The sequence below is a fragment of the Megascapheus bottae genome, chromosome 14 (genome assembly GCF_031878675.1).
Source record: "Megascapheus bottae isolate mThoBot1 chromosome 14, mThoBot2.hap1, whole genome shotgun sequence".
NCBI lineage: Eukaryota > Metazoa > Chordata > Mammalia > Rodentia > Geomyidae > Megascapheus > Megascapheus bottae.
This window is the reverse complement of record NC_143522.1, coordinates 47,368,732-47,440,820: the sequence shown is the minus strand read 5'-3', so window position 1 is coordinate 47,440,820 and position 72,089 is coordinate 47,368,732. Positions and strand designations below refer to the sequence as shown.

General features: G+C 36.6%; 1 protein-coding gene across 3 annotated transcripts; it reads right to left on the bottom strand.

The window, feature by feature from the left end:
• Positions 1 to 24,781: 24,781 nt before the first annotated feature.
• On the bottom strand, positions 24,782 to 46,686 carry Mbip (MAP3K12 binding inhibitory protein 1). 3 transcript variants are annotated; one of them, XM_090345146.1, is made up of 9 exons: positions 46,502 to 46,686; positions 43,113 to 43,232; positions 41,160 to 41,384; positions 40,968 to 41,064; positions 37,718 to 37,783; positions 37,325 to 37,477; positions 32,639 to 32,736; positions 26,480 to 26,518; positions 24,782 to 25,390 (listed from the first exon to the last, which is right to left on the bottom strand). In XM_090345146.1, exons 1-9 carry the CDS (start codon positions 46,628 to 46,630, stop codon positions 25,286 to 25,288), a joined length of 1,032 nt encoding a protein of 343 aa, XP_090201272.1. In that variant the 5' UTR covers positions 46,631 to 46,686; the 3' UTR covers positions 24,782 to 25,285. The 3 variants fall into 3 exon arrangements, with proteins under 3 accessions (XP_090201272.1, XP_090201271.1, XP_090201273.1); XM_090345145.1 differs by having other exon boundaries at positions 24,782 to 25,393; positions 46,502 to 46,684; XM_090345147.1 differs by lacking the exon at positions 43,113 to 43,232 and having other exon boundaries at positions 24,782 to 25,393; positions 46,502 to 46,685.
• Positions 46,687 to 72,089: the final 25,403 nt, after the last annotated feature.

Here is a 72,089-nt window from a genome sequence, read left to right as displayed (position 1 = left end):
GGCCCTCCTGGTCACCTATGGTGGCCTCCTTTCAATACTTGACATGAAACCTGATAGTGTCAGGCACACTTGAGGGACCAGTTTCCTGAGAACTATGCTTAGTCTTGAAGTAAAGAGAGCTCAACAGAGCCTAGGCCTTGAATTCAAACCACAGAAACAGCACCAAAATAATAATAATAATAACAGAAAGACATCAGTTGGACTTCATCTTTCTCAGGTGAAATATTTTAAATGAGGGGAAAATGAGGGATTGGAATCTAATTAAAAAAATAATCAGATCATTTCGTAAGTTAGAATTTGGGATAGCCTGAATTCCACTAGTGATAAATATGCAAGCTTGAAAATCTAATTTCCATATTATAAGCCTACTTTCCTTACTTTTATTCCCACTAACCCACACCCCTTTTTTTCATCTTGAAAGGACCCATAATAGATTATCTTTTGTAGGTAAAAGCTACTATCCAACCTATTGTCTACTTAGGAGAATATCTTAAAGCGTCTCAAAGAAAACACCATATTCTTTGTGGTTTCCTGTTAATTGAGTCTTTTGGAGCCAGTGGCAGTGGTAACTTCAGAATGAGATTTTAATTACATATGGAAACCTTTACCATTATTTTTCATTTTAAAGAAAGTAGGGTTTGCTCAAAAGCATTTATTCTTTTCTTTTTTGCCATGCCTTTTCAGAACTTTACAAATCCCATTTGTTTAGACTGTAGGTTTTCTCCTTGTGTTAAGGAGGGGGAAAAAAAGCCTCACATTTGAAACTAATGAATTCAGCCTTCACTCCATGTGGAAGGTCCTATACAGATGGGATTTCATTAATGATTTGAATGTCTGTATCAGTAACTACTCAAGAGAAACAATTCCTGCCCACATGGATAATTAATAGACCATTTCACAGGGAAAGATACCTGGCTCTTGCCTAGCAAACCTGTCAGCTTTAATTTCCTCCTGACTGTGCCTGTCTTTCTAAAGCAACCAGAAAGCATCTCTTCTTACTACCTGAGTAAGTCTGAATGCTTCAGCTCGCCAGGTTTGCCTAAACGCCTGGTAGCTTGAACTAGGGTCAACACAAGAAACTAAAATTGTCTCACAGCCAGCCTCAGTAATGCTGGAGGAGATTGCCTTTCTCTCTGCCCTAAGGACATACTTTTCACTGATAATAATGGCCTATCCATCTTTTTATTATTAGTCAAGATTTAACCTTGAGATTTTGGATCAAATTCTACCTTGGAGTTATCCCATTTCAAAATTCCCCCTAAGATGCAGATAGACAACGTCTTTCTTTTTAGTGCCTGTCTTAACCAGATGTTCACTGATAGAAGGGCTGTCCTTTCATACAGTTGTTGCTTTTTTTTTTAAACCAGAGAATTGAATGTATTTCAGAGGTAGGTGACTCCAGGATTGAGTTCTGGCTGTTTTACTCAACTTGACATTCTATTGAAATATATATGATGTTTCCTTAACAGGTGACTTGCCACTGAAGGATTTTTAATATCTTAAAGATATACACATCAACAATCACAATTTCAAAACAAACTTCTTAAACAGATAAAAAATAGTAAGTATATCAGAGGGGAAAAATGTAAAAACAACTTCAAGGAATGCAGAAGTACCATGAATCAGTGTACCCTAGGAACTGTTAACCAATGCTACAGAAAGCTATAGAACACCAGCAATTTTATTCTCAGAAACTGATTTTCTCATGTTCGCCAAAAATATTTATGATAAAGAATATGTGACGGAAGCCAGGTGTCATGACTATTGTGAAGCTGGAAAGGACAGAATTGAGGTTTAAATTTACCGCAGGCAAAAACATGAGATCTCCTTGTGGATCAGTGAAAAGCTGGGTGTTATGTTTTTCCAGAAGCAATACATAGAACGAAGGTCCAGGGCATAAATTCCAGACTCATAACCTCCAAAGAATTAAAAAGTTAAGTCACGGGGAGCTGTTCAAGTAGGAGAGTACCTGCCTAGCTGGCAAAGGCCCAGTGCTTCCCCTTATACATACTTGAGAGAGAGAGGGGGGGGAGAGAGAGAGAGAGAAAATGAGGTGTGTGGTGAATGCTTGTAAACCCAGAACCTGGGCAATATAATTCCTGACAAACAAACAAACAAGCAAATAGACAAGTAAGAATATACAACTGAGCAAAGAAGTGATTTCTAAACTATATTGGTATAAAAAAGATTTTTAAAATTCAGTCTTTAACTTATTACCGTTCTATTGATGCACTGGTAGAGACAAGATGTGAATTGAAAAGAAAGCTATGTGAAAGCTATGTTGAACTTTGTAGATGTAAAAGCATGCATTCTATATTTGTTCAAATATCACATATATATATATACACACATACACATAAATTTGAAGTAAAGGTTTGCCAAAGAGTTTGCTCCTAAAATAGTTTTCTACTATATTAAGAAAAATATAGTGAGAGGAAAATGAATTCTGAAATGCAAAAAGGCTTTTGTTAAATGGCAGATTTAATTAGAAAGGATGCTGAAGTCAGCTTTTAGATGGTGTAGTAAACCTGATTGGATTCAGGCTTGAAAGTTGTGGCTGTGAATTCGGCATAAGTCAAAGAAGTACAAAAACTGCTCCATGCATATTTAATTTCAAAAAGTTTCCAGAGTTTGGTGCTGGTGGCTCATGCCTGTAATTCTACCTACTCAAGAGGCTGAGATCTGAGGACTGGGGTTCAAAGCCAGCTGGGACAGGAAAGTCTATTAAAAACTCTTATTTCCTGCAAATCAAAACAACTCTAAGATTCCACCTCACTCCAGTTAGAATGGCCAGGATCAAGAAAACTAATAACAACAGATACTGGAGGGGATGTGGCCAGGAGGGATCACTACTACACTGTTGGTGGGAGTGCAAACTCATTCAACCACTATGGAAAGCAGTATGGCAGTTCCTCAAAAGACTAAACATAGAGCTCCCCTATGACCCAGCAATTCCACTACTTGGCATTTATCCAATTATCCAGAAACAAGGACAGACTAAATCCCCTAGCACAACAATGTTCATTGCAGCACTATTCACCATAGCAAAGATATGGAACCAACCTAGATGTCCCTCAGTTGATGAGTGGATCAACAAGATGTGGTATTTGTACACAATGGAATTCTATGCTGCTGTCAGAAAGAATGACATCGCCCCATTTGTAAGGAAATGGAAAGACAGAAAAAATCATGTTAAGTGAAGTAAGCCAGACTCAAAGGAATTTAGGCTCAATGGTTTCCCTCATTTGTCATAATCAGTAGAAACCTTGGGCTCTCCTAGCAGAGATTTGCAATAGAGCAAAACTTTGATACATAAGGCCATATAGTATGACGCTAAATGAAAGGATCTCTAGGATATAGAAACATAAGCCATATAATGAATGATTGTTGTTCTTAAGGTACTATGTTATCTCTCATCTCTTTTGCTGTCCCTTGGTTATCTCATATTGTTACAGTATCTCACTTTGTTACCTGATATATCGGATATATTTGTATTTGGTTATTTGAAATTGGATAGGGAAGGGGGGAAAACAAGATGAGGGGTGGGGGTGGGGGGAGGGAAATGGGGATCAAGACATGTGAAAGGGTATCAATGTATGGGAATTAATGCACCATCTATCTGGCAAATATCATGTAACCCTTCTATTAATTACAATAAAATATATATTTAAAAAACTCTTATTTCCAGTAAACTACTCACAAAAAACAGAAAGTGGTGTTGTAGCTCAAGTGGTAGAGTGCTAGCCTTGAGTAAAAAGATTGGGACTAGAATTCCGATCCTGAGCTCAAGCCTCAGGACTAGCCCCCCCCACACACACATTTATTCCAAGAAGAAATACAAATAAAACAACCCTCAGGTAACATTTTAGCATTGGTCTGGTTGCCGTGAGTACCAGAGAAGCTCAGTTTAAACTTGGCATTATGAGCATGTATAGATGTACCTCCAATGTCAACTGACTAGTGTGGTGTCTTTTTTTCTAAGAAGCCTCAACAAATGCTATGTGCTTGTATGCTGCTGTTAACTGAGAAACAGTGGCTACTCCAGAATTTAGAGAAAGAAAGCCATTGACTAGGCAACAGACATGAATGGCTGCAGCAGCAGTTGCCAGAACCTGGATGCTTCCTGTGTGCTGATTTTGTGTGGAGGTGACAGCCAGGTATTCTTCTAGATTGTAGGTTAGCTTGGATCAGAATTAACCCCAGGGTACACACAGGCTCAAGTATGTGGTAAACTCACACAGCTTCAACCAAGATCAGCAAAAGACAGGAAGGTCACCTTCCAGATCCAATTCACAAATTAGAGTTTATTGGAGCAAAGATTTCGGGTTGTGTTGGTTTATCCAAATGAATTACCACTCCAATAGAGGTTCACAGAAGAGACCTTGCTCCCCCGCCCCTGCCAAGTCATCAGTTTAGTTCTAAACCCTGAGATCAAAAAAGAAATTAAATTGATAATTCCATTTTTGTGTTCTAACACATAGAAGGAACTTTAATGATTAATGATGACTTCGTAGGGTAGGGGCAGATGGTATTAGTGTCACGAGTCTCATAGAGAAGCAAAATGGTGGCTGTTGCAATTTAAGCAGAGAAAATGAGCAAACACCCAGGCATTGAATAAAATGTTCCCTCCTTTTCTAAGCTTGGGGCAAGAGAGACTATGCAAAGATCTGATTTTTATTCCGTTCTTTAAGCCAATGAGGAGAACTTTAAAAGAAAAAGAAATCTTTGGAATAAACTAGAAGTATGTCTCAAGACAGACAAAGGGAATACAAAATTAAATTTGTGTTGCGAAAGGAAAGACACAATGAAGCCTTCCACATGAGATACCTTTGGAGAAAATTTCAATTTCACTGTTTCTTTTCTTTCTTGCTTGCTTTCTGTGTTTTTCTCCCTCACAGATATGCTCTGAAGAAAACCTGAAAAACTTTTTAGTATTTCTTATTTTCTTTTTACTATCTGGTATACATTCATTTTTTAAAAATCTTTCTAGGTTGAAGCAGCTTCCACTTCTCTAGTTTTGTTTCTGCCACTAGTTGTGACCAATAATACTTTGCATGTAATCCTTTTCATCATTCACTCAGTCTCTCTTACTTTCTTTATCTCTCCTTTTTTCATCTCTTACTTTTATTAGCCCTTGCAGATCCAGGTGCACTATAATTCTCAAAAAGATACCTCCCTCCCTCCCTCCCTCCTTCCCTCCCTCCCTCCCTTTCTTTCTTCCTTCCTTCCTTCCTTCCTTCCTTCCTTCCTTCCTTCCTTCCTTCCTTCCTTCCTTCCTTCCTTTTGTTTTTAAATAAACTCATGTTCCTGTCTATAAGTTTATTTAACTAAATTATAGACCCAATCATTTTAGCAAACAAGAACTCAATTTGTTATATATTATATAACTTTGCCCATGTTTTGAGGGTGTTTGTATGATGCTGTTGGCCTTAGGAGAATAAAGTATATTTCAATGTGATCATGGAAAATCTCAGCAGCAAAATTACTTGACTTTCAGGAATCTCTTAACAGAAGATTGGAACATTATTTGAATTTGACATAGTGTTCTTTGTCATTTTTTTTCCTGGTGTGTGTGTGTGTGTGTGTGTGTGTGTGTGTGTGTGTGTGTGAATCTGCAAAGGTGCATGCATGCACATTCCTGTGACTTAAACTCAGCCCCTAAGTGCATGAACTTTTTCTTTTGGTAAAGGTAGAGTTCTACCACTTGAACCACACCTCAATTTCCAGCTTTTTGGCAGTTAATTGGAGATAAGTCGCACATTTTCCTGCATGGGATGGCTTTGAACTTGAATGCTCAGATCGCCTGAATAGCTAGAATTACAGGTGTGAGACACCAGTGATCTGTGCCTGTGATTCTCTTATGGAAGAGTAATGCATATTGCACCGATTGGCATTTTGTTTTGACAACTGATCTTTGGGGAGCTAAATATATGACAGATGATCTAAAATCTGAGGTTGCCAGATAATTTCAGCATCTTGAGTTTCCAGGCGTAGGACACTAATGCATTAGTAATTTTTCACTATGAGAATTCCCAGCTTATTGTTGAGAGTTATGCATTTATAATGCTTTCCTTCTTTGTGAATATTTGCTTTTTTATTGTGTTAACCCATTTGTTTATATTTTGATATATGTCTTTGTATTAGGCTCTGAAACCAAGGTAAAATAAGAAAGTACTTAAAAATAAGAGAATAGTTTTTACTTATAGAAGTTGAAGTTGTAAGCTTTTCATTAACGAAATAAAATAAGAATACTTAAAAGTATTCTATTTATCAGAAAAGGTCTTCCTTTATCAGGATTGGGGAATGTCTGGCCCAGGAAATGACTTGGTATATGGCAGGAGAGACCTATATTTAACATCTACTTCTCATAAGCTGCCTGTGACCATGATAATTAATAATTCTGTTATGGCCCTAGAATGATGCTGTAGTTATCCAAACGAGGTCTAGAGGCATAGCTCAAGTAGTAGAGTAGCAGTTGTGAGCAAAAAGTCAAGTGAGTGGGAAAGGCCTTGAGTTTTCTCCAAATAATTTTTTAAAAGCAGAGTTAATGAATGAATGAAAAATAAATAAATTAGCAAAGATCCAATGGCCTTTGAAAGGAAAAAGGTTTCCCACCCCTGCTTTATATAAAAAGAAATTAAAATAACTCATTAGTTGGCCAAATATTTAGATTTTATACTATACAGTCTCTAGAAGTTAAGGAGCTTATTGGAAAATTGGTGTATATAGCAAAATATTTTGTATAAATCAACAATGGGATTCTTTTTTTAATGTTCTTTTTTATTGTAATTAATAGAAGGGTCATATTATATTCACCAGATAGAAGATGCATTATTTCACAAACATTGATACTCTTTTCATGTTTTTGTCCCCATTTCTCTACCCTCTCCCCCCCTCATCTTGTTTTCCCCCCTTCCCTATCCTATTTCAAATAAACATATATACAATATACCAGGATTCTTTGCAAGTTTCTTTTTTTGGTAGATTTCCATTTTGGAAAGAACTTCATTTTTCTTTTTTGAAGAAAAAGTTTGCTTTTAATTTAGCACAGAAATAATCTTTGCTGTTTTAAATATATGATCATAAAGCCTTAAGTTAATGGAAACTTTAAAAAAAAAAGGCATAGGGAAAATCTTTCCCAATGTAGCTGAGTGACAGCTGGGTACTATTTTTGTGACAGGATGATTTTTCACCCAGGTTTACTAAGCAGAGAAAACATAGGATAATTGAGACAAATTATCGTGAGGGGAAAAAAAAAAGACTATAATTAGGATTAAACTGAAATGGGAAATATTTGCGAAAACGAATATATTTAGGGTAGTCACTTAAAATGCTTTGAAAGTTATTTTGTTCTTTCAATTCAGAACAGGCATTGACTATCTAGAAATGTGTATCAGTAAAACCTGGGGAGTATAGGAATGGTTTCCATACTCTTTTGAAGTGACTACCACTAAATAGTACAATCAAGGATTTATTAAAACACTACAATCAAAAAATTTATTAAAACAATTGTTCAGGTACCACAGATAAGTTGTCACATTTAAAGACCAATGAACACTTACCTGGCAAGTATGAGGCCCTGAGTTCAAGCCCCAGTACCACCCAAAAACAAAAAAAAGTCCAAAAAATGTCTTAAATCTCTTAGGTACAGTTTCTCTTTTAATGTTGATTGTTCTCATTATTGTCATAGGTGTCACCAGCAGCATAAACGTTCATTTCTTTCAGCTGGACTTAAACAATACTTCTTGTATTTGCACTGTGTTCTAGAGAAGATATTTAGAATAAATGTATTGGAAAGCCTGTGAATGTTAGGCAAGGGTTTTCTTTCATTCATGAATGTGGAGGTATTGTAAGGGTGAACTAGGCTTTCAAGATTGCTGAGGATAGCACCTTTTTTTTTAAATAGACAACAGTAATTTTCTCTAACTACATTATATCTCAGTGTCAGTAGAATAATGATATGCTATCAATTTTGTGTCATTTCCTCTGGGATTCCCTGACTACAATGCCCCACTTTTAACTGTTTCATTTGAGTCAACATACTCTCTAATTGACATATCAAAGCTTTACTTGAACTCCTTTTAAAGCAGAATGCATTTGACCATCAAATCATGCATTTGTGGTTGAGTATGCATTTATATCAAACTTACAGCTTTAAATTTCACTGACAAGAAAAGCCTCAGATTTTAGTGCAAGTTTTGAATGCAGATTTACTATAAAATAAGTGAATAATAATGCCAGGTTATTTTGGAAAGTGTTCTTTTATGCAATCACTGCATTTAATACAATCACAAAATGGCTGCCCAACAGGTGGTCTTTTCAGAGTGTTAGACCACAACAATCAGAACAAAAAGGACACCAGAATCTAATGTTCTTCAGAATTTAAAAAGCTGTTCACTTTCTTTTGTTCATTTTCAGATTTAGCCATGTTCATTATTGTTGCGCTCCAAATGCAGGACATTCTTTTTTGACATTTTGCCCTAAATAGACACTGACTGAGGCTGACTCTCCAACTAGCTGTTTTGTCACTCGCAAGCGGAAACTAGTCTTGAACAATGAGAGCACATTCTTGCTCTTTAAATGGCCAGGGAACAGACCAGTTTTGACATGCTGCAAATCTAAGTCCATGTTTAACAAAAGTACGCTTGACAAAAGATGAATTTCTTTTTCTATATTTCCCCCAATGTATTTAATTATGTGTTAACACATTTTCCATTTCTCTTTCTCTCTTTTTCTTCCTTTCTACCTTCCTTCCTTTCTTAATTTTTTTTTTTTTTTGCCTAGAGGATTATATAGTCCTAGTGACAAACTCATTCATTCTGGGATGTACCATTCAAAAGCTTTCTTTGGGGAACAAAAACAATGCCTTCAATTATTCTTTAACCACTAATTATTACTTTAAAGGAAAATGGTTACAGAATGTAAGTGTGATTTCATTGTAGTGAGAACATTACCTTATAGTGCTAGTATTGTATTAGGTGAGATTATTTAAGGAGCTTATGGGAAAATAAAAAAAAATGTAGCAATGTAGTTTCTGAAGTAAAAGATTGGGTTAAGTATAAGAGGGTGGAATTTATAGATAGGCAAGTGAGTAAAAGAAGCAAATAACTTTTATAATTGAAAGATAGGACTTAAGACATATCTTAGAGTAAGTTGTTAAACATCGTATCCATTCTTGCAAACCCTGAAGAGGTTTTAAAAATGCAAATATGTACAAAGCACAGCATCATTTACATTTCTGCAAACCTAAATATTCCTTTATTAGGGCAAGAATCTAGTCATTGAAATGTTATCTATAATACCATTTTCTATAATCAAAATAGGTAAAATAACTGCAGTGGTTTGCATTAAAGAGGTATTACAGAAAGAGAAGAATCATTTTTAAAATCTTGCTGTTAAGGGTTTTATTTTAAAATGCAACTTAGAGATGTCTTCTGAATCAAAAGTATTGTTTGCAGAGCATCAGTGTTCAGAGTGGCTAATCTGAGACCTTAGGAACTCTGATTTGTCTTTGCAAAAATCCAGAAAAAAGTTGGATTGTATATAATTGAGTGTGTTAAAAAAATCTTCCCTAAATTTTAATTATTATATTTTAGTCTTTTCATTGCCAGAAATGTGTGTATGTAAGTAGACTTTCAATATCTAAGTCATTGAGTCTTTAAGGTATGTGGTTTTCCATTTTTTGTGATCCTGATAGTTTTTATGTTTTTATTTTTATTATCTTATAATTTAGTTTTCATGTCTAAGTAATTGTACAAAGAGGTTTTGATTCAATATGTCTATTTAAAGTATGAGGCGTCATGGCTTTTGTTTTACTGGTCTAAATTACTCTTGTCCTTTTAGGATTCCAAAGCCTTCTGGTTTAAAGAGTTTGGGCCTAAGCACCTAAAACTCAATTTCAGTTTTGAAGCAGACTCATTTCTCCATGTAAATGTCACTGGGCTCTGGTAAGATCAAGGGAGCTAGGAGGCCAGGATATTTATACCCTATATCATCACCCAGATTTCATAGGAGGAGCTTCCGTTCTGAGGTTCCTATCTAATTGGAAAAGAAGCATGGAAATATAATCTGCCCTGGGCCCAAAGAAAGAAAATAGTAATGGATGACCTTCCAACCGATCTCAGCCTCAGTTGTTGCTAGCAAATGATGAAAGGTGGTTTACGTTTCCTCTCAGTGGGCACAACACCTCAAAGATTGGATGATGTGTGCTCAGCTTGTGTCAGCTTGTGACATCTCTGGTCTGCATTGTGGACTCAGAAGTTTATTTAACACTTGGGGGAAAAAATCAAAGTATCTTTCCATCTTTTGAAAGTTGTTTGAACCAATTTGACTTTTAGGAAAACAGTTTTAGCTAGCTTCTAGCAGCATAAAGAAAACTATGTACTAGCATTTACTTAATAAATAATGGCCCTTAAACTTGCTCAACTGTCAAACCTATACAAAACATGAATTTTATGTAGTAAATTTCCAGTAAAGAAAACTGATTCTTCATAGATAGTGTAGAATTTCAGGGATGATAATTTTTATTCTAAGTAAGACTATGCAGGTATGAAGTTCAACATATTTAGTTTAAAAAAATCTATTCATTAAAAAAATCAGAGACAAGGCTGTTATGAAGTATTTGAGTAGGATAAGGCTCTCTTAGTTGTCAAATATATATTTATACTTTAACAGATGATTATACTTTTTTATCCCCTGGTTCAAAAACAGGAGAATTGAGGTAAGTCTTCAGTGTGGATTTTAACATCAAGTACCATTGGAGATGACTATTCTTTTATTATACGCTTAGTGATTTTGCATTATATTTTGCAACTAGAAAATGATGCCATAATTAATTATGGCAGCCAGTCTAGCCACATGGACAGAGGCAATTCATCTGCACTTATGAAATAGATTGGTAGTGAGAATCTATTTTGCTGCTGAGACCAAATAGATTTTTCATGATATTGTTATGCTAAGTTGAACATCACACCTTTTATGTTCTCTCCATTTGGCCTTGAATAAACATCAGCACAATAATAATCTAAATGGCTTGCAAGTGGTCATGAGCAGTTGCCCATCTGCTTTGGACAGAATTATACAAATCAATTACATAGACATAAAAGCCAAACAAATGTGGGAGACTCACAACAGAAATGAAAGGATGAACTGTTTTTAAGTTTTGTCCATCATATATAACCCCTTCAGTAACCAAAGATGAGTAAATTAGGATCATTAACCTTGAAAAATTAGATGATTTGTACATAATAGTTTGAGATGAGACATTGTATCCTGGTTATGAAGAATATGTTGTCAATGACACAGTATATTTAATTGAGGGTTTACAAAAGGGATTGTTTTGATGTGGTTTGTCTCTTGCTAGGGAGATTATCTCACAAAATTACCTTGCATTTTGTTTCTACTCTGTAACTCTTATTGAAAATTTTAATTGCTCAGTTATTTTTAGGTAGAGGTGAGTGCTATCATAGGAGTAAAATGAGTATATATTTAGTTTAAAAATATCTGTACTGAACTGATTTCTCTTAAGAGATTTGCCTGAAGAGAAACAAAAGGAAATGCTGCTTAGTTTTCCACTGGGCATCTGTCAATGAAGTCTTATCAAATTACTTATTTCTGCTCTCAATGACCCTGTGTTGGTGGTCATGTCTAATTCTAGCCACTTAGGAAGCTGAGATCTGAGGACCCAAGCCAGCCTGAGAATGAAAGTCTGGGAGCCTTAATCTCCAATTAACTCCCAAAAAGCTATAAGTGGAGCTGTGGCTCAAATGGTAGAATGCTGGAAGTGAAGCTGTGGCTCAAGTTGTAGAACACCAGCTTTGAATGAAAAAGCTAAGAGCCAGTACCCAGGTCTTGAATTCAAGCCCTAGTATGGACACACACACACACACACACACACACACACACACACACACACGTGCACGCACGCACGCACGCACGCAAGCACGCACACAAACATGCACACAATTGATTTGATTGATTAGTTAAAATAGAAAAAGCTATGTACATTGATAAACATACCTGGGCTACTTTATCAAATATTATCAGCTGGATAGAATATTCTTTGAGCCTTCTTCCTGATCTGGAAACCTATGTAGAATGAAAAGTGATTTTTCTTTCTAATACTGTATTGTGTTACTGTGTTTTATTGTTGTTGTTGCTGCTGTGGTTAATATTAAATTTTATTGAGTACTTACTCTGTATAGGCCTTCTATTAGGAGTTTTGTTCTTGGGGCTGGGAGTGTAGCCTGTTGGTAGAGTGCTTACCTAGCATGCATGAAGCCCTGGGTTTGAGTCCTCAGTACCACATACACAGAAAAAGCTGAAAATGGTGCAGTGGCTCAAAAGGTAGAGCGCTAGCCTTAACCAAAACGTGTCCAAGGACCTGAGTTCAATTCCCAGGACTGGCAAAAAAAATAATAATAAATGAAATAAAAATTAGAAGAGATTGGAATGTTCAGATTTCCATTAATGAAAAGATTTGAAAAGCCTCTTAAAAAGAGTTTTGCTCATTAATATTCTCCCATCTTCCTCTTTTCTACAGTTTCTTCTAAAGTGAAATATGATATGAATCTCACATTGTTCAACCCTTCAATTTTTTAGCTAAAGAATGTCTGAACAAGCTTTTTATTTATATTTTCCTTTTATGTGTGCTTTCTTTCTGTCAGCACCTGCACACATCTTGACATATTAATCACCTAGGGTTGTTGCTTACCATTGTTATGTTTTTCAAAGCTTTTCATGCATCAGGATTAAAACAGAGGACTTGGCACTCGGGGAGTTAAAACACTTGAGGAGTAGTGTAAGTTCTTAATTAATACAGAAAGAAGAATCACTTATAATTTATTTAAAAATATCCAACGCCGATCCAAATAATATTTGGGAGTAAATGGGGTGTGCAGTGAACAGTCTTCCATGGTTCCTCCTTCACTGATTCCTCCTGCTGGTGTGAGGGCTGTTCAAAATAGCACTTCACTTTTTGGTTTATTTATTAAGATCCTGCACTCAACTATAAGAAATTAGCCTCCTAGAGGTGAATCACTTCCTACACTGCAAAGAAGAAATCTATTCCTATAGAAAGAAGAAAATCCTGCGTACATTCCTGAGGCAGACAATAAAGGAAAGAGCAAATAGGTTTATTGCACAGCCTTTTCCAAGTGTGAAACAAGGCAGATGGATGTTTAAGTAGTGTGCACTGGGTGTTTAAAAAGGGTGATCCAGTTACTTCTCATTAGACAAGGGGGTTGTCTGAGATGGGAGTATAATGGGGGGTTTTGGTGAACTTTTAAACTGAAAGCTCTTTAGTTATTGAAAAATGGAATAGCTCCAAGCAAAGTGTTTTCTACCGTGTGGGATATTCTGAACGCTAATAGTATAACTGCCCTGGATGAGACTTTGAGAGAGCACTAGTTATGCCCTGTGTCAGGTTTGTTAAAACCACCCCATGCTGCAAGTCAGTCCTTCCTTCCATTATCTGTGAAATGCCCTGACAGGGAAAATGTGTCTTTTCCATCTTTTTTTCACATGGTGCGCTGAATTGGATTTGGTGGGGGAGGGGATGGCAGGCTAGGGGTCTTGGGGCTTGAACTCAGGGCCTGGGCACCATCCCTGAGCTATTTTTCTCAAGACTACTATTCTACCACTTGAGTCATAGCTCCACTTCTGGCTTTTTTTGTTTGTTTGATTTGGGCTAGTTAATAGAGATAAAAGTCTTATAATCTTTCCTGTGCAGGCTGGTTTTGAACCTCAATCCTCAGATCTCAGCCTCCAGAAAGGGTGAGAATTACAGGCATGAGCCACTGGCATCCAGCTAAATAGTTACTTTTCAAGGCTTCTTCTTTCCATTTCCAAGCACCTAATGCTAGTTAGACTTTAAGTCTCTTGACAAAAATCTATTTCTTAATAAAGACCGTCTTGGTGTGCTGATTTATAGTTGAACTAGCTGTCTACACTCTGTCTGAAAGCAGTCAGACAGTGGCCAAGAGAATTACTCAGTTTTGGTTATACTTCCCTCTCCGCTCTTCTCTTCCGTCATTTCCTTTGCTACCTTGTTAATCAGAGACATAAAAATAACCATTCGTTCTTGGTAGGACAAAGCTCCCTTGTAGCTCCTACTGCATGATGGGGAAAGGGTAAATATAATCTTTATTTTGCCACCACTTTGCTCCAATGAGCAACTTACTGCCAGTGAAAATTATGTCAAAAAATATTCATTTGGGAACTGCCAGATAAGTCCAGCTTCTAATTTCAACAATTATTTAAGAACCATGGGTTGAGCATGGACTGTGGATACAACACTGGGGTATGTATACGAGACTCCTGTGCTCTGTACCCGACCTATAGCTTCACTTTACTTCCTGCTAGCTGGCTTCTTATCCGGAGCCAGCATTACCCAAACCAGCCCTCCTTGTTCTGTGGAGTCTGTGGTGGTTGTTTCACCAGTCAGTGAAGTGAGTAAGGAATGCCACACATGCATGCTATTTCAAGATGCCTATCATGTCAGAGGAAGGCTTATATTAGGAAAAAGTTATTTTCTGAGCTCATGAGAGTTCAATAGATTAACCTGTCTGTGTCTCAGAGGGGCAAGAGGTCAGTGACTAACTCTCCCCTCAAAGACAGATTATGTTCCAGAGTTTGGGGCACAAAGCTGAAGGGCAGTTTCTTCAGGGAAGAGAAGATCTACTGATTCCTGTAGAAGAAATGTTGACCTGCTAGGCAGGGAAATCTACTACAGTATGCGTATGCAGCCAGCTTTCAGAGGACTTAGAAGCCAATGCCAAGCATCCGGGTATGTGACAGGTTATGTTAACTGAGTTAATACGTGGATTTCATCTTTAGTCAAATGGTCATGTTTTGGATTATGTGACTGAATAAAAACTTGTGCTGAAAAAGTCATGGTTGTAAAAAAGTCAGATAACTATAATCTTAGTTACTCAGGAGGCTGAGGTTGAAGAATTGAAGTTCAAAGCCAGCCTGAGCAGGAAAATCTGTGGGAGTCTTTTCCTCAATAAACTACCAAAAGGCTAGAAAGGAAGGCGTGGCTCAAGTTCTAGAGTGCTAGCCTTTGAGCAAAAAAGAGCTCAGGGACAGTGAGCAGGTCCTGAGTTCAAGCCTCAGGATGAGCGCACGCATACACACACACACACACACACACACACAAGCACACGACACATCCAACTCTTCTAACAGTGGACAAGAAAGATGTTGAAAATAAATACTTTAGGCACAAATGACATTTTTTTACTAGTCCTGGAGCTTGAACTCAGGGCCTAGTCACTGTCCCTGAGCTTCATTTGCTCAAGGCTATCTCTCTACAACTTGAGCCACAGCATCTCTTCTGCCTTTTTCTGCGTATAAGGTACCAAGGAATCGAACTCAAAGCTTTACGCATTTTAGGCAAGCACTCTACCAGTAGGCCACACTCTTGGCCTGACATCTTTGTTTTCTAATTTTCTATTATGATGATGATGATTATTGTGATGTACAGAGGGGTTATAGTTCCATAAGTCAGGTAAAGAACACATGTCTTTGGGGACAGTGTCACCCCTTCCCTAGTTCCCCAGCTCTCTTCCAGTTTTTCCCTCTACATTTTGCTTTTTATGCTGAAACTGCTCACCCACTGGAAGGTTATTTTCCAGAGATGGGAAACATGTAAGCCAACTGGAAGAAGGGGAAAAAAATAATTAGAACAGGTGAAATGGAAGAAAAGCAGGGTGTGCCTGTATCAGGACAGAATTCACTAAAAAAGAAAAAGGAAAGGATACCCAGTTAAGATACTACTGAGTACTTACCTGAAAATCACCTGCAGCTAGTAGCCAGTGTCTTATCCAGCAATGATAACTTCCTTGAAAGTGTGACTTGAGCCAAGATAGGAAGAAGTGGGGTGAGTGTCATGTGAAAGGTGTGAGAGTGGCTGGTGTGGCTGGCATAGAAGAGGACTGGCAGAGAATGACATGGGTACATAGCGAGGAGGGGAGGAGAGGAGCAGAAGACTTTTTTTTCTTGTGAGTGAACTGAGAGTGCATTGTAGGGCTTTTAGCAAAGAAGTGACATGAACTGACTTCCGATTGTAAAGGGCTGCTCTGAGTACTGAGTTGAACTAGAGAAAATTGACAGTGCAGAAGCAGGAGGCCGTGGCTCCATAATCCAAGAGATTAATACGATGGTGGCTCAAACTGGAGTGCTAGCGGTGAAGTGGGGAAGCTGGTTAGACTTCCACTCTATTTAAAAAGAGAAAGAGCTGCATTTTTCTGATGAAATTGAACGTGGGCTATGAAAGATTAGTGATAAAGATGATCCCCACATTTTTTTTTTTTGACCCAAGAGCCTGCTGTCACTGAGATGGGACAGCTGACAGGAACAGATAGAGGAAAAGATCAGGATTCGGCTTTTGGAGGTGCTGAGTGGATATGATAAAACTCATCTAAGGGGACGTCTCAGGTCAGCGCCTCGATCCAGGAGTCTGTCCTCACAGGCAATGCCAATTTTATGTTCTCCATAGCCTCCATTTAAATTAGTACTCCTATTGAGAAATGGTCTGTTAGGAAATTTTGCCTCTGCTTTTGAGCATTAGTTCCCTTTCTGTGAACCTGTTGCTTTGTTTCTGTCATCTAATCATTACTTTGGGAAAATACTGGGAATATTTGATGGACTCAAACACTACTTTGCTTTTTTCCCTCTCTAAAAATCTATAAAAATAGAAAGTCATTTTTTTCTACACAAAAATCCTTCTAGTATAATGTACAATTGTAAGTGATCTAGTGTTTTGGGTGACACTGGGATTTGAAGTCTGAGCCTGTTTGCTCACTGGTGCTCTGACTCGAGCCATGCCTTTATCTCAATATTTACTGGTTATTTTTGGAGATGGAAACTCTCAGATTTTTCTCCTCAGGGTAGACATCGATCCTCTGGGACTCAGCTTCTTGGGGGGATAGGATCACTTTTGTGAGCCAGTAGCCTTTTTTTTAAACTTTGATTTTTGACTCTTCCAGAATCCTCAAAACTCTTTAAGATTAAAGTCACTTCAGCATTCAGGGCAAGGCTTTGAATGTGTGTTTAGATGGAATAGGTATCAGTTAGTAATAGAAGGTGATAGAACATTTGGAAAGGAGTGGTTGAGCTTTAAAATCTAAGGTGCCTAAATTCTAGGAACCTAAAACACAGGACTAGAAAACATAAAAGCTGAGAGAAGGCATCATATTCAAATTTATCAAGGTGTACAACTGTTTTTAAATTGTGTGTGTGTACATGCTCGCATGTATGTGCTGGTACTAGAGCTTGAACTCAGAGCCTGTGCACAATCCCTTTAGCTTTTTGCTTAAGCCTTGTAATCTACCACTTGGAGCTACAGGTTCACATCCAGCTTTTTTTTTTTTTTGCCAGTCTTGGGCTTGACCTCAGGGCCTGAGTACTGTCCTTGGGCTTTTCAAGGCTAGACTCTACCACTTGAGCCTTAGAACCACTTTCAGCATTTTTCTACGTATGTGGTAACAAGAAATCAAACCCAGGTCTTTGTGCATGCTAGGCAAGCACTCTACCACTAGGCCAAACTCCTGGCTCCCACATATCCCGCTTTTTGATGGTTATTTGAAAATATGAGTCTCAAAGTCTTTCCTGCCCTGGGTGGCTTAGAATCACAATCCTTAGATCTCAGCATCCTGAGTAACTAAGAGTTCAAATGTAAACCATAGGCACTCAGCTAAATTTTTTGTTTAAGTTACATAAAACTCTGTTCAATTGCTGCCGAAGTAATGGATTAAGAAGAGTAATTCTGTTGTACTTACATTTGAAACCTTGGGCAAACCTTTTAATTTTTGATGTATTTCTGTTATCATTTCTTTAAAAAATGTGTAATCCAGCTATGTATTACTTTTATGAGATATAGTTCATAACATGCAAGCAAACACTTTACAAGTATGCTCTTCATACTCAGCATCAACCTTCACTTAACCCAAGCATTTCTCTTACAATAACCATTGCCATGAAGCACAAAATTTGACTCATTGGCAAAATAAAAAAACAGGATAAAATACTTATTTTCTTAAGGGAAGTTTACTTCTGGTAAAAAGTGTTTCCTTCATGAAACAAGTGTTTATTATTAAAGAGTTTAACTTTGCCAAGAGCAAGAACCTACCAGGAAAATCTGTGATTCAGCAGAGGGGATGGTCTATTGCAGTCATCTAGGATAGTCAAATAGCAACTAAAAGCAAAATTAGTTGACCAATTTAACATCACAATTTTAATTTCCTGTTTATGTCAATATCTACATGCCTTTGAACTTTACACAACATTCATCCTTTATTTGGGTTGTTTGTATTTTTTTCACTTATATACAGAACATTCACCTAAGCCAATTACGGAAATTTAATTTTGGTTTTTATGATCATGTGATGCAAAACTGCCCAATGAGATATAAGATATCTTGTAAACAGAGACAACTGGAATGAAACATTGCTTGTCCTAATACCCTACAATGTGTGGGCAGAAACACAGGAAAAAAACTAGGACTATAGTGCTATTACTGAGCTGATGAATTAATACTTAGGACTTCTTGTTTTTATTCTAAGCCTTTTTTATTGTTTAAGCCAGCTACTTGGAGTTTTTGTAATGCATAATAATTGGCATAACTATAAAATGCCTGAAACAATCCACAAACACAAATGATCCTTATCCAGTGTATCTATGCTCTCTCTCAAGCTATCTATAGATATAGATTATATAGATACCTGTGTTCTGTCTACATGTCACTCTCCGAATAGTTTTTTAGTAGCCCTTATTTATTCATTTATTTTGGCTAGTCCTGGGGCTTGAAATCAGGGTCTGGGTACTGTCTCTGAGTCTCCCTATGTTCAAGGATAGCACGGTACCACTTGAGCCACAGCACCCCAGCTTTTTGTTTATGTGGCACTGAGGAATTGAACCCAGGGTTTCATACATGCTAGGCAAGCACTCTGCCACTAAGCCATATTCCCAGCCCATGCAATACTTGTCTTAAGTAACCATCATATAGAAGTCCAAGACTATGGTAACATCTGCTCTCCTTACCTAACCTCATCATGCAACATAGTAGCATCTCTCATCAATCCACAGGGTGTCATACAGCATGTTTTGAGAGCCCATAGTATTATTACGATGTAGTATTACCATATAACATGTCTTTGTATTTTATTATTACTATTACCATGCCTGGTTTATAAATTCATTTTGTCACAGATAGAAAAAAGTAGTATATACAGAATGAATTCTGCATATGGCCTGCTTATAATCTGTAATGTCAAGCATCCACTGAATATCTTTCAAGTCCCTGTGGATAGGGGGGGGATATGTCAGTCTCAGTATAATGATAATTACTCAAGATATGTTGAAGGATTGTTTTCCATAATGTGATAACATTGGAAACCAAGAGGGCTACTAAATAACCAGTAGGTAGGTAGTATATACAGTATTGATATATTGAACAAAAGGATGGCCCACATTCAAAGACAGGACAGTTTAGGACTTCATCATGCTGAAAAGAGTAATATTCATCAAGTGCCACTGTACTCATAAACTGACATGTTTGGTTGTAATCCCTTTAGAAACTACTAAAGACAATAAAAATATACTTAAAGATTTCATTATGGTACTTTGAAGGGAGTTTTGACTTAAAATGTTTGAATTATTTCCACAATTTCCCATGTAATATTTTAAAACCACAATACTACATTGGATTCAGAGGCTTAAGGAAGTGAATATTCTTAATTCCCATGTCCCCAGATTTTCCTCACAAAGGTAAACAAGAGTCAAAGTGCATGACATTTTAAGCATCACTCATAGTTTTTCCTCCTGATTTAATAGAATGAAAGTTCATCTACTGGTTATCTTTCTAGTGAGACAGAAAAGTGACAGCAAGGGGAGGAAAGTTGATGAACAGTTATTTAACTGGATGTCACATGAAGGCTGGAAATTTACCAACACAGTGACTTTCAAGGTATAATTCTCAGGCTATCACGGCCTAAGTGTTTAAGTCAATTACAATAACATAGGAAAAAGATACAAATAAAATTGTCAGTTAAAAATGGAGTTTTTGTTTGGTTGCATTTTTCTTATTCTTTTAGCATTACTCAGCTTTGAATCCAGGACTCTGGATTTGCCTGGCTCTACCATTTGAGCCATACTTCCAGTCCTTTATACTATCTTGCTATTTTTGATAACTATAAAAACTATTTTTGCCTGAGCTGGCCTGGACTATTATCATCCTAATGTATGCTTTCTGCCATTGATGGGATGTTAGGTATATACTACCACAGGGGCTAAGAGAGAGGAAGGGAGAAAGAGGAAGGAAGGAAAGCCAGAGAGGGGAAGAAGAGATAGGGGAAGAAATACTAAAATTGATAATAATAGTTCTTGTTAAAAGGAATGAGCTCATGTCAAAATTCTACAATGCAAAAATCTACTATTGGCCTCCTTTGATCATCTAAAGTGCCAGTATTCATACTCTCTTAAATTTAACATCATTTTGAACAACACTCAATTTCCTGGTGATTTACGGTGGCATTTATACCACTATAATGGTCTTTAGACCACACTAGAAAGACCATTTAAAGACAAGAGAGTGGCACTTTTAATAAAGTAGATTTCACAGACAGTCCTTCACTTACCAAAAGCTGCAGGTTTTAAGAGTAAGCAAGAGCACTGGGAGCATTTCGCCTTACAGGAATGAGTTAGTTTTGAAAGCAGTGTTTTTTTGTTTTGTTTTGAAGGCAGTTTTAGCTGAGAACATTTAGGCAAAATTATGGAGATGGTGAAAAGAACAGCTGTTGTGAGTTGGATGGGACTTGCAGAAAATGGGAAAAAACTGAAACTATAGTGTATGCATGTATGTTTGAATTCATATAATGTACAACATCAAACATACATGCTCAAGTAAACTATGGATTCTGGTTCTTAGTGATCAACTGTAACCTATCTACCACTCTGCTCTGGAGGAGGAAGCTGATAATGGAAAAGAAATGAATATGAAGGGGGAGGAGGATATAGGAAATCTCTGTAACCTCTATATTTGGGAAGATAGACAAAACACACACACACACACACACACACACACACACACACACACACACACACACACAGAGATCCATTATATGAAAGGGATGCTGTATAGTCATCTACTGGTTAACATATATGTACACAGATGTTCCAGGTCCTTTTCACAGGATTAGATCCTGGTTAAAAAAAAATCTAAGATTCATAACTCTCAACTGTAATCTTTGGTGGTTAAGGGAATCTAGGGGAAATAAAGTACTAACAAAAATGGTACTTCTAGGGCTGGGAGTTTGGCCGAGTGGTAGAGTGCTTGCCTAGGATGCACGAAGACCTGGGTTCGATTCCTAGGTACCACATACATAGAAAAAAAGCTGGAAGTGGTGCTGAGGCTCAAGTGGTAGAGCTCTAGCCTTGAGAAAGCCCAAGGACAGGGCTCAGGCCCTGAGCTCAAGCCCAGGAATGGCAAAAAAAAAAAAAAATGGTACTTCTAGATTTCTGTATTGAAAGATAATGTGTAAGATCTATAAATTTGAAGGATGGTATAATAGTGAACATTTATTTTGTTCTTACATAATTCTTAAGTGATTCTATCATTTTGTTTCTCTATCCTTGTTTTTTTTTTTTTAAGCATAATTGAAAAGAATTGATGATTGACTAGTTCTTCGGATCAAAATGTTTCAAAAGCTATTAGGAAAAGGTAAATCACTAAGAAGAATATCCTACAAAAGACCAAAGAACCCAATGAGAATGTTAAAATATGGATTTTTTTTTTTTGCCAGTCCTGGGGCTTGAATTCAGTGTCTGGGCACTGTCCTTGGGCTTTCTCTAGGCTAGCACTCTATCGCTTGAGCCACAGCACCACTTCTGGCTTTTTCTGTGTATGCGGTACTAAGGAATTGAACCCGGGGCTTCATACATGCTAGGCAAGCACTCTACCACTAAGCCATAGTCCTGGCCTTATCTTATTTTTAAAAATAAAAGTTTTCATTTGGCATATAAAATAAGAAAGATGGAAAGTCTTAAGTTCATATAGTTAGAATTCCTCAAAAAAGAAACCTCAAACTATAAGCTGGTCATAAAAACGTTTTCAGGGTAGGGGGAGGGAAATGGGGACCAAGACATGAGAAAGGGTATCAATGTTTGTGAAGTAATACACCTTCTATCTGGTGAATATAACGTAACCCTTCTATTAATTACAATAAAAAATACCTGAAAAACCTTCAGTTACGGTCACATACAAAAAGAACTCTTTTAAGGAACAGAACTTTATAAAGGCCTTTGTATGTTTGTCCATCTAGTTCACAGAATCAGAGGTGTTTTTCAACGTTTTCTTAATTCCCTAATGGTCTGGGCACATATGGCAATTTTTTCTTGGAGAGCTTAGGTTTTAAGACAGAATTAATTGTTCTGGAGTATACACTTTATTCACATTGAGAATATGGATTCAAAGTTTCTATTGAAAAATGAAGAACTAGATCATAATTAGCAGTACTATGAAGCCCAACCTTAGAGCTGACCTGAACTGCAAGAAAGCAGGAAAGTCATGTTTCATAAAGGGCAATCATTTCTGCTCAAGCTGCTGAAAATCAGCTCATACAGTCCATTAAAAAAATTCTGGAGGGCCGGGAGTTTGGCCTAGTGGTAGAGTGCTTGCCTAGCATGCACGAAGACCTGGGTTCGATTTCTCGATACCCCACATACATAGCAAAAAGCTGGAAGTGGTGCTAAGGCTCAAGTGGTAGAGTGCTAGCCTTGAGAAAGTCCAAGGACAGTGCTCAAGCCCTGAGCCCAAGCCCAGGACTGGCAAAAATAAAATAAAATAAAATAAAATTCTGGAGCCTACCAATTGAGCCAGAACAGTTGGGGAAGCACACCCCTTGATGAAACATTGTCACCAATTAGAATACCATTTCCTCAGATGGAAAAAGATCATGATTTCCTATTCCTTTAAGCAAGCTTCTTTCCAATCACTTGTCCTTTTATAATCTCTTGAGAACCAAGGCCATTAGGAGGGAACAATGGGTAAAAGAAAAGCTGAAAAACAAAAATCCCAAAGAAATAGTCATTAGGCAGCCTGGTGGTTAATGGAGTAAAGTGACCCCAGAGAAATTCCTGCCTTCATCTTCTAGTCAATGATGCTCTCAAGAAAAAAGAGTGACTGAAAGCATGCTGAAGTTTTAGGGCAGTTATCACTAGAAGAACCTTAGTCTTGAACAAGTATCTTTATCACTCATACCAACATAGCATTAAATCTTAAGACTCTTCTGTGGGTTCTAGATTCAAGTAGAAAAGACTGCTGGCACCAAACAATGTTTACTGGAGAGAGGACTCTTTCTTTAATGTCTTTTAGATGAGCAGGCCTGAAGGACAACAGAAAAAGGAAATTCTTTTAATGGGGTTTGTAGGACTGTCAAGGCAAGAAACTCATTTTGTAAATAGCATTTACTGCTATTTGATTTTTCCAGGTATTGTTTGGTAGGTTTCTTCTCTACTACAACCTCCTTCACTAATCTATTATTTTTAATGCTATTTTCTCCACCATTTTGGTGGCAAGCTGGTAGGAAAATGCACCACTAAATCTAGAGGATGCCATTCTGATTAGGATAGTAGCAGATAGAAACTGGGGAATCTGTTGATTGTAACTGCACCTGTAATATTAGAACATACCAGGCAAAAATATTTTGAGCTATTATTTGTTCTGCAGAGTTGAAATATAGTGATATTAGTGGAAATAATCTAGCCTCCATCTACTTTTTAGGAATGATTCCAAGGCCACATTTCTTTTTAAACCAAGTGAAACTTGCCACAGTATGCAAGGTTTTATGTACACTATACGCTTCTATTAAGTTGTTCCCTCACCATTCTGACTACAACTGGTTGGGACGACTGAACACAATGGTATGTAATCTCTGAAGAATTTCAGCTAAGTGATATAAAGATTAAATAAGTGGTTTTGGAGTTGTGAGGGTCAACAGAGCTGGATTCAGAGTCAGTACCAAACTTAGCCAGAACAAGCTGAATCTATGGAGTCGTGGGAAGAAGACCTTTTATGCAGTCTTCTAATGGGGAGTACTGGAAAAACCAATCCACTACATGAACTAACAATTACTTTCAGATCACACTTTAGCTACACTTTCTCTACTTTTTCTATTTCTGGCTCATTTTTAAATAACTCCCTGTTAACAGTAAATTCCAAGATAGATTTCTGATTCTTACTCCTAACAATTCTTAAAACTGTTGTTCCATGAAAGACTTTGAACATAACTGAAGCTACATTTTTTGAAGTGTTTAATTTCCACTAGTGCAATATAATTTCTTTGTAATGTCTTTTCTTCTGTTCAAAGACAAATCAGGTTTTTTTTAAAAAAAAGTTATTATAAAGGAGATGTTATTATATATTATGTTATATATATTATGTTATTATAAGGAGATGTTACCATTTCATAAGCGAGGTAATGGAGTACATTTCTTTTTGGACAATGATATCCTTCCTTTGCTCATTCTTGGTTTTTCCTTCTTGTCCCCACCCACAAGTTGAATCAACTCAGGTTTTATATAATAATTGCTAACATTCACTCAGCATTTCTTTGGGACAGTTTCAAAACTTGTACATACATGATTTCACCTGTTCATGACAGTTTTAAACCTGTACATACATGACCTTGCCTATTCTTCATAACAAACAACAAAGCAGGTTCTATTACATCCCTCTTTTTATAGACTATAAAATTAGGGCACAAAGTCCAGGTCACATAACCAATAAGGGTATAAAGTTGGATCTATTATTTATTTACATTAAAACTGACATCTGAAAAAACAAAAATAGAGTTTACATATTGTATTTAAAATTCATTTCAGTCAATACATTTTTGTTGAGTACTCGTGTGCAAAATACTAATTTAAACTGACATACTGGTTAATGTTACAAATATAAAGTCCTTTAAATATTATCAAAATAATCTTCCTTTTTATGGTCCACCAACAACAAAAAACCCACTACTTTCAAATTAGGTCTTTTCAATTTCCCAAGTCCTTCTTTAAAACAGAAGGGAAAAAATTCCAATAATGCTATTTTCATTGCATTCATGTCTTCAAAACTTACTGGAATACTTGAAAATTACCTGCTGCAAGCTAGACTCATGTAAAAACAAACCTTGACTTCACAGAGTTTACATTGATAAGTATACATCCATGTAATTGATTACAGTGTAAGTTATATGTGTGTATATGAAGAAAGAAAATGACGAGTACAAGGAGGAGTTCTTCATGGAAGGTGGTGAGCTGTCATGGATTCTGCTTCTCTTGATTTTCTGAGTAGGGCTTGCCTGAGGGCACTAATTTTCTCATCAAGGTCAGCCAGAGAATAGTTCTGCTATAAACAATAAGAACACAAATTGCTGAGTAAGACTCTGAAGTATCTTGATGTAGATAAAGTGCTAAATCAACTAACTATAAATATTTAAAATATTCAATACCATGGGAATGTGTTATTTTCTTCTTCATGAGACTAATTGTAAAGCTGAACAACTATGACCTGATGATGTATTTAAAGGCATAAAAATTAAAAGGCTTAAAAGTATTTCTTACTTTGTTTTTCTTACCTAGTGACAAAGTGCTCTTGAGCCTTTGGTACTTTGAAATAAGTGAAAGCTCTTAACCAAAACTTGAGTATTTTTAAAACCAATACTTAAAAACAAAAAATAACATTTTAAGATTAGCCTGCTTAAAATACCTTACAATCCTCTTCTGAGGGATCAAATGAAATCAATTATTAATATTGGAAAGGAAAACAAAAAAGACTATTCAATAAATTTACTTAAAAGATTTTATAATTAATAACATGCTAGTCTTAACAAATACAACAAAATATTCAAAAGTTTTCTCTAACTTTAAAGGTTCTGAGGGCTTGAACTCAAGAGCCAGCTCACTGTCGTTGAGCTGTTTTGCTCAAGGATAGTGCTCTAATTCTTCAGCTACAGCTCTACTTCTGGCATTTTTGGTGGTCAGAGATAAGTCTCATGGACTTTCCTCCTCCAGCTGGCTCTGAACTAAGAGCCTTAGATCTCAGCCTCCTGAGTAGTTAAGAATACAGGAATAAACCACCAGCACCCACCTTATTTATATGCTGCTAATTAAGTCTTCACCTTTGTGAAGAGGAGACTCCTAAACTACTTGAGACTGAAGTTACTCAAGCACTAATTATTTCTAAGCATTTTGCTGTTGATATATTCATCTATATTAAAAACAGGATAAAGATATTTGTATTTAGTTAACCCATCAGAGTCATTCTATTAGCCTTGTCTAATACTGTCTAATTTAACTTCCATTTTCTTTAGTCCTAAATCTTATCAAGCTACAGCCTAAGAGTGATTAGAGTACTTAACTTGTTGGTAATAATGCATAAAAGCCTATCAATCTACTACAGAAGTCAAAAAGAAGATGAAGCAAGTCAACTTACTTGAGGTGGCTGAACTTTTCTTCTTTTTCCAGGGAAGTTCTAGTTTAAAAGTAAAAAAGAAAAACAAAAGTGACCAATGCTTAAAAAAATATAAGCATCAAGTCCATTATAGACTACTGTACAAAAACATGGACAGACTTTAAGAATTACAACAGAAATAAAGCTCACAAACTTACCAACCATTATCTTCTACTAACGTATTTTTCTTATACTTTGAAAGTTTTCCACCAAAGATATATATATTTTTTTATTTGCCAGTCCTGGGCTTTGAGCTCAGGGCCTGAGCACTGTCCTTGGGCTTTTTCTCAAGGCTAGAAACTCAGCATCACTTCTGGATTTTTTCTATGTATGTGGTACCGTGGAATCGAACCTGGGTCTTCATGCATGCTAGACAAACACTCTACCACTAGGCCAAACTCCTGGCTCCTGAACTTAAGGCCAGAACTGGTAAAAAAAGAACAAAACCCCTAAACAAAAACCTAGGAACATTGCAGCAACATGTCTGGCATCCATTATATTCTAATTTGCCTGAGTGACTGTGGAAAGAAGTATTCATGGAAGTTTTTGATTTTTCCCAAACCTTTCAATTCCAGGATATATACTGAACAAGCAAAGCAGCAACAGCCAGAAGAAAATGGAATTTGGTAGACTAGGCCAAGAGATGGGAAGCACACACATACACATCCTCACTATCAAGTCATCACAAGAGGATATGCATTTTTTTTTTGACAGTCATGGACCTTGAACTCAGGGTCTGGCCACTGTCCTCTCAAGGCTAGAGCTCTACCACTTGAGCCACAGCACCATTTCTGCCTTTTATCTATGTATGTGGTACCGAGAAATTGAACCCAGGTCTTGGTGCATGCTAGGCAAGCACTCTACCACTGGGCTAACCTCCCCGCCTAATATGCATTTTTTTTTTTTTTAATCTACTGCTTCTGTGTGTTTGACTCAAGAGAATGCTGGTCCTATTCCCAAAGCCATGTCAATGACTGAAACGGGAATGGGTCCAATTCTGGCCAATGAGTAACACTTACTCATTGCAAGCCTACAGGGGTAGTACTAAGGAGTTTCTGAAGGAAAAAGCTTCCTTCTTTTGAGAAAATACTCAGAAACAGTTATTGTGGACACTGCTGTATGTGGCTAAGATGTCTGAAAGTGCTTGAAGCCATTTTGCCATCTGCCAGGGGAACAAACGGTGAACACTAGAGTATGAAGGAGAAAGACTTAGACATTAAATCAATTAACTAATTAAACCCTGAAGACTGCATTATCACTGAACTTTCTTCTCACAATTCACTGTGTAAGCCAGATTTTTTTTTTTTTGCCAGTCCTGGGCTTAAGCTCAGGGCCTGAGCACTGTCTTTGGATTTTCTCAAGGCTAGAGCTCTACCACTTGAGCCTCAGCACCACTTCCGGCTGTTTTTCTAAGTATGTGGTACCAAGGAATCGAACCTGGGTCTTCATGCATGCTAGGCAAGCACTCTACCACTAGGCCAAACTCCTGGCCCCTAAGCCAGATTTCTTTTGTTTTGCTTTTGCCTAGGGTGAAATGTTTTAGCTCAGGTTGACCTGGAACTTTTTATGTAGCCCAGACTGGCCTGAAACTTTGATTTTCCTGTCTCAGCTTCCAGTGTATTGAGCTTATACCCAGGGCTTATTCAATACGTTGTATGTGGGGTGGGAATGTGGTTCAGTGGCACAGCACTTGCTTAGCATGCAAGTGGGCCCTGGTTTGATCCCCAGCACAGAAATGAGGCCAGAGAGATCTTATAGTTGAAACTGACAACTATTGAGCCTTTGAAACCTTGACCTAATGAATTCTTTGTTACACTTCTCAGTTGCACAAGCTTTTCAACAGCAAATTAGTAAATGTATATTTTGACAAAGAAACTGAGTTAATTTTCCCATGAAGTCAGGCACTGGTAGCTACTCTTATAATACAAGCTACTCAGAAGGCTGAGATCAGAGGATGATAGTTTGAGGCCAGCCTGGGCAAGAGAAATCCATGAGACTTTTATATCCAATTAATCAGCAGAAAGTTGGAAGTGGAATTAATGCTTCAAGTGATAGAGTATCCTCCTTGTGAAAAAAAAAGCCATGAGAATAGAAAGCCCTAAATTCAAGCCCCAATATTAGTGTGCATATATGCACACATAAAAATTCTCAGAAGCATTTCTGATCATTCAGATTTATAATTACAACTTATTTTCTTTTGTGTCCAGTATGTAGATCTTATCAATAGTATAACAAATAGGAAACAACAAATTATTAAAAGTGAAATAATCAAAAGCAGATAAAAGTCTGTTCTTTCCTTTGCAAAGGACATAGATACCTAGCATGAGGCTTATGGGTAAGTATGGACTTAATGTTTAATCTTCCCATTTTTCAGTCTCCTACATATCCAAGGAGTGGCTTCTTACATATTTGATAAAAATATATTTCCCCTTATGGTCATTACAGTTTAACCAGGAGAATATCAGAAGAATAGCTTCTATATTATTAAGCAACCAAATTATGACTACCAAAAACCAGTGTGAAAAATCAAAACAAGGAGAATAAGGCTCTCAGTGGATTAATAACTCAAAAACATGATGAAACACCTACTCTTGCCTGGCACATTAGACTAACTTTAAAATTCCTTTAAGAGAACAACTAAATTAAACAAAGTTTGATATGTGAGAGGAAATACTTGGAGCACGGGGCACTAGCAAAGAACTGCCTGAGGTAATTGAAAATGATCTTTTCTCCCTCATTCTTTTGTATTGGCAGATAATTTACAACGATATTGATTATGTCTGTGTCCCAATGAAAAGATAATTATGCACATTCATCCAAAACCCAGTTACTGAAGTTCAAATCCCAGCACTGCCCCAAAAATGTGTAAATATACAAGTGTTATGAAGTGCTGTGCAAATATACTTGAAAAATACATTATGTCGTGTCATAATTTAAAACCAGTCTTTGGGAATATTCATAAAGATCTTATCTTTAAAATCTATTAAGTTGTATTCTTAAAAATTTAAAACATCTGAAAGGAGACATTATACTGACACACATGAAGTGAAATTCAGAAATAAGGACATACATAAGAAAAGATTAACACCTAAAAATAGGTAAGAAAAGTTGATAGATACTGATGACTGGATGTAGGAAGAAGTACTGAGTCAAACCCCAGTACTGTCAAATATTTTTAAAATATAATAAATAAGTAAGAAGTGAATAGCATTAGTCTTATCAAAAGTTTCTATCATCCATCCTTTTGTGAATATCTAACCAGTCCAGGTTAATTTTCTTTGTCTCTAATTTTATAGGCTTAGAAGTACAGAAGTATAGTCTATATTTTTAGTTCTTTCTGCTTCTGCAGACACCAAGGGTCAGGCTTCAGTGACAGTTACACTGTTGTTGTGGATAGAGGTTTTAACTGGTGTTCAACACAGCTTCTCAATTGTCTCGAGTAAGTCCTGTATCTCAAACAGCTTAACTCATTCTATTTTCATAAAATATCCCACCTCTAGATTTTTCTCAATACAATCAATGACAAAAACTAGACTTGGTTTTGATGTCTCTTCTTTCCAATATACTTGGTATCTCTCAAATTTTCTTTCCTACCTGAATCTATCTTTTCTATTCTTATTAATATCCTTAGTTCAGGATCTTACATCACATCTAAGCTAGTATAATACTTATACTTATCCTTATCCTTAGTTATCTCATATAGCAGTATTAGCTAAATCTTTCTAAATACTGTTTTTACATGTCAATTTTCTGTTGAAAGGTATTCAAAAAATCCCCATTTTCCCTGCTAGTAAAACTAATTTAAAGCTACTGGGCATTGCATTTATGGTACTCTACAATCTGGCAATTCTATTTCTTTAACAAAATATTCCATCCTATGCATAATAAATTAATAGTACATATATGTGTGCACCCACATGTGCGCACACACACACATTAGGTCTGAAGGTATGGTTCAAGTGTTAGGCAAGTGCACTGTTTTGAGTACAAACCCTGATATTGGGTACAGTCAAAAGAAAAAAATTAAAAAATAGTGATGACTCAATGTTTGGGTACCCAAGGTTATGGACATGGTCTTAGAGATATAAACATAACTACACAGACATAAAAATCTATGAGGGCTATATACTCTATAGTCATAATGTTGTATTACATAGATTAATATGTATCTATGACATACAAAAGACTCAGCTTAATTTTTTTATTAAAGAATTTATTAACATTGAGTTTTATACATTTCAAATGACAAGTTTAACAAACAAGTGTTCAAGAAGGGGCTCTCTATACACAATCACTAGCAGTTTTTAGAACTTAAAATTAGGCTAAGGGTTTGTATTTCATAGATACATATTAATGAAATAAAATATTGTGTCTATAGAGTCATAAGTTTTTATGTCTATATAGTTATGTTTATATTTCCGTTACCATTAGGTTAATTTTAATTATGTTCTAAAATCTATGTGCCAGTAATTGTATATAGATTCCCTTCTTGAATATTTGTTAAGCATGACATTTGAAAATGATATAAAAATTAATGTGTCTAAAATCTTATAAAAATAAACAATCACAAAGTTATAATATGGAAGATGACGTCTTCTGTTAAGTAAAGTCTGTGTACTTAAGGCTTCAGATTTAAAAGAGCAGGAATAAATGAAGAAGGGTCTTTCTGGAGACATCTGACACTACCACATTCTCTTTCAGTATCAATTCTGATACTAACAAGAATTAACATTAACAAGGTGTGAATCTGAACCAGAAAAATTACCAATTACCTTCCTAGGAGTACATAATCACTATTATTAAGAAGCTGTATAGAGAGAAATATTCAAAGAATAATCCTACAGGTAGAAGACCTTTGTAAGGTATAATGCTACCAATACATTTTCTAAAATTAAGCTAAAGAAAATGACTGGTTCATCCACATTTATCCAGCTACTTCACAGATGAATTTTGAAATTGAATAAATGCTACTGTTTTCTGAGTTTTTCCCCCCCATGTGCTAGCTATCTTCTCATTTAACCTCTTACTACTTGTTTTTCTAAAACTGGGACTTCAGAGCCTTAAGGCCACATACTTGCCCAGCAGGTGTTGTATCACTTAAGCCATGCCTCAGCAGCCCTTAGTACTTTCCTAAACCTCCTTTTGTAATTAAGAGCAATGAATCACTAAAACTCTTTGTATTCCTCTAGAAATAGTTCTTTTCTGTACCTCACTGTAATACCCAATCTACTAGTTAGGAAAGATTGCTACTCTAACAAAACTGAAACTTACATATACCTCCCAATGTATTTACTTATGAGTTTATGTTAAATCTAGCTTCCACATATAAAAGAAAAAATATATACTTTGTTTCTCTGGGACTGACTTAACTTCACTTAACATATAATTTTTCCAAGTCTTTCCATTTCTTTATAAATGGCAAAATATCATTCTAGTGGATGAGTAAATGCCACACTTTCTTGATTCATTTATCCATCGAGAGGGAGTCTGGATTGATTCCATACTTTGGCTATGGTGAAGGGACATCTCAAATAGTGTAATACCTTACAAAGTGAAAAATCAAAGTTCAATAAAGTTCACTAGAAAGCAAGTATCTGAAACAGATAGTGTGAGGTCAAGAGGGAAAGAGTAAGTGAATGAAAAGAGGAAAAATGCAGACAAGAATCCAATGAAGGAGTGGATAGGGGAGGGATGAGTGAGAATGTTGAAAGGATGACATTGATCAAGGCATATTGTATTCATAAACTGTTGTGTTAAATTGCAATTCCATTGTTCAACCACTTATAACAAGAAAATGGCTTATGGAGTTGTAGGAAATGTATAATAAAAAGCCTTGATTTCTAAAATTCATAAAGTTTTAAAATATTCAGAACTAGAATTTCTGTGTAGGGGGAGGAAAGAGCTGATGATCAAACAAAAGGCCCTGAGCATCTAGGTACAAGTACTCTAACAACAAACCACATCCCTAGCCCTTAGAATAAGAATTTTAAAGAAATAATAATAGTACACCCTTCTACATAGGATGTGCTGCTTTATTTTTTAGTTGTTAAAATAGCATTTCATATACACATAATTGAGTTACACGATGAAACACCTGAAAAAAACAATAGTACTTTACTTTTGAAAGACATTGATACTCACAATAGATTGAAAATATTCAGGAGAGATGCCTTCTAACTCAAGGATTTTATCTTCAAGTTTTTTAATTCTCTGATAAATGTCTCTTGGCACTGGGCCACCTACACACACACACACAAAAATTTAAAACACCAATGACTAATTTTCTTCTTCTTGTAATTTTTACTTGCAATACCATACAAAGCACTTATATGCAAACAAATGAGAAATATTTAATGTAAGGAGAAACAATGGAATATTTAGTTAGTAATTACACATGGTATAACATAAGACAAATTAATACATCCTCTTTCTAAATTCCATTTATACCTTGTATACTGCTAGTTTTGTGTTAAGTTCACTTTATAAGCTACTGAATAGTTTCTGTATACAAACCTTCATATACGTTTCTGATAGGCTATAGAACTTACAAGTAGAAAAATGCAGTAAGTGACAACTTAATGCACTGGTTGCAGTATGTCTATAATTTCTGTCAACATGCCATCTTTCCTTTTTTTTTTTTTTTTTAATCTTTGGTTGGTCTATGAAGTGTAAACTCAGGACCTGGGCACACTGTCCCTGAGCTCTTTTTGTTCCGTACTAGTGCTCTACTACTTTGAACCACAGTGCCACTTTTGGCTTTCTGGTGGTTAACTGAAGAATGAACTTTCCTGCACAGGCTGGCTTTGAATGCAATCCTTAGAACTCAGCCTCTTGAGTAGCTAGGATTATGAGCCACTGGTGCCTGGCTCATCTTTCCTTCTTTAAACTAGAAGAATACTAAAAAAGGGGATTTCTGATAATTCTGAATTAACAACATTTTAAGAAGGGGCAATGGTAAATTAAGATCACTCTAATTTCAAGTTCGGGGTTATATCTAGAATCTTTCCACTGTTACACAATCAGTGCAATCACTCCAATCCTGACTGCTCCCTGGATTACCACAAAGCTTGGATTGGTCTGTTTGTTTTTTATCAAAGGTATACATATTCAATTTGTTTAAATCCTTCAATTTTCATCTTACCATTTCACTCAAGTTAGAAACCAAAACTTTATTATAATTGTCTATAAATCTGTACACTGGCTTACAAGGTCCCACATTTTCCCTCTGGAGTTCCAGCCACATGATTCTTGTGTCCTGTAACTCAACAAAGCACCGTGATATCTTTTGCAATTGTGGTTCCATCTACCAAGTAAACCCAACTGTTAGTACGGCTAGTTTTAGGGTTTAGCTCAAAAGTTACCTTTACCTCTAAGGACTTCTCTGATATCCTTTAAGAAATACAAGTAACTACTACTTTCCCTTCCCAGCACTACCCATCCTCTTGATTTTCTGTGTATCTTTATCACCTAACACCTTGTTATTTGTCTCTATATTCTAAGTACCAGAACGAGAAACAGTTCTGTTTTGTTCTATGGGGCATAAGACTAAGAAGCATCAGTTCACAGACTACAATGCTTGTTACAGAGCAAGTACTCAATATTCACTCGCATAATGATTGTCTGACCATTATGCCATTAAAGAATATAAACTATTTCATCAATTTAAATTGTATTTTAAATTTTTACTGTTAAGTATAAAAACTCCAGGATTTTTTTTGAGAATGTATTCTTTACCTCAGGGACTTGATGTGCTCCTAAATAAGGTAGTATGAGTAGCTTCTTTTAACCTGTATCCTGATGTACCCTATACCTTTCAGAGCCAGTTCAAGTCACCGGCACTGCCTGGACTATTCACATGGATGATCATTGTGCCTCTATCATATGCTTCTTATCTGTCCTTTAAAATTCTACACCATTATTTATCTTTCTCCAACCTATAAAGTCTTTGAAGCCAGGGCCTATAAACACATCATCTCAGTGCTCCTTCCACTTAAAATAGTGCTTGGTACACAGTAAGCACCCAACAGGTATTTACCCAAAAGTTAATTCCCTGACTACCTAATTGGTTAATTCTTTTATACAGTTGCATCTGTAATCTATTTCGTTCTGAGGGAAATGGATGCTTAGTGCCAATGCCTTATGTATCTTAAAAACTTACTATTCTCTTACCTTCTACCCCCATGTAGCAAATATTAAAACTAGATTAGCTTTAAAGTATCCTGAACAGTATTTTGATCTCCTACAATTTGTTGTAGACACTATTTCCTCTTTTAGAATACCTGGCCCTTGGAAAATGCTTACTAACACTTCAAGGGCTCAAACATCTCTTCATGGAAACCTTAGCCTTTCCCAAGAGAATTAATTGCTAATTCTATTTCGCTCTATACTGTGTACATATCTGAAAGAGGAAACAATTACTCAATAAACATTTGGGTACCAGGGCTAGGAGCATAACCTAGTACTTGCGTAGCATGCATGAGGCCCTGGGTTTGATTCCCTGGAACCACATAGGTACTAAGTATAATGAACTGGATGAGACCTTACTAGCTAGCAGAGAACATGGACAATAATAACTGATTGAAAGGAAAGCAGGAAGTAGCAAGTGCTATGAAACCATATAAAAAAGGGATCCACACCAGTCTGGGTTTGACAAGGGAAGCATGGTCACAAAGAGGGTATCAAGATGAGCTGATGATGTAAAGCCCAAAGGTATGCCTGAAAATATGGGTGGAGAATCATGTTTATAATTATGACTTCCCCCAATCTCAATATCCCTTCCCTTCTCTTGGTGAAGTTGCTTTTATCTTTACCCACTTTTTTTTGAGCATACTATGTAACTTTTTATACCACTGTCTACCCCAAATAGAACTTCTATTCAGATGTAATCTTAGCATTTTAAGTAGTATAATACTGTTTGTGAAATAAATGCATAAATGCTAAATTTAGCATGCATGTAAAGGCCAATCTTGTGCAGAAACAAGATTGGATTTGAACTTTAAAAAAAAAAAAAGAAACTTGGCCACAGAGTAAAAATTGATATGTAAGAGATAGTTCAGGGGCAAACAGAGCAATTAATGTCCTTCCCTTAGTCTAAAGCTTCATCTATAACAGCCACTGGAGACATAAAGAAGTGGGCAGATATGGGATGCATTTCAAAGTCACAACTAATGTGACATGGTGACTAAATGGAGGAGACTCTGGCTTGACTGCTAGGTTAATATTTGGGCTGGGCCTCCAGTTATTACTTACACTCTTGGTAATGTTGCTTGAGTTCTCTAAACTTCATTTTACTTCTTCATACAATTGATAACTCAAAATAGTACTAATAAGAACTAAGTTGATATATACATAACACTTTCTTTTTTAAATTTTATTTTATTGTCAGAGTAATACATAGAAGGGTTAGTTACATTCATCAGGTAGTGGATAAATGACTTCTTGCACATTGATACCCTTTCTCATGTTTTATGCATAACATTTGTACAGTGACTGGGAGTTATCTTCAATAAATGTTAGCTCATTTTCCTATGACATATCTTTACTGCTTATTCTTATTGTGAGATCTTTAAGAAGTAGGGCCACATGTATCACCACTTCCTACCTACCAGAGGGTGATAAGAGTCAGAGGTGATCACAAGTTCTGAAATTGATCACAGGTAAAGACATCAGTTTTCAGCTGTGACTTCAATAAACAGAGGTTAACAGGATCTATTTGGAATGTGTTTCCTACTGATACCACTTTCTCAATTTTAGAAATGTGGTTAAAAAAATATGTGAAGAGAATTCCTGTGAGTTCCTTGAGATCAATAACAGTATATATATTTGAAAACTTTTTATTGGAAAGGTGAGGTTCAGAGGGATTACAGTTACATAAGTCAGGTGATGGGCACATTTCTGTTTGAAAAGTGTCACCTCCTACCTCATTTTCACCCAGATTTTCCCCTCACAAGAACCCTCCCTCACAAGTTGCATAGTTCTTTTCAACCCAGTTTTTAGTAAATAACACTGCTGAATTAGTTCTCCCTTTGTTCCACCATTTCTGTGCTTCCTCTTACTCTCCCCAAATCAGATAAACATACTAGAAGGCCAAAGATACCGGAATCAAAAACTGTGACAAGAGGAAAAATAGAAAGGAAACAAAAATAAACCCACAGAAAGTAAACTAAACAAAACCTTGTTTCCATTTCTTGGAGCTCATTTTGATACATATCATTTTATATAATCATAAGCAAATAGCTATTGAGCCCTTGTGATCCTTTCCTAAGAATATCCTCCTTTGGTCTCAATGTGTGAATATTTAGAGTCCTGTTTGGGTTTTTTTGTTGTTGTTTTTCTTTTTTTGCAGGTGGTAGGGCTTGGACTCTAGGCTTGGGTTCTGTCCCAGAGCTCTTCAGCTCAAGGCCCTACCCCTTCAGCCTCAGCTCCATTTTCAGTTTTCTAGTGGTTAAGAATCTCATGGTCTTTAGCGCCCAGGCTTGGCTTTGAACTATGATCCTCAGATCTCAGCCCTCCTGAGTAGCTAGGATTACAGGCATGAGCTACCACGTCCAGCTACAGTCCTGTTTTTTTTAATTTATCATGTCTAAGTATAATTTTTTGTTCATTGGGGTTGACTTACAGATTTATACATATTCTAATTTTTACAAATGAGGGAAACCATGCAAACTACGTTTCTTTGAAACTGGCTTACTTTGCTTATTTTTTTCATATGTGTACCAACCAGACATGATGGATGTTCAACAAAAATTTGGAGATCAAATGAATACGCATTTAACCACTTGTAAATGTGCATTATGGGGCTAGCATCCATATTGCTTCATTGCTTACCTGTCTGCAATCGCAAGTGAGCCTCAATATTCTGTAGTCGTTCTTCCACAGCCTGATTACCACAATCTCGAAATATGCTGGCAGGTTTATGACCTGCTCCTTGAATTCCTTCAGGTCTAGTCTGTGGTCCATATGTATTCACAACTCTAGAAACTAAGTTAAGAAACTTTAAGCTGGTATAAATTTACATTTCAAAAATAAGAACTGAATTTCTAACAGTACTTTATATTCTTTTCATGAAGAAGCCACAAACCCAAGGATGAGGAAAAGCAATATCTTTGTTTTGTTTGAAAAATAAATGAAATTTAAATGGTAAAGTTTTAACTTCTCTTTTGCTTATACTCCACAATAAACTTCTGCCAGTAACAAAGCTATTATGTGGTAGTTACTTACCCTTTACATGACTTTTAAATCCAGGGTAAGGGGTAAAAATGGCATCAGTTCTTGCACAACTATTTTCTAAGGAGAATTTAGATAAGTATTAGTTTAAATATATTCTTAATTACAAATGTGTGAAATTTTGACAAATTTCCAGTAATTCTATTACTCATGAGTATAATTTTAAATAATAGTAATAAAATTACCACCATATACAAAATAGAACTGAGTGAACTTTATTTTCTATAGCCAAGCATAGCCCCTATTATTTTAAATTCAAAGTTCAAATTTACATAAAAAATCCATTAACATTAAGTAGCATAATTTCATACCATTTTTAATGAAAGCCAGTATAGTTAAAAAACCTCTTGGGCCTTTGGGGAAAATAATTTAACTCTATCTCATCATCAGAAACAAAACTCATTTTCACTGCAAATCTTTTTACTAAAATATAATGCAAAATATTTTTGAAGTATCTACTTTTTAAAAAATCCAGGATTTTTGATGCTACTGATCAAGTTAGTAAATATCTAATAAAAAATAATTGCATAATTAACATATTTTAGTTTACAACACACAAAAAAGATTCTGAAATCTCAAATACAACCATACTTTGCCATTTAGGATTTCTGATATTAATTTAAAAAATTCCTAATAAAAAAATACCATATACTACTGCTGGGTGCCGATGGCTCATACTTATAATCTTAGCTACTTGGGAAACTGCGATCTACAGATCAAAATTCAAAGCCAACCAGGGCAGGAAAGTTCATGGACTCTTATCTCCAATTAGCCATGGAAAAGCTGAAAGTGAAGTTGTTGCTCAAGTGAGAGAGCACTAGTCTTGAACAAAGGAACTCAGGAACAGTGTACAGGCTTGAGTTCAAGCCTCAGGACTGGCACGCATGCAAAAAAAAGTCATAATTCTTCTCTTGCCCTTACAAAAAACGTAGTTTTAGCAATCACTTTTCTACGCTATAGTCAGTAGTTTATTCTTCCTAACTCTATTTTGGCACCTGTTATATATCCTCTATTTTTTCAACATCTACTTTTAATCACTGTTTTACTCTATAATGATTTTAACACTTACAGTTTACAAATATACATGATAACTTACAGTGTTTGCCTTCCCTTGCCTGGCTTAGTTCATAGTGTTTAAGTTTTATCCATGTACCAGTTGTGTTTAATGGGAATTCCTTAATGTGTGTTAAAAGCAGAAAAATATTAAACAATGTTTTAGGGTATTGGTTTCATTTGTATTACATTACACTCTTATTTTGTCTCTGAGATATTTATATTAACTAGTACTATTGGTTAATGGATGAATAGATGGCTCCAATTTTTCTATGTTCTGTAATCTATTTCAGTGATGTCATATGTAAATGTTAATCTAAATTTTTTTAAATGTAGTTTTAGGAAAGATATGTACTGAAAACTTGTTCTAAAATTTCACCAAGTAAAAAAGTACATTCTTTAGATGTCAAAATTGAATCAAGGGAGGAAATCACAAAAACATTATGATAATACTATATATTAACACAATTAAGTCATGTTAATATACATTATGCATTATAATTTGTAGCAATAAATATTAATGCTTGAAATAATACCATTTATTGGCAATAAATATCTAAAAAAATTCCTTTAACTATTTTGGAAAGGAATGAATAGTAAAAGAGATACTGAAGAAAATTCTTTTATTTAGAGAAGTTTCTTTTCTATAATTTTACTTTTTAAATATAGTCAAATTGAGAGCTCTTCTAAGGAACACCCTAACGCAACAGTAGCATTAAAGTATATTTCTTTTTATTTAAGTTTAACCAGTATAGTGGTACGTTAAATTGAATACATTCTAAATCTAGTCATCTTTTACATCTATAGATGAAATGGGGTCATCTTGTTTGGAGAATCTCAAAGTATACATAAAAGGTGGTGACTTCTCCATTCTTTTTCTACCCTTTCACTAGGTCAAGGGTTAAATAAGAAGCTACCATCCATTCCAAAACTATATTCCAAATACATATATTAACTGACCCATCAGTGAGAAATTCAGCATGGTGAACCTATGAGTGCTAGTCACTCTTCACAGAAAATCTTGCTAGCACTGTTTGGAGCCAGTGAGGGATTGAATAGGCCAAGGAATCCTGCTGGGCATTTCAATTCTTGTCAATTTCTATCCCCTGGTGGTTTATAATAATAGAGTTAGCAGGGAGAACTGAGGAATAACATTAGTAACACATGTGCTTGCTCTTTCAACAAACCCTTTTTCTGGAGCTGCTTGCAGTTGGGGTTTAGTACCTGGGATTTTGCTACTGTTGCACCTGTTCTGAAAAGCTAATGGGAAAACATACCAAATTTAGAGATACACATGTAAAAGTTAATGGGAAAAAAAATTTAGGGCTCAAACTGAGTTTGTATTATTTCATTAAAAGAATTAGTATCGTGTGATGAGTCACTTCTAGGTTCACCTGACAATTCTGTATTCAAAGTTAAGATAATTAGAGGCAATAACCAAAAAAGTTCATTCCAATATGAATCCTTCCCCTCCTTCAAGTGAAGGAGGAAAGGGGAATCTGATAAATAGCAAATGTAAACACAAAGAGAGAAAGGAAAAAAACATAAATCCCCATAGTCTTCATGACAAACTGGCTGTATTGTGATATAAAACATAGATCAGGAGTAGTGAATAAACTGCTCCCTCTTGAGGACTATTAACTTTACTAAATTCACTTTATATTAACATAATTTCACAAGTCCATTTTCAAGCCTGGAATCTATACTGCCCTGTACCTTCATAATAATGAGACTGAACAACCTTACATTTACTTGTGTAACCAAAATGAAAACCAGTTTTGTAATATAGTCTATTGCTAAACAGAAGGAAATTATACTACCTTAGTAATGGAACACCTGTGGAATAAACTGAATTGAGTTCTGAATCTCATTAAAAAAAGGGGGGGGTGGGAATAGAGCAACTGTAACAATTGCTTTAAAAATGCTATAAGAGCTGGGAACTGGTGGCACACAAGGACTACAGTTCAAAGCCAGCCTGGGCAAGAAACTCTGGGAGACCCGTATCTCCAGTTAACCCTGAAAAAACTTGAAAATGGAGCTGTGGCTTAAGTGGTGGAGTGCTATCCTTGATCAAAAAACAAAAACAAAAACAAAAAAACCTCAGGGGCAGTACCCAGGCCGAGTTCATGCCACAGGACCAGCACACAAATACATAAAAAATTGCTGTGAAAATTAACTGCTAAGTAGTTACCTTGGTTACAATCAATAACATTGCAAAATTCCCTGACGTTGTTTTCATTTATTTCAGCTTGTTTTCTTTCAATAAATGCAGATATCCTTCTGTCAATCTACAAGCAAAAAGTATGTTTTACTGATATTAACACAGTAGGACTTTTAGAAAATAATGACCCCCTCCTTTCCCTCACCCCACCAAAGGTCTTACTTCTGCTTTTCCAGCCTTTATTTGAACTACTTCTGGATCAAAATGGATCTGTGTCTTTTTCACATCTCCTAAATCACAATCTTTATGCTTTTCTTCCTCTTGTTGGTCGCCAATGGGAAATTTGGCATTTAGTTCATCCTTATCCCCAGTTTCTGTTTTTCCTATCTCTTCAACAGTAGCTGATTTCTCCTCTTTAATCAGTGGCTGAAGTTTTTCTAAGAAAGGCTGAAAAGAACACAATTGCATCTGCTGGGTTCAAACTACCAAAATTAATGATATACCTAATATATTTATATAAACTTCCACATGGTAAAAATTTTAATGTAATTATTAAATATAAAAACTGGCACACAAGGATATACATAAGTCTACTCATACACAAGTATCTGCTAATTTCTGCTACTGTGATCATTACCATGTTATAAATTTTGTTTATTTAAAAAAGAAAATATAAGGAAACTTAAAAATTTCTTTGAGAAAATAACTCTGTCAGTCATCTTTTATTTTGTGCCAAATCAAAGCTTTCAGCCTCTGGCACCAATGCCACTTAATTAACATCTCATTCAAATGCCTTCTTAGAACACTAAGGCTTAGTATTTTTCCTCCTTAACAGGAGAGCCACAGCTCTCACTCAGCAAAGCCCTGCATTATCGCTGTATCACTGGAGATTCTCTACTTGAAACTGCAGTTGCCTGAAGTGAATGAGAGAGCTTGGACATGAAATATATAGGTGTTATGATGAGTGAACACTCAGGCTTTTCCTGATATGGCAGGATATCTTCTTGGGTCATGAAATTAAATTTTACAAAAGAAAATGAAACATGAAAAAACAAAAACAAGAGCTAACAAGATCCACAGCTGACAACAGACAGATGCCTATCACCACACACTATACAGAGGCAACAAAAATACCCTGTTGTAGAATGTAAATCATATTATTCATTTTACTTCAGTTCCTCTCTCCCTCCTCCCAGGCCTCATTTCAATTCTATAGTTCTTTACTCTGCCCTTTTATAAACAGGGTTAACTATTCTTTTAATGTGAAACACTGTTAAATTTTCCCTGGAAGTCACTGAATGCAAGATTGAAAATTAATGTCTATTCCATTGGTCAAAACACACCAACACTTACGAATGTTCCAATTTTTTTCATACCTATAATTTAGCTTCCATTGTTAGCAGTACCAAATACTCGTCTGAATCTCTGTAAGACCTTTATCATAGTAAAGCCACTAGTCCAAACAGTTTCATTTTCTTTTGAAACTTCACATTTTATACTTTGATTAAAGATAAACTGCAACTTACATCAACTGTAGCTGCAGATGTTCAATTGCAACAATGTCATATACTGTTCAGTTATTGAACTGGAATATTAAAAATGTAACAGAACTCGTAATCAATATTGACTTCCAATATAAAATATGAATTATTTCAAACTATTAATATAGTGACTGGCTACTTACTAAAATGAAACATTAATGTCACAGAAATTACTTTCTTTTTAAAAACTATGCTGAAACTGTTTAATTGCAATAGACACTCCAGGATGTGTCATGCTGGGATAATGCCACTTCTTGAACCACTGAAAGCACTCCATGAGCCTCCAAACTCACCCAAGGCATGGAATCATTATCATAGCATGACACACACCTGCCGTGTCTTATTGCTTAATTATAACCCACCATCGATGGAACTGTATTGAATTTTCAGTACAAGTCTAGAATTGAATAAACCTGCATCCAGTCTCACTCGCATTAGTCTATTGAGTTATATTCTTGTAACTGTCCTGATTACTCCTAAAATTAACAGTTTTAGATTCAATCTAGGTCTAAGTAGCCTTTTATTAATAACAGTACTAATACAATGGTAAGATAGAACTGATGAATACTCATAATTTAATTACAATTAATTTCTACTTTCAATATTAAGTTAACATTTCTAACAAGAAAGTTACCTGTAAATGCAAAATGTGTTGCTCAAGCACACTAAAGAGCAATGTAGGTTGGAATGCTGAGAGGTTCTGGAGCTTGTTCCAATCGATTGTAATTTTCACCACATCATCTTTGAGGTTAAGCTTCAAAAGGGCAAACCAGCAACATCACAAAAATTACATGATTAAGCTGGGATTGTCACAAATATAAGGTTGTTTAGCAGTAACAAATGCCTATTTTGTCCAAGTTATCAAGTTTTTAATGATAAAATCTTCTACTTAATTATCATCTTAAAAGACTGAGAAGGTAGTTTCTATTTTTAAAAATGACATCGTATTTGAATTCTATTTTTACGTCTGTATAATGGGACCATCTTAGAGATTGGCCAATTCATGAAAGATAAAAAGATATTTCAGCATCTAAAAAATCATTTGGATGGGGTCCAAAATAAGCTTGCCTAATTCAGAATCCTATTACTTCCGACTCAAGGAATTAAACAAACTGTATAACTGTTTTTAAAAAGTTCTAATTTTTTCTTTGTTAAATATATTCACAAATAGAAACCTAAAATACATCATTATTCATTTTTTAATTTTATTGTTTCCAAATTCAACAAATTTTTAAGAGAACTTAAAAATCAAGACTATTCATAGACATAAAGAACCAGGGATAAAGGACAACAGGATTTTCTACTCAAAATAAAAATTAAACTATTACTTAAAGAAGTCTGAATCTGAAAAGTAACAGTGAAATAAATTGCTAGAAACTGGATAGGCTGTCCAGGCTTTGGGGTAAACAGTATTTTCTAGAAGTGTGGTGTTAGTCATTAAAAGTTCCTATTGGTTTGTAATTTATTAGAAGAAGATCATATCCAGAAAACTACTAAGAATCTCACTTAAAAATACAGAATCAATAAAAATGTTAGAGTGCTTCCCTTTGTAATCATTTGAGTAAAAGTGAACCCCTATAAACTTTTCTAGTGACATGTATTCTTTTGTGTATGTAGGGTAAAGGTATACTCTGTAATGGAATCAGTACATTATATTCTATTTTTCAGGAATACTTTGTTAAAAATTAGTTATACTTTCTATAAAACAAAAACATGTTACATGAGTGCAAATACAGACCTTATTGTAATGCTGAAACTAAAAGAAGAATCACTGCACATAAAATCAATTAGACTCCAGATTAACAATATTGTATAAATACTATGTGACAGAAGTTTACTTCCAGAGATCTGTTGGAAGCAGTCCAACAAACTCCATGTTCAACAGACATAAAGAAATTTTGTGTAGGCTTCATTGATAAAGCTAAGTTTCTATCAATTTGAGATTTCACATTAATGCATTAGCCTTAATGGGCATTACTGTAATGCCTATGTAACGTTGTTGGACAATTTTTGTGTGTCTAACTCATTATATTTTTACAGGCCTCCAAGAAATCCACAGTTACAGAACATTAATTAATATAGTTTGGGGGAAAAAGTAAACCTAAACCAAAGCAACACATCTCACTTTCCAGACAATGTAACTTACAGAAAATTAATCTTAATGCCTGGTTCACATTCTCATGCCAACTCAGTATAATTATATAAGCTTTAAAATGCAATCAAGGATATCTTATGTCTCAAGAAAACTACATGTCACAAAAAAATGATCTCAATATGCCCAATTATTCATCAAAAATTCCCTGTTAGTAATATGTACTGTATCCATTTTTATCCTGTGGATCTTGATGGGATAAAGTAATTACTCGGGAATCTATAAACTAAAAACACACTTGGAGTAGGAACATTAAATATGAAAACCCAAGGTAGTGATAAATCTTTAGCTCACTAAAACAGGGCCATTCAGTGGGCAGCAAGAAAGGTTAAAACTAGGAATTGCGATTTTAAGTAAAAAATATTTTTTGACATTCAATTTTATGTTTTCTACTGAAGAAAGCTAGTAATATAACATGTAGGATGAACTTAAGACATATTACAACACACATTTGAAAAATCCTTTAAACATCTTTTAATAGGAAATACTCCCAGAGGGAGTATATTTTGGCTTTCATTCTTAATATATCTCACAAATATTACCATAATACTAGCATTTAACTGATGAATCATTTTTAGCTCTCTGTTTTGAAAGTCATTTCACTGTGTCACTGAAAACTTACAAATGGTTAAAACAATTGACAAGTAACACAAGTAAAATTTAATCACTTTCCTAATTGAACTTTAAGAATGCCAGATTGCTTAATTTTTTTTACATCAGTTTTACATTTTTAGGGTGAAAAATACTTCAAAAAAAGCTTTACATCATTTCTCAATGTAATTTTTAAAGCCCTGTAAAGAATAAGTGAACTATTTTCCTTCCTAATATTACAATATTAATCAACTTGAAGGCTCAAATACCCATGCTGTAATAGTTTTCTTTTACCCCTACTTACTGATCTTGAAAGTGAAATATTAATGACAATCAAGTCTCTAAGACTTAAGGAAAAAAAAAACGTTCGCTCAGTCCTTGGTAAGAAACTAGAAGTTATTTTTTTGTTGTTAATCGCTTCATTTCACAAAACTGTACGTGCAACTTATAGTAAGTCACAACATACATGCAGAAGTAGTAAGAGATTTAAACCACCGAAGGCTTGTAAAGATAATTCTCACAAAGGAATTGGCACAAACGCTTGGCCGCATTCACTACCTTCACTAGTAGGGGGGCCCAAGAACAAAGTGAGAAACGGCTGACAAAAGATATATAAGAGAGTATTTTCAAAACAGACACACTTTTACTCATTTAAATTTTGCTTTGGACCTGTGATTTTTTTTTTTTTTTTTTGCAAGAGACTTATCGGCCCAAGGAGTTAATGCTTACATGACAGTTCTAATGCAAATCAGCACCGGCCAAGCATAACTCATCAACTTTAATTCCTTCGACTTTTCTCCCAGTCGGAGAGGGCAACAGAGGCACATTCGTGGCCAGGAAGGGAGTTGGGGGGGGGGGATGGAAATCAGCAAAACCACTCCAAAAAACGTCCCGAGGGCGCATTTCTAAACATTTCGGGCTGCCAAGACCCGCCAAGTTGGACAGGGGATAAACCGAAGGAAGGGAGGAGACTCCAGGCGCCGGATCCCGCCAAGTCCTCGGAGCAGCCCCGGCTCCCCCGCTCCTCTCGGAGCCAGGTTTCCCGGAGACCCCGCCGTCCGCGGCCGGACGCCGCGAGCCCGCCTCCCCCTCCTCCCCCTCCCCGGGCCCCGGCCCCGGTTTCGGCCTCCGCGCGGCGGGCGGCCCGCAGCCCGCCGCCCGCTCCGCCGCTCCCCGCCTCCCCGGCCTCCCGCCCCAGCCCTCCCCACCCCCTCCACCCCAGCCCAGGCCATCGGGGAGGAGGGGCCGACGGGTCCCCCGAAGCCCGGCCTTCCATTCACCTGTCCAGCCAGAGTGTGTAGGGAGCGGAAAATCTCGCAGAGCACCTCTTGGGAGCGATGAGGACTGTAGCTTCGTTCCAGGTCCCCGCCATGGCTGCTTGGAAAACTAAGCTCCGCGGCAGCAGCCATGACACTTTTCGCGGCCGCCCCCACAGCCGCGGCGGAGCGACGCTCGCTCCGCAGCGCAGCCCCGCCCTCCTCTGCTGGCGTCGCCGGGCGATGACGTCAAAGCCACCGCGTCCCCAGAGACGCACTCACTTCTCCCTCTCCCTCCTCCATCCCTCCCTCCCTCCCTCTCTCTAGCTCTCTCTGTCTGTCTCTCTTGTCTCTCTGTCTCTGTCTCTGTCTCTCTGTCTCTCTGTCTCTCTCTCTCTCTCTCTCACACACACACACACGTGATTGACAAGTACGAGCGCCAATCAGAAGCAAACTGTAGCGTTGCCGCGTGCAGAGCTGGCGGGGAAACTCCCCAGCCAGCAGGAGGCTGCGCCCTGTCCTTGCCAAGGTGTTTGTGGACCTGGTTTCTAGAGGGTTTAGGTCTCATTTTTACAAAACAATGGCATTAACGATTTCACATCTGCAAACTAGTTTTTATGCCAAGTTTTTTTCCCTTTTTTCCATATATTTTTTATTTTAATTAATAGAAAGTTTACATTATATTCACCAGATAGAAGATGCATTACTTCACATACATTGATTCCCTTTCTCATGTCTTGGTCCCCATTTCCCTCCCCCACCCCCACCCCTATCCAACTTCAAATAACCAAATACACACGTATATCAGATAAGGTGAAATACTGTAACAATATGAGATAACCAAGGGACAGAAAAAGAGACAAGAGATAACAGTACATTAAGGACAACAATCATTCGTCATATGGCTCTTGTTTCATATCCTGGAGGTCCTTTCATTTAGCCTCATACTGTATGACCTTTTGTATCAAGGTTTTATTCTATTGTAAATCTCTGCCAGGAGAGCCCACGGTTTCTACTGATTATGACAAATGAGGGAAACCATTGAGTCTATGTTCCTTTGAGTCTAGCTTACTTCATTTAATATGATTTTTTCTAAGTCTTTCCATTTCCTTACAAATGGGGCGATGTCATTCTTCCTGACAGCAGCATAGAATTCCATTGTGTACAAATACCACATCTTGTGGATCCACTCATCAACTGAGGGACATCTAGGTTGGTTCCATGTCTTTGCTATGGTAAATAGTGCTGCAATGAACATCGTTGTGCTAGTGGATTTAGTATGTCCTTGTTTCTGGACATTTGGGTAAATGCCAAGTAGTGGAATTGCTGGGTCATAGGGGAGCTCTATGTTTAGTCTTTTGAGGCACTGCCATACTCTTTCCATAGTGGTTGAATGAGTTTGCACTCCCACCAACAGTGTAGTAGTGATCCCTCCTGGTGACATCCCTGCCAGCCTCTGTTGTTATTAAATTTCTTGATAATGGCCATTCTAACTGAAGTGAGGTGGAATCTTAGAGAAGTTTTGAGTTTATGTCAAGTTTTTAAAGATACATTAGTATCTTTTTTGAAACTTTTTAAAAAAATTGTTAACACAAAGGTGATGTACTGAGGAGTTGCATTTACATAAATCAGATAAAGAGTATATTTCTTTTTGGACAATGTCACTTCGTCCCTTTTCCTCTCTCCTAGTTATTCCCTCCAGTCACCACCCACAAGTTGACAGTTCATTTTTTTAGATTTTTATTAACATTGACTTTTTACGATATATTTCAAATGTCAAGTTTAACAAATAAGTATTCAAGAATGGGATTGCTATATGCAATTGCTGACACATAAATTTAAGAACAAAATTAAAGCTGAGCGTATGTATGTCATAGATACATATAGATCTAATATAACATTTCCAAAGAGTATATATCCCATCATAGATTTTATGTCTATGTAGTTATATTTATATCTTCAAGATTGTCAGTGACCTTGAATACCCTAATATTGAGTCATAGCTCTATGTAGTTCATTTTAAACATGATGCATCAGTTTCTACGGGTGATAACTAGAGACACTCACTCCTAAAATTGTTTCCAAGTGAAAACCTGTCAGTATGAATCCAACAGTAATCTAAACCAAGTAATTTAATGTAACCATAATCTTTGAATCCAGACAAACCTATCTGATAGATCATAGCTTGCCATATTTCAATTCAGCTTTGATGTTCTCCTGGATTCTGGTGATTAATTGGTGATGAAAGTCTCACAGACTTTCCTGGGTGGACTGGCTTTGAACTGCCATCCTCAAGTCTCAGCCTCCCGAGTAGTTAGAATTAAAGGCATGAGCCACAGGCACTGTTCCTGGATGGTTCTCTTGTTAATAGAGAATAATTATAATATGCAAGTTTTGTTCCAAAACAGTTTTTTTTGTCCCCGAACAGTCAATAATATAGTTAGTATGTATATATGTAATAAGTGCTGAAGATGTTGCTGATTTCTTTCTTTGCTATCTCATTCGGATCCGGAACCTTTAACATACAATTAATTGACGATACACACACACACACACACACACACACACACACACACACATACACACGCACACACACACTTGTATATATATATATATATATGCATATGTGTGTATATCAGGTCTGTTTGTAATTTTGATGTGCAGTTATTTCTTAGAATTTATTAGCTCTTCCATTTAATAGTTCTTCTGACTAATGATTGTTGTTACTTTTTCCTGATGCCTATCAAGTTAATTCTGGAAAGTCTTCATACTTTATTCTATATAATAGAAGTTTATAATAGAAAACTATTTTAAATTGAGGCGTTTGTAGGCTGAAAAGATGTGGATTCCTTTGGGTTAACTCCAAATAGAAATGCATAGATAATAATGCATGGCAGAAATGTAATGAAGATTGAAATTTAGAAAGGAATAATTTGTCCTTTATAGAAGACTAATTACAGTTTATGAAGTGGGTTATTGAAAAATCTGCTGCCTGGCAGAAATGATTCAAAGTGGTGTGGTTGGCATTACCAATAGAATTAGAAATACTGTCCTGCAAGTTCATGCCAAGAATTAATTGGGAAGATAGAAACTATAAATGAAATCTAGGCTACCTTCCCTATCAACAACAAAAATAATTGGTTTTGATGAGCTTTAAAGGCACAATTCTCTTAAATAATCTACAGCGTAGCAAAATTTATGAAAAGTTACATGTGCTCAACTGGCATTTGTTGAGTGTGTAATAAATCCCACCCCCCTCAATACAGCAAGGAAGATAAGGAGCATCTCTGGCTCCTTATTCCCTAGTGAAAGACTCGGAGTTCCTCAAAATGATAACAATTTTATGTTTTGGCCTTTGCTTGCATTTCCAAACTCATTTCCTTCCCCAAACCATCCAGTGCTCCTAAAACTGCTTTTTACTTTCTTTAAAACTTCACAGAATGAACCAGGGAAACAGGGATATTCACAAGATATTATGTTGAAAATGAAGGTTACAGCGTGGGAGGGGGTGTGTGGAGGGAAAGTGGGAGGAAACATGGGAAGGTGTAGCTATAATGTTCAAGAAGTAATCTACTCACTACCTTACAAATGTAACCATAACCCTTCTGTACATCACCTTGACCGTAATTTAAAAAAAAAACTTCACAATATTTCCTCCAGGCTTTTCATTTATACCCTGTTGTCTGTCACGAAACTCCTTTTCATCTTCAAATTCCAGTTAGGAGGTTGTCCCTGGAAGTCTTTCCTAAAAACTCCTCACAAAGAGCTATTTTCCTCCTCTTCTAAGCTACTCATTCTATTTGTGTATACTTCAGTTACTATACTGCAACATTTATACTCAAATGAATTTGAATATGTATATTTCACTACTGAACTATGAGTATCTGTATGTATCATATGATGTACTTAAAACTTGGTAAAGTTTCTGGCTGAGAGTATTTGTTTGGGTTAGTAAACTTCCCTTGACTTGAGACAGGAAAAAAGTTACAGTTTTTCTTTGGCATATCCATGTTTCTGGCATCATTTACTTTGTGGCCACTGTTTTGCAAACTGGGCACAAACACAAAGTTACCATAAGAGTTCTGATAACATCAGCTAAATGGTAAATTGCGCATGCGCGCGCGCGTGCGTGCGTGCGTGCGTGTGTGCGTGTGTGTGTGTGTGTGTGTGTGTGTGTGCGAGAGAGAGAGAGAGAGAGAGAGAGAGAGAGAGAGAGAGAGAGAGAGAGAGAGAGAGAGAGAGAGAGAGAGAGAGAGAGAGAGAGGAGAGAGGAGCTACTGACCATGGACAAATAGGGACACATGTCCCAGACAAGATTTAATAGGATGGTATAGGATTCATCATTTTACTCAGAACTGCATGCAGTTTGGAATTATGAGATGCTTATTTCTGGAATTTTCATTTATGTTTTTAGACTGTGGTTGGCCACAAAAAATTGGGAACATATGCAAGAAGAAAATATAGTGTCAGCTTGTTTAGCTCAATTTACTTACTTAAAATGAACAAGCGGATAAAAATACCATAAAAGAAAACAAGTATCTACTCATGGGAAAAAATTGTAAAACAGAACAAACATGTTGTAAACAATTTTCTTTCAAATAATGGAAAAGTTTGTCTGCTCTCTTTTAGGGCAGCAAATCTGTAATTTCCACCAATTGATCCTTAGCAAAATTCAGTGGAGTCCTCTGCAGTCCATGAGCTTGCTTTTTTTGCTCAGTCCTATTTTCCCTAAAACTCTGTCCTAAGATTTTACCTCCAATGTCTCCCTAAACTCCTATCACTATCACTCAACCCAAGAGTTTGACCAAATTTTATTTACATTTCACTTTTATGATACGATGCCGGAAATTGCCTATAAGAAGTAAATTTGGTATCACTTTAAGTGATTCTTTTCTCTTTAGGGTCATGGGCTTGTGTTTCTTCTTTTTGGGGGTGTGGATATTTTCCCCAAAGATTCATATGCTAGAGGTCTAGGTAGAGCAGATTAGTTCCATGAGAGCAGATTGCTATTACTTTTTTTTAAAAGAGGGATCCTATCTTCTCTAGTCTTTTGTTTACCGTTTTCTGTTTGGTCTGCTTGCTACTCAATCATGCATTTCCACCATTGTGACTTATCAACCATCAGACGTTGCTAACAGCTGAGTGAATGTTGCTCTTGAACCTTCATAACTATGAGCTCAATAAACCTTTTTTCCTATACAAAATACCTAGTCTTAGGGGTCTTTGCATAGCAACAGAAAACTGATACTGTATTGTCCCAGACACAATCGTCTGCAAACAATTGCTTCTCCTTTCTGTTTTTGTTTGTTTTTGTTGTTCAAGTGGAAAGATAAATCAACTTTTTTTGGTTGAAAATAGAGTTTATCACTATTTCTTTTAGACTTCTTTTTGTTATGGTAGAAATGTCTTATTACATATAGAGTGTTTAAAGAAAACCATGGCATATGATAAGCATTCAGTAAAGCCTACTATTATTACTTTCAAATCATCATGTTTCCAGCACATAATGTTTAAATATTTGTAGGCAAATCAACAATAAATGACTTCTTCTTCTTCTTGGAAAGCTTTAAAATATGCATGGCTAATCATAATTAAGGTTAAAATTAAATTCTTTTCTGTGAAGAGTAAAATACAAAAAAAATAGTCACAGATTCATCGTACCAGGATGCATAGGTTGAAGTCACATTATATATGGATCTTTCTAAAGTAGTCAACAACTCTTATGTATTTCCAGAGCACAGATTTTTTTTTTTTTTTTTTATGGGACAGGGCCTAGGCGCTGTCCCTGAGTGATTCAGCTCAAGGCTACCCCTTGAGCCACAGCCCCACTTCCCATTTTCTGGTGATTAATTGGAGATAAGAGTCTCACATTCTTTAGTGCCAGGTCTAGCTTTGAACCTAGAGCCTCAGATCTCAGCCTCCTGAGTAGCTAGGATTACAGGCATGAGCCATCTCGCCCCGCTAGAGTACAGAAATCTTAACCAAGTGAAATAGTAGCTGAAGCTGTTACACCATGATTTAGCAACAGTGTTCACTCAGCAGATTACTTTGAGTGATGTTCAACTTTTAAGGCAATGGACATCCTAGTGAAAATGTGCCTGGAATATTAAAGATAGATGAATGTATGTAAAGGAGGTGTGACTAGTGTAATAGATTGTCTTTCTGGCTAACTGGAGGTAAGAGTGTTCTGAATCTGTCTGCCCAATCTGGCTCCCCAGGCATATTCTCTGTTCGTAGCTAGGATTGAGGATGTGAGCCTATAGGGCCAGTTTAAGAATAGGACCAGAAAAAAAAGAAGAGGACCAGTTTGCTGTTAGCAAAAGAAGATAGAGGGAAATCAACCTCCTTGATCTTGACAGCCATCATTCTTTCCCCTTATGGGCATGCTAGGACTAATAGTGAACCAGAGTCATCTAATAAGCCCTTCAATTGTCTTGTTCCAAAGTCACCATGTTAATCCTGAACAATAATATGAGTAAAATTTTTTAAACACTACCTTTATTTTAATCTTCTGTTCTAAGACAGCTTTCTGTTCCTATAAAAGCTATATATGGCAAAAACTTATGATAAAAGGCTTTTTAAAAAAAAAGTTTTATAGAGTCCACTCCTTGATAGATTGGCTTTGTGGCTGTAAACCTGAAATGAGGCAACATAACATAATGGAAGCATATGACAAAGCAAAACTGATGACTTAATGGTCAAGGCACAAAAGAGAAAGAGGGGGCAGGGGGTCCTACTGTCCACTTCAGACACATTCCCAATCCCTCAAGAATTCACTGTCTTACCTCTTCAAAGTTCAACCACTTCTTCATAGTAACTCCTTCTCTGGAGCAAGTCTTTAGCACAGAGGCATTTGGGAGACTTTCAAGGCCCAAATGGTAGCATTTCCTGAGGCCTAAGTCTGTATTTTATCTCCTTATGTGTGTGTGTGGATATGTGTGAATGTATATACATATGTGTGTATGTACACGTATGTATAATGAACCTGTAAAGGACAAGTATTGCTATCGTGCAGCAAAAATGATATTCTCTCTGCCCTCTCAGTCCTCTCTCCTGAAGGCATTGACTAAGATTTTAGCTATCATGAGGAATCTGTTCAAGTCATTTGAATGATATGAATAGACTTATGTACAAATTCTGCATTGCCAATATAGAACTTTGCCTTCGTCTAGCTGTGACTGTAGGACTTAAACCTTTACTTATATTCAGGAGATAGGTTTATTGTCAGGTCTGCTGCTTCTTCCTATTGATGTTTTCCCCTCTCTCAGGTCTCTACCTCGCTTGCTTCTGTTATAAGCAAATGTTATATTGCCATGGAGCTTACTATAACACGATGCTGCTCATAGAGGATTTCTTTATTCCTATTTGGTGCATTTTTTGTTAAATATAACTTAGAAACTCAACAGTTTTTATCTTTCATATAGACGCTTCTGTTTGTCTTCCTCATTCTTGCAGCTCCTAATAGTACACATCAGTTGATTTGAGCACCGATACAGAGTTTCTGACTATGCAACTAATGCAGTGCAGGTTAATTTTTCTCTAAATGTATGGGTTATCGTTGATTTGCCTTTGCACATTTGCATCTGAAGATTATTTAAATATATACAGTTTAAACTTTACATATTTTGATGCACATTTTTTGTGGCATGAAATTGAAATTGCTGTTTCAAAAATGAATGTCTTCCCAGACTAGGACAATGATTTACAAAGTATCTGAGATAATGCCCATAGAAAAATAATTATGGCCCATAGTGTAGCCTAGTAGAGTGCTTGCCTAACTTGCATGAAGCCCTGTGTTTGATTCCTAGTACCTAGTACAGAAAAAGCTGGAAGTGGTGCTGTGGCTCAAGTGGCAGAGCACTAGCCTTGAGCAAAAAGTGTCCTCGGACAGTGCCCAGGCCTGAGTTCAAGCCTCAGGGCTGGCAAAACAAAAACAAAAACAAAACAACAACAAAAAAAACCTGATTATGGCCTTCTATGAGACTCTAAGAATTACTCCCCATTGGGTTGTCAGACTCATCTTCCAGTAGAATCTTAATGATATCCTACTCCAATATCCTAGCAGTGCTTTCCTTCTGGTCTCCCAAGAGTACTTTCCATTACAGCTTCAGCACTTCAAATGTTATTGCCACAACCATGCCTTCCCCTGAGGCCCAAGCTATATTCATCCCTGTGGCCCTCCAGAGACTGCAACAATCTTGAGATACCTTCAACTGGCTCTCAATCCTTGGTGATTTGGGGAGCTTAACACTTTTTAGTGAACTGGTCAGATTCCCAGGAAGGTCATTTCCTACCTCAGCAGCCCACACCTGCTTCACAGAGAACAGAAAACTAGAGAGCCAAGGGTAGCCAGAACAAAAAAGGTTGTGAGACTTCTATCTCAAACAATAGCTGGGCATAGTGGCATACGCCTACCATCCTAGCTAGCTTCGGAAGCATAAACAGGAAGCTGAATGTCCAGGCAAGTCAGAGCAAAAAGCGAAACCGTATATGCAAAAAAAACAGCACAAAGAAGGATGAAGTATGACTGAAGACCAAAATACATAGTTTACATGTATGAAAACATCATGATCAAACCCATTATTTTTGTACAACCAATAGTAAAATAATGATCTAGCATTATTATGTAGCTTGTAAGTTGTTCATATCAAACAGAATCATGCAAAAATATGGTATTAAACCACAAAAACAAAACACCAAAGTAAATATTCCTACTATCAATAACTGAAGGGCAGTGTAATTCATCTGGTGAACTCCCACAGGATTGCTCTCTTTTTTGGTCAATTTTATCTAATTTATTTTTGTCAACAAAAATGGGTTTCAAAACACTTGAACATTTTCCATAAGGTTGATGAACTATATTGTTCTCTTGGTTATTCTTTTGAAATATCAGAATGGTGATAATAAACAAGATCTTTTAAGCTGGTTTTACCTCTTTACATCTAGGCAGTCACATCACTTCCTACAGCAACAAAAACAGAAAGGCATTTAAGAGAGAATAAAAAGAAAAAAAGGAAAGAAATGCTGCATTTTATACCAACTTTCACTAAAAGGTAAGTTTGTTAAACCACAGGCAGACAACACCAAAATTCCCAGGAACAAATGTATGCCTATTAAGCAACACATTAACTGCAAGTGATTTCATATGTAAATTACCTATAATTTGAATGCAATTTTCTAAATTTTTTTAATGTGAGTAGTTGCAAAAGTTCTTTGGTGTTTAATAACATGAGCTATTATTAAGACAGTTGTAAAATTGAAGATGTTTTGTTCAGTGCCTGACCCTTTCAACATCCTGCCTAGGAAAAAAAGTAGTTACTTAGAATTGAGGCTGTCTTGGGCCTCCTGGTGGTGTCTTTCCTCTTCAATATCCATTATGTATATGCTACTTTAACAGGCTATAGTCAACTGTGAGGAAGGCAGATACAGATCTACTTGTAAAAACAAGTCCAACTGTGTCCTTGGAATCTTAGGCTGCTTATATTAGTCAGTATTTCACCACTATTACAAAATCTCTAATCCCAGGCTACATGTGAAGAAGAAGAAGAGGTTTACTTGGCTCCGTTTTGGAGGTACAAGGATGTGGCACTATCATCTACTTGATTCCGGTAGGAGTCCTCTATCTTGACTATATCTTATCATGGTAGATAGAGGTGTGTGTGTGTGTGTGTGTGTGTGTGTGTGTGTGTGTGTGTGTGTGTGTACTCCGAAGTGAGTTGTGACTCAAGTGGTAAAGCTCCAGCCTTGAGTGAAATGATTACCTGGGCAGAATCAGGTGGGGTGGTTCAGATCTATGATCCTAACTACTCTGGAGACTGAAGTCATGAGGACTGACATTATTGTCCAGCCAAGGCCAAAAAGTAAAAAAGAAAAGAAAAGAAAAGAATATAGAACTCTTCATCACCACCAACCAAAAACTCAATGAAGTGACATGTGCCTGACATGACACTTCCCAGCTATGTGAGAAGTACAAATAGGATTAAGAGCCAGGTCTACTAGGCAAAAAATGACAATCTATTTGAAAAACAATTAAAGCATAAAGAAATGGATCCATGTGGTACAAGGGGTAGAGCATCGGTTCAGCAGCTTGTACAAGGCCCTGGGTTCAATCTTCAGTACCACTTTACCACCCCCTTAAAGAAGAGACATTACATGGCCAAACAGGAAGTCAGACTTCGGTTCCCATTCACTTTCTAAGTCAGTACACACCGCCTCTACTCCACATACCTAAGGACCTCCACTAAGCGCCCCTCCACCCCCCCAGATAACAGGTTCTGCTACCTGCCTCTAGCACCATCCTGGTGACCAAACCTCCAGTCCCAATGAACTCTCAAGCAACACTCAACCATACCCAAACTACGGTCATTTCCAAAGGAAATGAGTTCTTAAATGGTGTTTTTCTGACAATGATCTAGCCATTTCTTTTACCCACCTTTCTGGCTTGCTGAGAAAGAGGAATGAGAACAATCAGTCATTCAGCTTCTTATAAAACTAGGTTTCGTCTAAACAGGAAATCCAGGTGTCAGAAAATTGGTTAAAATAAAAGATACTAATTCAGCATTAAAGAGTTCTAGAATTGTGCTATATTCAATCATACCATTTTTGAATAAGGAATGCCATTTTTGCCATAGTTTCTTATCAGCATTTCAAATATGAAGACATAGAAATATGCAAATTCTGACTAGATGACGAACAGCATAAATGAAAATGATAACTAAAACCAGAGAAGGCTGCTTTTCAATTTGTATAAATTTAATGTCCTCTAAAAGAGGGTCTTGTTCATTCAAAAAGGGGATTTATATGTTGTTCACAATCTCACAACAGAAAACTAACATTATTAGTTTAATGTTAATTTTATAACATGTTGCATTTAACTTTTTGTAATTTTGTGAAAGTTTAAGATAGGAATTTAGCTCAAGAAAACACATGTGGACTTTCTAATATAAATCAGAGTTCTAAAACAAGTTTACTAAAGATAAAGCCATTTCAGAAGTCATGTCAGAATGCAATCTGAGAGTAGAGCGGTGTAGAATAAAATAACTCATATTTTACAGATTAAGAATCTGACATAAATATTATGTATCAGGTTCTTTAGGGAAGAGATGATTTGCCTTTAGCAAATTATGTAAGACTCTGCTTTGTATTTACTAAGCCCTTATCTTTTCTCCAAATGAATCCTTATTATCAATTACCGCCTTCCTCCTATGTGCTTTCCCAGATCTGTTTCCTACGCTACAGTGAATTTTGTTAAAAATGGTATTCTTGGAAAAATTCATACAACCATGTGTACCACTGACTTACTACAAAATCAATCTATCCTATTCCAACTGGGTTCTCATTGCTGCTTGGCAATCTTTATATTGATCTCCCATTTATTCCCCAGCACACGTCCCTTAGCAGGTGCTTCAAATCTTTCTCTGTTCACACATCTAATTCGCTATCCTTTCCATTCTCACCAGATAATAACCATCTACTTTACTGAGAAATTCACAGATAGCTACTCTGTGCTTCCCCCCCCCCCCGCTCCTTTTCTCCTATCTCTCTACCACAAAGCGGCTAACTTTCATTAGTTATTAGCTGTGGAGCAGGCACTGAGCTAGGCAATGACATTGGCCTTTGTACCCATTACATTTCTGACCCATAGTAGGTACTTAAGTAAATATTAAAATGAATGTATTGTGCTTGACACATGCAAGATCTTGGGTTCTATTCCCAGTCCATACTCACACAAAGAGAGAATGAATCAATGGTATCAGTGAAAAGGTAGATTCTAGAGGCTAAAACACTTTGGGGAGAGGAGAAGAAAAGTGCGGAGGCATACAATAGATACTATGACTTGCTTCACATATGTTTTCTTAATGTAGCATAGTTTCCATATCAAAGAAAGAAGTATTTTTTATTATTGTGGTCATGTATAGAGGGGTTACAGTTACATTCATCAGGTAGTAGGTGCATTACTTCTCACACATGGATACCCTTTTCATGTTTTTGTCCCCATCCCCCCACTTCCCAATCATTTTGTTTCTCCCCCCTCCCTTTCCTATTTCAAAATAATCAAATAAATGCATATATAATGTACTAGGTAACAAAGTCAGATACAGTACCAGTATGAGATTAACTATAAGGGCAAAAAAAGAGAGAAAAGGAAAACATTGTATATTAAGAACAACAATCACACAAGATAAAGCTCGTGTTTCCATATCCTAGAGGTTATTTCATTTAGTCTCCATCTGTATGACCATATGTATACAGCTTCTGAGCTATTGTGATCCTTTGCTAATTATTACAAATGAGGGCAACCATGGAGTCTATGTTCCTTTGGGTCTGGCTTACTTCACTTAGTATGATTTTTTCCAAGAGTTTCTATTTCCTTACAAATGGGACGATGTCATTTCTGATGGCAGCATGGAATTCCATTGAGTATTAATACCACATTTTGTTGATCCAATCATTTCTTGAGGGGCACCTGGGTTGGTTCCATATCTTCACCATGGTAAATAATACTGTAATGAACATCGTTGTGCTAGTGGCTTTGGTATGTCCTTGTTTTTGGACATTTGGGTAAATGCCAAGGAGAGGGATTGCTAGGTCTTAGGGTAGCTCTATGTTTAGTCTTTGAGGACTCGCCATAGTGCTTTCCATAGTGGTTGAATGAGTTTTCACTTCCACCAACAGTGTAGTAGGGATCCCTCCTGGCCACATCCCCGCCAGCATCTGTTGTTGATGGATTTTTTGATCCTGGCCATTCTAACTGGAGTGAGATGGAATCTCAAAGTTGTTTTGATTTGCATTTCTTTTATGGCTAGAGATGTGGAACATTTCTTCATGTGTCTATAGGCCATTTTATTTCCTCTTCAGAGAAGTCTCTCATTAGGTCTTTAGCCCACCTTTTTAATGTTTTTTTTTCTTTGAAGATTTGTTTTGGAAAGATTCAATTTTTTTAGCTATAGATATATTTTGGATATGAGGTCCTTTTCTGTTGTATGGTTAGTGAAGATTTTCTCCCACTCTGTGGGCTTTCTATTTAACTTGCTAGCTATGTCCTTTGCCATACAGAAGTGCTGCAGTTTAATGCAGTCCCATTTGTCCAAACTAAGAAGTATTTTTAATTCTCATGCCATTTTACAGCATCTTCTTTTCTTTTTTGCCAGTCCTGGGGCTTGAACTCAGGGCCTGACAACTGTCCTTGGGCTTTCCTCAAGTCTCGCGCTCTACCACTTGAGCCACAATACAACTTCTATCTTTTTCTGTGTATGTGGTACTGAGGAATTGAACCTGGGTTTTCTTCCATGCTAGACAAGTACTCTACCACTAGGCAACATTCTCAGCCCCTACTGCATTTTCTGAAACTTGATTTACCTATCTCAAGAATTGTCATACACCCTGTTAGCACCATCAGTAACAAAACTCTTCCAAACCCTGCAGACTTGTAAACATATTTCTATACATCTTTGTGTATGTGGTCTTTAATTACTATAGAATTCTCATTCCCTTACTACCCATATTGTCTGTGTGCATTTTTATTTTAGCACTGTCATTTTTGTAAGCTGAGATCTCACTAATTTTTTTTGTGTGTGTATGTTGATCATGGGGCTTGAACTCTGAATGTGAGCACTGTCCTTGAGCTCTTCAGCTAAAGGTTACTGCCCAACACCTGGAGCCACAGCCCCACTTCCCATTTTCTAGTGATTAATTGAAAAAAAAGAGTCTCATGTTCTTTAGTGCTGGCTTTGAATCTCAATTCTCAGATCTCAGCCTCCTGAGTAGCTAGGATTACAAGTGTGAGCCACCGTGCCCAGCTTGAGCTCTCACTATTTTTTTTAAGGTTTAGTTTGAGACTCACCTTTCACACAAAGCTTTGTGAGAACTAGCATGAGTTATGCTACTTTTTAAAAAATATATTTACAATTGGAATTTACTTATCCATTCAAAGGATGATTTTTAAAATTCATTTCTAGAGATAACATCACATAAGTAATTCAACTCAAAGGAAGAACATGATACATGAGAGGATTATTTCTCCAAGGGGCCAAGAAAAGAAGAAGACAAATGAACTGATCAAGCATTTTGCAAATGCTCAAGCGTGACGGGGTCTGAGTACATTGATTTAGGTTCTGGTTAGTTTCCAACCACTGATTATTTAATATGCGTCGATATCATGCTGCTACTTAGATCCTATTGCCCTTAAAACATTGCTGCTCTTTTCCATGAGCCTCACCTCAATAGGAAAGTCTCTCCCTACTCAACATGGAATGCATTGTCTGTAGCTCAGTGTTCACAATTCTTCCTCTTGGTTTTCACTTAAGTGTAATTTAAGCACTAAACAGGATAATCTGTGGACATAGAAAGAAGTCATGACAAAACCAGCTTGTGCCCGATATACAGATTCAGCTGTTAGAATCCTTCAATTTTCTTTACAGTGAAAATCCCAAACCACATGGAAGTCTAAAGCGTCACTCTAATACAGATCCATTTATTTTTTTTGCCAGTCCTGTGCTTGAGCTCAGGCCCTGAGCACTGTTCTTGGCTAGAGCCCTACCACTTAAACAACAGCACCACTTCCAGCTTTTTCTATGTATGTGGTACCGAGGAAATCGAACCTAGGTCTTCATGCATGCTAGGCAAGCACTCTGCTACAAGGTCAAACTCTCAGTCCTTGAGCTGTACTACTTTTTTTTTTTTTTTTTTGGCCAGTCCTGGGCTTGAGCTCAGGGCCTGAGCACTGTCCTTGGATTTTCTCAAGGCTAGAGCTCTACCACTTGAGCCTCAGCACCACTTCTGGCTTTTTTTTTCTACATATGTGGTACCCAGGAATCAAACCTGGGCCTTCGTGCATGCTAGCCAAGCACTCTACCACTAGGCCAAACTCCCAGCCCTGAGCTGTACTACTCTTGTGACATATATCCCAGCCTGCCTTTTACTTCCACACAGTGCCAGGGATTTCATTTCTCTAATATTGTTTGGGGTCAATAAATGTTCCTTGGGTAGTCATTAATAAATTGAATACCTTATATGGAGATAATGAAAGGAAAAATGATTAGCTATAGTTTTAAAGTACAAATTTTATATAATAATTCTAATAAACAATTTCAAATACTTTTTTTTATTCATGTCTTAACATGGTAATGAATGATATTATCAGAAATGTGGCTACCTTTATCTTTAGCTAGAAAGATACATTTAGAAACGGGGATGGTGATTTTGCCTGTGTTTCTTCCTTCTACTCAGAGAAGAGATCAATAAATAGCATGTGAATTATTAAGTACTTTGTTTCTCCAGTGAACCTTTGGAAGAATTATAAATGACTCAGAAAGACTAGATTTTTCAACAGTTTCAAGACAAATGGTTTCAGACTTCAAATGTGGATTTCTGGTCTGCATTCAAACTGTTCTAATATTTCTCATTTTGTCATGCTTTATTTTTTTCAGCTGGCATTCATATCACTGTACTCTCCCAAATAGCTTCCCCATTTTGACAGAGAATGAAGAGGTTCTTGGATAAAGAACTTGTAAAATCAGGTACAATAATAAAGTCATGAATGGTTCTTGGAATTTGCTAAAATGAAATGCTACATCTAAGTGCAATGTAAGTACAACATCTTAGCCATGTAAGATCATTACCATAAAGTAATCATCATGATTAAAAAAACTCTAATTGAATCATTATTCTTTCTAAAAGATTAGAATTCCAAGAATACTTCTCAGAAGCTCTCACACTTAGTATGGAACAGGAAATATTGCAATGAGTTTTCAAGAGTGAGAGATTGGGGGAAAAATCAGTTGTACTATTCTCTTGTTATGCTTTAATTATTTCCTTCACTATATAGTACTTGTATGTGGTGAACAATTTAGTCACAGGGGAATGGATCTGTCAGCATATTGATATATAAAAAAGAAAAAAGTGTAAACAAGATGAGTATATGTCATTACAAAACTTTAGATAGGTCTTTTTTAAAACAAGAAAACACTATGAATTAATGACATAGTTAGATAAAAGCAACTCTTACATAAGATTGATAAAGTGAATCTACGATTTCTAATCTGACTCCTTAGATATACCTACAGCAAAATAAAGCCAAATATGCATATAATTTTGCAATGGCAAAATTGATAAAATATGATAATATTTAAACATTCAGTCTTAAATATGTAGAAGTTACAGCTATTCATCAATAAGCCTTTCGGTGGTGAAAATTTTAGTGGAATCTGTGATCAGTATAAAATTTCAAAATAGTGTGAATTTTGCTTTATGTGTATTTACAAACGTGTACATGTGTACACCTTTCTATATAAGCATATATTCAAATATACATGTATACACATAAACGTACTGTTATGCTTCAGATATAAAATATCTCTCCAGAAGACTCCTGCAAGAAAAGTTTGGTCCCTAACTAATAGTACTATTGAAAGGAATTGGCTCATGGGTGTACTATCTTCATCAATGAATATAATTCATTGATTAACTGGAGGACGTAGTTTACTATAGACATGACTTTGAAGGGTATATTTTGTTCTGAGACTCTTCTTCCCCGTCTTTATGTATATTCTACTTGAAGTAAGCCACTTTGCTCTGTCCCATTCTTCTTAACATAATGTTGTGCTGTCCCATATATAGAAGCAATGGAGCCAAGTGACAATGGACTGAAACCTCTGAGATGTTGAGCCCAAACTAATCTTCCCTTCTTTAAAATTATTTTCCCCAAGCCAGTGGCTTATGCCTGTAATCCTAACTACTCAGGAGGTTGAGATCTGAGGATTGCAGTTCAAAAGCCAGCCTGGCACTAAAGTCTATGAAACTCTTACCTTCAATTAATCTCCAGAAAACTGGAAGTGGTACTGAGGCTCTAGGGGTAAGGTGGTAGCCTGGAGCTGAAGAGCTCAGGGACAAAGCCCAGGCTCTGACAAAATAAATAAATAAAATATTTTCCCCAGATATTTTGCCACAGTGACAAACATACTAGCAGGAGTGGCAGTGATTATGGAGAGAAGCAATTATTAAGGATTATTGAATTAAATTTAAGAAAATCTTAATGTCTTTATACTTGTAAGAACTTAAAAATCAGTAATTCTTCATGTATTACCTATTTACTAATGAAAGTCAATCTTACAACGTTGTTTCTATCTTTTATTAAAGAAATACATTTAAAAATAAATCAATAGAATCTTATATAGTGTCCACAATTCGTTGTTGGCCTGTCCTATTTAGCAAATGTTTTCTCGTTCTAACCCAAGGACAGACATTTTCAGTAGAAACTATTCCCCACAACTATTTCTAGTGAATATTTGAAAGGCAGTATTTTAAATCATGGCACTGCTTCAGATCACTATACCTATTTGGCTGTTTCCTAGTAGTTTTGTTGTACCTCATTTTTAGATTAAGGCTATGCTTTTGCAGGTATACATCATTTAAATTTGATTCCAAGATCTACAGTTTAGTCGATCTAAGGTTCTTAAAGAGTTCACCACTTCCTGAATTCTTGGTTCTTTCTTCATATCTGCTCCACCTTGAATATAGAAGATCTGACGGTAAGATAATTAATGAAATTAAAATGAAGAAATAAAACAGAAGACTCCTACCTAATGACCTTATAGCTCATTAAATAATGAATATGCATTAAATTTTAATTTGACAATTTTATAGGTACAGACATAAACCAGGATACAAACTTTGCTGGTTTATGTGTGTTTGTGCCTGTGTACCCCATATATCTATATATCATGTAGTAATGGATCATTAGGTGGATAATCCACAGTGTGAAAAAATATTTATTTTGAGCACTAATGAAGAGATAAAAGTGACAATCACTTGGATGGCTACCCAAGAGATACTCCAGAGTTTCTACTTTATTGGGGAATCATCCACTTATTACCACTCTCAAAATACTGGTCATAGATCTTAGAATGGAGTGTGTGTGTGTGTGTGTGTGTGTGTGTGTGTGTGTGTGTGTGTGTGTGTGTTGGTAGGAGGTGCATGTGCATGCATATATGTGGAGGAAAAAGTCTCATTTGGCTCTTGGTGACCCAGATGACTATGTAAGGGTTCATTCTACCTTTAATGTGTGAAGGGGCCTTAGGCAAAAGCATTTTGTAAACCACTGAGGAAAATAGGACTTTGGTTATTAGACAGGATTGCAGCTCTTCCATACAAACAACAAACCCACCCTCTAAAATGAAAATGAAAAAGGAAGACAAGGATCTATAGCTTAATTTATAGAGTCTATATTTTGCTGTTTTATGATTTCTCAGTTGAAATTAGTTTCTTTTTTCCCTCCTGTAGTTTTATACACACAGCCCAGAAGATGGACACTTGGCAAGCCATAATAGACTGCTCCTTTCCCAGGTATCTCCTGCTTGCTTCCTTTATCTGTGAATAGGAAATAGCTTAAAGGCACCTGTGTGATGAAGGTCCCAGGGGCAGCTGCCTGACTAGTGAATGCCTGATTATGTGTTAACATGCTTTGTCAGATATTGGCAGAATCTGTTCTCTTCTTTTGCCTTTTCAGCAAGGGTACCATTGACAGCCTGGCTACCCATTTATAGAAATGTTGTCCATCAAACTGTGAGGAAGGACAATAGTGTTTTTCTGTGGCCAGTGACTGTGGGAAACTTTTCTTTGGCTATTCAGGCAATTTTTGTAGCTTGCTCTGAAGAGGAGAGACTGATGAGTGCAAAAAGTACAATTAAGCAAAGCCAGACTTCAATTGAAGGCTGTAGTGTAGTCTGCTGTTCTAATTTTTTTTAGAGGGGGAAAAAAACCCTATGGGTTTTCACATTGCTGTGTGGCATTCAGCAGGGGGCTATTACAATCGTAAATTTTTTTTTCTAGACCACCTAATTCTAAGTTAAAATTAAATGTAATGAGAGCCACTTGGAGTTCTGAATATTTTAAAGCATAATTCCCACAGAAGGGATTCGACCTAAACTGCAGCGAACATCAGTTGTCTAATTATAGCTGCATTTTATATTACAGCAGGTGTCAGATGCAGTCATCTCAATAAAGTCCACATAATACTCTGGGAAATAACAAAGACTTTTCTTTGAATGTGGGTACTAATTTCTGCTAGGTGTCATATGAGCTGTGATACTTCTTATTGGCATTAACAAGGGCACTGCAGCACTCAGAAATGCTTTTTGCTTGGGATGAATTGATACTGTAAAGCACTTACCAGTCAGACTTGGCAGATGTCAGTAGTTAATACTAGTGTTGCAGAGGTTGGAACATAATGCAAAGAGTCTTATGTAAATACTCTTAGATGATGGGCTGGTTTTGAGAAAGCGTCTGAGCACTGCACCAACTCACTTAATGAAAGTTAAATAGATAGCAGTGGGATATCTGCATTTACTTTGGCTCCTGCTTTATTGAAAGTCCTCCAGAAGTGAAGGGCAGATGGTAAGGCAGTAAACTAGGTGCACAAAATACCCTGCACTGCGATAAGGACGTGTTACATTTACAGTGTTTTCCTTGAACTTGCGTGGATGATTCAAATGACTGAAATAACAGCGAGTGCAAAAGCATGCCTGGAGATAAGGACTCCTCCTCCTCTTGTTTAAAAGAAAATGTAACTTAGAAAACATATTTGTGGTTGAAATACAACTGGGCAATGAGATAGATTAGAAAAAAAAAGATGTCACTTTAGAAATCACGATGGAACCTACATGGATAGGTTCTTCTAGCTTAGCAACAATTTATCCTATCTATTGTAGTATTTATCTGGATAATAGCAGATGAGATAAAAATTAAAGACCTGCGGCCAGGAGTTTAGCCTAGCGGTAGTGAGCATGCACGAAGACCCGGGTTCAATTCCTCAGTACCACATATATAGAAAAAAGCCAAAAATGGTGCTGTGGCCCAAGTGGTAGCGCTCTAGCCTTGAGAAAGCCTGAGGACAGTCCCCAGGCCCTGAGTTCAAATGGAAGACCTATTTAACACGGTATTAAAAAGTACCAAGACATGCCAACAAAATTTTGCACACATTCTGCTTGGCTTTCAACATTGAATCCAAGTTAGTAAAGGCAGTGTGTTCTTAACTTTGACTACCCAGAAACGACTTTGGGTTCTTATTTTGGTAGATTACAGTTTATGGACATCTTTGATAGCAGACTCTATATGATGCTGTTGGCAGTTAGTGTCCACATACAATTTAATGTTCACTAAATGTGGATTTAACGACAGAGCAGGCATAAAGCCCTGTTAAGCTCAATTGTGGAATCTAAGATGGAAATGAGGACAGATCGCCTGTTCCCGGTGTGCTGTCACCAACATAAGGCTTTGTTGAAGATTTCTGTCATTTTTCATTTTGTCTGTAGATTTTCTGTATAGATAGATCTATGGATTTTGATACGTCCCAAGAGAAAAATTATAAAACTCTTGGAATAATCACAGGGAAATTTCAACAGGTAATCTGTGAAAGGCAAGTGTTTCCTTCTCATTAGGAATGTTCAATTGTTTTAAATACCTAAAGCCTCGATTGTGACTATTTGTTTTTATTTGTTATTTTTCTTATATAGATGTAATGTTTGTTTTTATGGAAGACGTAGAAACATAAAATAAAAAAGAGAATATAGAAGCCAACAACAGAATGGGAGAAGATCTTCACCAACCATACAATGGACAAAAGCCTCATATCTAAAATATATCAACAGTTCAAATAATTGAATCACTCCAAAACTAATCTCCAGAGTAACAACCATCCCATTAAAAGATGGGCCAAAGACTTAAAGAGAGTATTCTCTGAAGAAGAAACATAAATGGCCTATAGACACATGAAGAAATGCTCAACATCTCTGGCTATAAAAGAAATGCAAATCAAAACAACTCTAAGATTTCACCTCACTCCAGTTAGAATGGCCAGGATCAAGAAAACGAATAACAACAGATGCTGGAGGGGATGTGGCCAGGAGGGATCCCTACTACACTGTTGGTGGGAGTGTAAACTCTGTGTTTATTAAACTTGAAGTGGGACAAGTTAGCTAATCTTATTCATTAATCCTGCATCTAACCCTCATAGACAGTAGAGACATTCCTACTTTGGGAAACTTATAGCTAAGCATCTATGCTCTATTCGAGTTGTGCATTCCATACTTTAGTTTTTCTCCCTAAATCTCTTAAGTTGTTCCATTAGACACAAACTGAGATGGTTGACTGAAATTTGACCTTTCTACAGAAGCCTGTCCGTGCTACTCAACCCTCTTCTCGGGGAGTCACTTCTTCAGTACCTCTAAATATTAGCAGAGTTTAGCATGTGAAGTGTGGTTACGGAAAGAGAGATATACTGTAAGGTATCCTCTCTACTTGATGGGATAAGAGGGAAATGGGGTTCAGTACATAGTTTCAGCAGTCCCAATTAAAAGACAAGTACCAATAGCAGGCCCTGGAATGGAGTATATATCACAGGTGGTCTTCCTGCTTATTCACTATGGTTGATCCAAGGGTGGGCAAAAATACCTATACAGAATTCAAGGAAAACTTTCCTGGAATGTCTGATGATGGAATATGTTGGGAAAGGTTTTCCTACTCCTTTTATGGATATCTGCAGAGAATAGGCCAAGGTTGTTCTCTCTCTCTCACCCCTTTCCACTGGGGTATTAGGTGATAAAGGTAACATGCAAGAGAGATATAGAACAAGAAACAGAGTGAGGCGCCATACCAAGATATAATGTGTAGGTTAAAAGCTAAATAGACCTATCTGATTCTAAGGGTCTCAAAAGGACTTTTTCACAAGCAATGTAAACCAGTCACACATACTTTTTATTTTATATGAATGTATCGTAATTAGAGTTTGATTACTTTCATACAGAGTCCTGGTGAATAAGCATTCTAAATTTCTACTTTGTCCTCAGAACAATTGCTATAGAATTTATAGGGAAACACTAGTAATGAGGTCCCTTTCTCTGGGCTCTTAGCTAGAACCAAAGGTGAGACTGACAGAGTTCACATGACAGACGGTGAAGCAATCTAATTCTTGGCTTTAGTGACTACATAATTTTTATTTTAATCTTAGTTCTCAGATCAATTGATTTCATTATTTATTCTGTAATAATTTATTATTTTCCCAATGAAGGAACAATAGAAAGTATGAATAAATGAAATAGCTCCTCTTACCTTCAGGAGACTTGCAACTTGGAAAGTGTCATGATATTACATACAATGTCTGTAATCCTAGCTTGTCAGAAAGCTAAGATCTGAGGACCATGGTGCATAAATGTCCCTGTGAGATTCTTATCTCCAATTGACCACTCAAAAACCAGGAGTGATGGTGTGGCTCGAGTGGTAGAGCACTAGCCTTGAGCACAAAGAGGCTCAGTGAAAATGTCGAGGCCTTGAATTGAAGCCCCATAATTGACAACAACAATAACAATAACAACAAAAATACTTATGTACAAGGACTCAGTTTATTCTTTAATCCTCATCAGAACTATGAAATAGAAGCTGTTCTTGCCTCCACTTTTATAGATCAGGAGCCCAAGCCACACAGACTGTCTTTCCCTGAGTATCGTTTTCTGTGTCGCATAGCTGACATCTGGAAAATGAGCTATGCAGTTACTGAATCCAAGTTCTTCCCCTCTGCTCATTATAACAATAAGCCTTTATATAAAGAAGGCTACTCAGCATTCACATTTTGTTCTTTACATATAACGTTTAATTGTACCTGTGTAAAATGAACCTATATGTTATTGAAGTATTTAAATGTGCAAAATACCCATATTGTGATGATAAATATGTTTATTTTTATGTTTAGATTTAGCTTCTCATGAGCTCAAGCTTTCTGTTTCCAAATTTTGCCTACGTTTTTTCTGATTCCAAAAAGGATACACATAAAGATACAAAAATATAGAAAATAGCTTCAAGTCACAATTATTCCAAATACATCCATTGACAATACTTATTATTAAGCTCATGGTATCATCTATTTTTTTGTGGGTTATAGGGATTGAACTCTGCCTGGGCACTGTCCCTGAGCTCTTCAGCTCAAGGCTACCGCCCTACCCTTGAGCCAAGCCCCACTTCCCGTTTTCTAGAGGTTAATTGGAGAGAAGAGTCTCAGGTCCTTTTGTGCCTGGGCTGGCTTTGAACCTTGATCCTCAGATCTCAGCCTCCTAATAACTGGGATTACAGGCATGAGCCACCAGCCTGGCCTAATATTTTTTATTTGGTAAGTAGAACAATAACACAAACAAATGCAACTTCTCTGTCTATTTCACTAAGTATAAGAATGTCAATTTTAGTATGTTTTAAATTTCCACTTCAATTTAAAATTCAGAGGTATGCTTGACAGTATATTATTGGGTTTCTTGATAATTTATATATTGAGATTGGTTGGTACAATGCCTATCTGCATTAACATAATTTCAATAAACTTATGACTATGTACTAACTGTACATTTCATAGCTATTATACCTAATTTAATTCAGTGCGTAATGTTGGATACTCACAAGCAAGGCCAATAGGCCATTACTTATATGAGAAAGACCAATGAAATGTCTTTTTTTTTTCTTGCCAGTCCTGGGCTTGAGCTCAGGGCCTGAGCACTGTCCTTGGACTTTCTCAAGACTAGAGCTCTACCACGTGAGCCTCAGCACCACCTCCGGCTTTTTTCTATGTATGTGGTACCAAGGAATTGAACCTGGGTCTTCATGCATGCTAGGCAAGCACTTTAACTCCTGGCCCTGAAATGTCTTCTCTTTAAAAAAAATTCTCCTATCTGAAATATTACCTGATATTTGAATCACTTGATTTTTATTTTTTGAACTATTTAAGATATTTATCTATTAAATGGAATAAAACCATTAAGTCATATGCTCATAAGAATTATAAGCACTTGTTTGAATGCATTCATTTCACACACCTGTCAACTGTGTAACTGTTTAAACAGAAAAAAGTACTGCTTATGACAGGACATTTTGTCCAAGTTAAGAGTCATTGTAAGTAAACTAATTTTTCTTTTTTTCATATATTTTTATTGTAGTTAATAGAAGGGTTACATGATATTTGCCTGATAGATGGTGCATTAATTCCCATACATTGATACTCTTTCACATGTCTTGGTCCCCATTTCCCTCCTCCCTCACCCCACCCCTCATCTTGTTTTCCCCCGTTGACTATCCAATTTCAAATAATCAAATACAAATATATCTGATATATCAGGTAACAAAGTGAGATACTATAACAATATGAGATAGCCAAGGGACCTTAAGAACAACAATCATTCATTATATGGCTTAAGTTTCTATATCCTAGAGATCCTTTCATTTAGTGTCCTACTATATGGCCTTTCGTATCAAGCTTTTGCTCTATTGCAAATCTCTCTAGGAGAGCCCAAGGTTTCTACTGATTATGACAAAGGAGGGAAACCATTGAGCCTAAGTTCCTTTGAGTCTGGCTTACTTCACTTAATATGATCTTTTCTAAGTCTTTCCATTTGCTAACAAATGGGGCAATGTCATTCTTTCTGTCAGCAGCATAGAATTCCATTGTGTACAAATACCACATCTTGTTGATCCAGTCATCAACTGAGGCACATCTAGGTTGGTTCCATATCTTTGCTATGGTAAATAGTGCTGCAGTGAACATTGTTGTGCTGGTGGAGTTAGTATGTCTTTGTTTCTGGATGATTGCGTAAATGCCAAGTAGTGGAATTGCTGGGTCATAGGGGAGCTCTATGTTTAGTCTTTTGAGGAACTGCCATACTGCTTTCCTTAGGAGTTGAATGAATGTGCACTCCCACCAACAGTATAGTAGTGATCCCTCCTGGCCACATCCCCTCCAGCATCTGTTGTTATTAGTTTTCTTGATCCTGGCCATTCTAACTGGAGTGAGGTAGAATCTTAGCGTTGTTTTGATTTGCATTTCTTTTATGACCAGAGATGTTGAGCATTTCTTCATGTGTCTATAGGCCATTTTTGTTTCTTCTTCAGAGAAGTCTTTGGCCCATCTTTTAATGGGATGGTTGTTACTTTGGAGATTAGTTTTAAATTGATTCAATTTTTTGAGCTATTGACATATTTTAGACATGAGGCCTTTGCCTGCTGTATGGTTGGTGAAGATCTTCTCCCACTCTGTAGACTTCCTAATTAGTTTACTAGCTATGTCCTTTGCCATACAAAAGCTCTGCAGTTTAATGCAGTCCCACTTATCCAGCCTTTCTCTGATTTGTTGTGATTCTTGGTCCTTATTAAGAAAGTTTCGACCTGTGCCAAGGAGGTCTAGTGTATCTCCTATTCCTTCTTGTAAAGTTTTCAGAGTGTCAGCTTTTACCGCCAGGTCTTTGATACATTTGGAGTTAATTCTAGTACAGGGTGATAAAGAAGGATCCAACTTTAGTTTTCTGCATGTGCTTAACCAGTTCTGCCAGCACCACTTGTTGAAGAGGCTATCTTTCTTCCATTCTATTTTTTTGGCTCCCTTGTAAAGGTTAGGTGGCCATAGATCTGTGGTTTAATATTTGGGTCTTCAGTTCTATTCCATTGGTCTTCAGGCCTGTTCTTGTGTCAGTACCAAGCTGTTTTGATAATTATTGCTCTGTAATAGAGTCTAAAGTTTGGTATTGAAATTCCTCCTGCGCTGTTATTTCTGCTAAGAAGTGTTTTTGCTATACGGGGTCTTTTTTTT

Bases quoted from the DNA above. Each gene is read 5' to 3' on its own strand.
- Mbip (XM_090345145.1), bottom strand. From the start codon at position 46,630: ATGGCTGCTGCCGCGGAGCTTAGTTTTCCAAGCAGCCATGGCGGGGAC. The intron at 37,784-40,967 runs GTAACTACTTAG...AATTCTCCTTAG, and splicing joins TGTTATTGATTGTAACCAAG to AAAATAGTTGTGCAAGAACT. The intron at 26,519-32,638 runs GTGAGTATCAAT...CTTTTAAACTAG, and splicing joins CTGAATATTTTCAATCTATT to AACTTCCCTGGAAAAAGAAG.